This window comes from Osmerus mordax, chromosome 1, assembly GCF_038355195.1.
Source record: "Osmerus mordax isolate fOsmMor3 chromosome 1, fOsmMor3.pri, whole genome shotgun sequence".
Taxonomy (NCBI): Eukaryota; Metazoa; Chordata; class Actinopteri; order Osmeriformes; family Osmeridae; genus Osmerus; species Osmerus mordax.
In genome coordinates, this window is record NC_090050.1 from 15,627,328 (window position 1) to 15,694,244 (window position 66,917).

Genomic DNA, 66,917 nt, shown 5'->3' on the forward strand with positions numbered 1-66,917 from the left:
TGATAACATTTGCGTAAAGCAGCGGGTCTCACCGATGACAGATACGGTGCTGATTTGTCCTCCCAAATCAAACACGTCTTTTTTTCAGGGAAAGTCTTGCATTGTTGATAACTTTAACTAACAATAAAACTATTATGTTTTCAGATTGAATTGTGTCATGTTTTCCTATACTTATCGGTAAAGCCTATCTTTCTTGCTTTTTTTCAAGATAATACCTCCCACCAAGGTTGTGCTGATGTTAAGGTGAGGCCTCATTGGCCATCACAGGTGCAGGATTCACAGCACTGCTACTAATAGGTCTGTCAGCTCTGTCTGGCTTGCATTAAAAGATTAACTTTTCATCATTTACTTTTTCATGATGATAATAGACCTAGGCAGACCACACCTGATGGCTCTTTGTTGAGATGGTAAATATGTTTTACCAATACATCGGCTACAGAGCTGTTATGCATTTAGTGATGAAAAGGGGGTGTGAAAACAAAACTGTGTCATCCACTCATGTCTGTCACACTGTGTAGAGAGAGGGGGGAAGAGGCTTTGTGTACACAGGTGATTACCTGATCAGCATGTCCTCCCTAAGAGGGGCCAACAAAGGTTCATGTCAGTCAGCCAGTATAACCAAGCCTCTGGAAGCTAAATACACCCCAATTGCTATGATACTGCAACAATAACAGAAGCCAATATGCCAAAAAGACGGGTTTTACACAAATAGTGTTCTCTCCCCCAATGTACTCCTAAGATTTACTCCTAAAGTTTATACCAGCATGCACTTCCATAAATGGTTACAATCTAGAATAATTAAATATCAGTTGCCTCTGGCTTTTTGTTTTCAGTATTAAAATCTACATTTAGTGTGTGTATACTGTGATCCTACTGAAGAGACAAGACATGTAATTTCTGAATTCACTTAGTAACCTGTAGAAACATGAAAAATGGATTCCCCAGTCTTTAATTACAGCATGTCACAACGAACCTGATTGCTCCATATCTATTCATGTTCAAGCAGAACACCATTACATCACTATTCAGACTTCAGTGAGCATTAAAGCCATTAAAGCGCCTGATGACAAACAAACTGGTCTGTTATCCTTTTGGAGCTTTTAATGGATTGCATTTTGATTATGTCATCCAACACTTCAACAGTCTTTACATGATGGCTTAAATTCACCCAGACACTTCCAGCAGCTGTTTGTCAGGATTGTCTGTCAAAACAACACAGAGGGGCTTGAGAGTGAGGCGGAGGTGCATGTTGGGGGGCATCAGTTGTTGTGACTGCCACAGGTGGGGATCCGAATGAGGAGAGGCGTGATGAGTCACGATCGACGCCCCAGACCTGTCACTGTGGAATGCTGCTATGAAAACGACAGCCTATAACAACCTCTGAAAACTGTGATTAGCGATGAACTGATAACTCATATCACAGCATTTAATAAAACAAAAACATGTCTTCTAGAAGGGATAATTACATTGCATTTAAAAGACCCGTCACACCACTCACAAGTTCAGTTGGACATCTGTGGAATTCCACAGTGCTCATACCTGTATGTCGGATTGTGTGTTTATAACCTCCTCTTGAAGGTGAATGAACTATAGAGCATAGAAATTACATTATTTGCAAAGTTATTGTTTGTTCCGTCTGACTGCGTAAAACACAAGGCGTGACCTGAGTACGGATGGAAATCTGTCATTTAGTTTTTGTTTAGGAGAATAGTTCCACAGCTTAATGTTGAGAGATTGGGCTCATGACATGAAAACCTTCTAACAAAAATACAAGAAAAACTCAAGTCTAATCTAAATCCAAGTAAATTAATAAACATTCACATTTTATTAATCAATGGTTTATTTAGGATATAATTGTAAATGCAGTTGTACACTATATTATCCATTACAACAGAAAAGGATTGGACATTGTCCCGATGTTAGACTTTGACAGATGATGACAAATGTTTTACTGAAAGGTATGGTTTTTGAAAAATGACTGGAAATTCTGCCAAAGTTGATGATGCAGAGCCAAAATGAAAGAAAGGTGCGATCTTTAAACATATTGTATGAACATTAAAAATGGATTTACAGGCAAAAAAACTAATGTTTGTCAGAAAGTCAAGTTAACTACATGCCTTTTACAGGGCTGATTCAGGTCTGTTTTACTGCTTCCAGTAATCTCCCCCCTTTCCATTCTCCATTTCCATCTTTCCCTCTGCCCAGGCTTAACCAAACCTTAATGTTTTTCCTTGATAGAAAGCTATTGACTTGCTTGTAATATAAGCACTCAAAGCACCAATATAAGCACTTTGAGCAATAGTGAGAAAACAATAGTGGGTGAGGGTGGTGGGGGTTCTCACGATCATTCTAGCCTGTGGTGTTCTGTCTGTAGTAATAGAGGAAATTGAGCATTCAATGCAAATCAACAGTTATTCATTTCAGTGTGACAGGAAAAGGGTACAGAGGAACATCTTTTCAGCACTGAAGCATATGAAATTGCAGTAACATTGCCTTCACACCCCAGACTGAAGGGGCAGGAGGTTCTCTAATCTGCTGATGATTGTCTGTCTGAGTACGTCCAGAGACGAGTCCAATCACTGCTCTTATACACAAATACGCACCAAAGCAATCTCACAAGTTATCCATCAGACATATCCTTTGTAGGTCCAGGTAGTTAGGCAGAAGGGTCATCGGTCAATGCCTGGTCTCCACCTCCCAGTGTTCCAATGGAGTGTGGCTGACAGAGAAGGTCAAGGTATTGATCAGGCTGGCGACGGGAGCCCTTGACCTGAACCCCTATTTAAAAGCCATAGAGGAAGTTCTGCTATAACCTAATGTTTTCCAAAGGTGCCAGCATAGCTTGTGGACACCTGCACTATGTCAATCTGTTTAGACTGAGTTGAGTCTGATAGGTCCAGCTGGGCCTCTTTTATTAGATCTAGCCACAGACAATAACAGTGGAGAACATGGCATGAAAACACATTAGATTAAACCTAATTCATGTCTTCAGATCACACGAGAACAGTTCAGATTCAGACTTAAACATTAGCTGGCTAAATTGATGCAAAGCACTTACGGAGCTCATCCACTGTCTAGTGCAAAGATGCTTGTCTTTTATAAATATTATTTTAGAGAAATATTTCAACTTGTCAAAACAAACCACTGGGATGCCTTTTAACATCCTTAATCTTTAGTTGATTGTTAAAAACACATTTTTAAACTCACTATACTACACTATTTGATGAAGACAAAATGAAGAAATTTTTATTTTATTTAGCAATCTCTGAAATGCTTTGAAAATGAATTTCTGGACTGCACAGAGGCTGTGGTGGGTCCCATTATTCAATGTAAATAGTGACTAATTGCTGAGACAAAATATTATTTCATTGCAAATTTATTTTGCCACTTCCATAAACACTGACACCAAGTCATATAATAAAAGTCCTGTGTTCACTTTGTCAGGGATTATGCCACCCAGATACAGTTTATACATATGTGTAACATGTGAGTACATCTCAGTACCCGATTGCACTATGTTGACCATTCACGCTGCTCATTCTATTCTTATTTTTATATATATTTTATTTAATTTAAGATCTGTATATGTTTAGTGTTTTGCACCTCCCTGCCACAGTAAATTCCGTGTTTGTATAACATACATGGTGAATAAACAAGATAGGCTTTCATATAAAATGAAATGTGTCACAATGGTGAGTTTTAGTCAGTGCCAGAGTTCTATGGTAAAGGGGGGTGGGGGGGTGGGGGGTAGTGAGAGAGAATATAGTGTTGTACTGTCTGTGTGACCCAACAGCCTTGGGCAAGGTTAGGAGAAAGGCACCCATCTGGCAGCCCTGCATTTGAATGACATATAGTTAAACAATGATGCAGTTTGACAAATTTCAAACAGAGCTTATGAAAAGATAACATAAACACAATAGTCGCTCTGGGTTGAGAGTCCACCTGTGTGTGTCGCCCCAAAGTGTGAGGTAAAGGCTACAGCTAATGAGAGGAGCTCTGCTGTGCTCGTGGATTAAGGTCTATGTAACATAAATCACTGTCAGATAAAGGCCTGTTGTTTATGGGTACCATTAATATTTTGATCAGCATGTTTAAGAGAGTCAGCTCCTTAATGCACACAGTCTTGTGCTTTGGTGGGATGCACTGGCATAACCAGGCTCACCGTAAACTATGCTAACATGTCATAAATCTTGTGCCAAATAGATCTTGGTTCTCCTTTACAAATCGGTTTCTTTTCTCTCTCTCTCTCTCTCTCTCTCTCTCTCTCTCTCTCTCTCTCTCTGTCTGTCTGTCTGTCTGTCTGTCTGTCTGTCTGTCTGTCTGTCTCTCTCTCTCTCTCTCTCTCTGTCTGTCTCTCTCTGTCTCTCTCTCTCTCTCTCTCTCTCTCTTTACAGACATGTTCCGTCTAAGGCAAGGTAAGATATTCTTGGCAAAAGGTTTGTTATTACGTTCTTTTGGGGGGCACATTAATGTCCAATTATCCATTTTTAAATGACCTGTAAGTAACTGTAATACTAAAATGTGTCACTTTGGACTGGGTGGCCATTTGGAACGAAAAAGGTTGTTTTAACTTTTTTTCACTTCAGAAATCACTGCTCAATTCAGAACTGGCTCTTGAAATGTGGTTTGGTGTTTGGCATATTAGCTGGAGAATTCTTCATGTTACATGGCTTCATTCGTTAATTCAGCAAAACATTTTGAATTGCTGTAAGATACTATACAAAGGGTAAATAATAGAGTAAATAAAATAATATTAGCTTCCCAAACTAACAAAAATATTTAAGTTGGAATGGATGATTCCGGTGTCTCTTTCTCACTGTCCATCCAACAGTAATAGTGTTATGATACATTTTGTACTGGTCTTGTTTACGTCAATTCACTAGCTTAAAAAAACAAAAGCTAGCAAAGAGCATTTGTTAAGAATAAATGCAAAAATTGTCTAACCCCATACAGTAGTAATACATGTAGGCTAGGCTATAGTCAATGAACAATGAACATTGAGAGTATCAAACACTAGTTGACTATTAAACGTAGTATTAAATGTAGTATTTCTCATGTGTGTAAATGTATGCATTTACATAAAACGAGTCCATATGAAAACACTGATTCTAACTTCATTGTGCACTACAGCAATTATAACCGTCACCATTACTTATTGTCTCAAAACAGATCATAGAATTACTTGCGGCGGCTGTGCCAAGAGTTCCTGATTGTTTTCACTGAAATCCACAAATGTAGGAAACTTCCCCACGTTATCCAAGTCCCATGTGAGGAACATCTGGGACATGACTAAGCCTGGGGCTCAGACAAACACAAAGGACCTCTGCTATTTTAATCCACAATGAATATTTCTATAGCCTGCAATCAAACAAAATGAGAAAGGATTGGACACACTTCGGAAGTTCTATAAATTAAAAACAATTGCATGAAATGAGGGAACATGGTTGCTTCATGCTTTTCTAATCCCAGCTAATGACCGACCACCATGCTTCTTACAGTAGAGCTATACAGTATGAAATAGCAAGCTATGTTTCTCGTTTGTCTTTCTTGTTCTCAATACACATTTAATCATCAAAAAACATTATTCAAAATTGTTAAAAGATGATGGTCCATGACATTTCTAATAACTTAAACATGGCATAGACTTGTCAAGTTGGCTGCTACATGGACACTCTGCTTAGCACTCCCATCAGTGTTTCCAACAGACTTGCCTGTCTACATATAAAATCATGTGAATATAAAGCAAAATACAAAGTTTAAAGTTAAAATTTAGCAAAAAATATATGGAAGTGAATTAAGGATGTCTTAGGTTTTTAAACAAAACACCAATGAACTCTACATTTCAAATTTGTGTTCACAGCTCCTTTCCAGACCACTTCTGTTTCAAAACTCATATGATGAGAATGAGTGGAAGTATAGAAGTAATTCAAGGATGTGAGATAGTATCTAAGTAAATATACTACAGTTCAGAAAAACAGTAATGTATTATTTCATTGGTTGGCCACTAATGATGGCAAGTCTCTGGACCCAAACCGCAGTCATGCTGACCCACACTATGCTCAAACAATTGAAATATTTGGCTATAAACAGAGCAACAAATTGCAGTATATTTAGCACATTGTCACCTAAACACATATCAGTCACACACTTTGTTTAATTCTGTCATGAATATATATTAGAACATTATACTAAGGTATATGTATGTATAATAAAAATCAGGTTAGAAAAGTAAAAGTAATTAAAGTAATTAAGACCATCTAGTGCAAGTCCACTTTTTTGATTAATCCACAGCATCCACAGATTGATGACTTGGGTATCTGTGTGTTCTGTGTATACTTCTAATAACAATTTGTTCATCACCAGCAGCACTGGGATTGACATGATTTAAAGCACTGGTGAGTAACATATTTTAACAATTAGGGTAAATTCCTTCAGTTGCTTGCACATTTTATTGAAATTTAGGGAGTAGAGTTGCACTACACAGATGTCGGCACATTCATATTTTATAATGGGAAGCAGTAATGTAAGATACGATAGCTTCTGTTAGATTCAGGAAGGCTCAAACCTATAAGCTCATGTGTGCATGAAATATATTGGTAATAAACAGCAAACTCTACTTATTTAACTTTTACTTGTTAAAGACAAAAGGTTCAGTGTGTTAACAAAGCTGCACCAAAAATTGGGGTAACATTACACTATCCGTCTAATATAAAAAATATACAAAACAAAACGGTCTTAAAAGCCTCTCACAAGGAAATCATTTAAGAAAAGATGCATGAAAGGTCTGAGGAACAAGCTTGTTGTAAAACAAAAGAGCTGAGTGGAATCACAGAAAACAACAAAAAAGAATGATTGGGAAAATCCTTTTGCTATGCACCATAAGTTCATCTTGAACTTGTTACCAAAGATACAGAAAAGCAGACACAGAAAAGGCATATCCTTTGCTCCCTTGTCATGTCTTACTTCTTAAAAGCCGTAGAAAGTGGGATTGACTTTCAAGCTGGATTTTGAAAGGAAAGGGTTTTTGTGCAGTAATTGCTATATAATGAGGGTTTCAGTGACCTCCTGCCACATCTTGGCCATGTTTTTTTATTTACTCGTCTGGTGAAAGCCAATGGCTCAGTTAAAGAGATGGAAAAAATATGTCTTTCCAGCTCCTGCAGGAATTTGATTTCTCCCAACAGCTGTCTTGCTTTATACAAGCATGAAGTCAGGGAATCGCCCATCTCAAATCAATCACACTGGTTGACGTTTCCTTCAAACTGTGTTCACAAGGCTAACAGGGGGGTGGAGGGCTAAAAGGGAACATCACATTGGCAAACTATCAGACAGAGTGATGTGTTCTTGTTTATGTGCTCTAATGCCTTTTCCCATTAGTAGCATGACTTTGAGCAGTCATTTCATGGCTAGGAAATCACCTGACACCTGCAGGAGAGGAAATAACATTTTTCAATGAAGTCCATTAACCAGGAAAATTAGGGGCTGCTCGATTAATGATTTTTCATTCATGATTATTTTTTATTAAATATTTTACTTGAACTCATGCTAATATTCAATCATTCTAATGTTTTATTATTATCAGTAATATTACTTGCAATTATTATAACACCTAAATAATGCATGCATATATATATATACACACACACACATAGTATTATATTGTGTTCAAGACCATGAGCAATTATCATTTATTATAATCATATCAACAAAACGATGTATTTTGGTCTTCAGAAGAAAAAGACCAATGGGTATATTTTGTTATGTGTATATTTTTGTTAAGCCCCACAGTCTCCTACAGTAGGTGGATATGAAAGGTACAATGTGCATTTGGGTCATTACGAATTATAAAGTGAAATTCTGATGTCTGGGGACACATACAAATGGTGTTTATTTTAAACTGCAGCCTTGGGTGAGTGCCCACTCACTGGCATGGGTTTATGTGAACAGAGAAACAGTCAGGACCTTATTCTACATCACTTGAAAACTCAAACATTTTCCTCAATAAGTCCTGTCCAGTTCACTGCCTCATAGAAGTGGTAAAAGTTCAACACCATTATGAATGGGACTTTCATTAAAGTGGATATTATGTGTAAAGCTATAAGATCAGCAGGACTGCTGCTAAGTGTGTAAGTGTACCTGTCAATAGCAAGCAAGGTGGATATATCTGTCAGAAAACATACAGGGAATTTGTAGTCTGGACTCAACAATCATTTGGAAATTGATTTGAATCAAAAACTCAGTAAAAATAACGTTAATGGCTGTATGCCTTTTCTCTCGTGTGTTGGCCAATACAAAATGGATTTAGGAAATGTTTGTAGCCCTTGTCAACGCTCTGCATGCATTCCCATCACTATAATACAGAGTAATGATAACATACCTTCCTTAATCTCAACATCATTCAGTTGGAATTACTGCTTGGAATTTCATTTACAATAGTTTGACAAAAACGGCATGTTGTCAGGGGACCTCCAAAGAAAACAACAGGAGAAATGGCAGTGCTAATATGGAGCTGGGCCTGTTCAGAGTTGGGTTTCAGTCTGTTTGGGATCATACACTGCAGTTATGGCACATTTGTTTCATTAATCAGGGGAGCTTTAATCGTAGTGAAATCCTCCCGTGTTGCTGGGCAGACGCTCAGTCCCAGGCCCCCTGTCTGGGCTCTGTTTAAGCAGCCACCTTTTCACTCCATAAACACCCACCTCTAAAATTGGGGTCAACCCCTCTTGCTTGCACCAAATGCAATCATGCCACAACAAAGAGAGGTCCCTTTAGTGATTAAACTACAATGAGCCTGGATGTTCCAAATCTGAAGATTTCTGAAGGCCAACTGTTCATCTTAATGTTCACCCCCCCCCCCCCGCCGCCACAGTCACTGTCTTTCTCATACAAGCTCAAAAAAGCGATCAACATTATCTCCATGACTTGCAGTGCACCCAGTGCACCGGCGTGAGAATACAAACAATGTCATGTAACTGGGGGCAGAGGGCAACGCTGACATTATGGTGGCAAAATAAATTAACACAGAACTGGATGATATCGCAATTTTATTTAATTTAACTTTACTAAGTTTATTCAGGCTCTTTCTCCAGAGGGGCAGATCAGCCAATCAGGGCAACGGGCTGTTGCCCAGGCAACAATAGCCCGTACCTGTGCACGTTCCCTCCACTCACACACAGTTCCATATGTTGCTATGTACTTGTATATTGTGTTAATTGCTGCCACCCTCCACTATTTCCAGCTCCTCCACACTTAGGCTATATTGTTCCTGTCCATCGGGGGAATTTATACCATGTGCTCTCTGCTTTGTTATTGTATGCACGTATGCATCACTAGCTGCTCCAAGGCAGTTCCACCTTAGTTTGAACCACTCCACCAAAGTCAAAGCTATTTCCATTCCCAAAATTGTTTTTATGAATATGAGTGTCCTGACTCAAATGTGGTTGGTATGTATAGAGCTTTGTGATGCTTTACCTTCCTTCAGTCTGATATCTGGTTTGACCTGTCATTAATCTGCATATGATTAGGCCGTGACATGATTTTGACATGCCAGTGAACATTAAGGACTGATTATCCATTTGCTAGAGATGGAGGAGGTTGAGGGAACTACAGATGTCCATGTCAGACAGAGCACTTTAGGGTGAAATTGAGAACTGTTACATAGGACCACCAAGCTATTAGGAGGTGCTCTTTGAACATTTTATATTTTGGATGATCAGCAGGAATTTTAAACATCCAATTTGAGATGATTAAGTATATTTTTAAGTTCTAGGTAATGTAAATACAATGATTTTTACATGGTTTAAATAAGGGGGATTCCATTGATGCACAAAGCAGAGAAGTAATAATTATGTTTATGTGTCTGTTAGATTTAACATGTATGGCACTGTATGACTACATATTGTGTGTTTACAACCCATGACATTTGAGTAACAGGATTGACACTTTTGACCAATGTTTCTTTTCAGCTCTTAATGGTCAAGACAAGGCCATGTCTCCAAATAGGCCATGTATAAAATGTATTTCACCTCCTGTATATTGTTCTTGAAGAAGAAATAACTGAGCTGATCACAATGTTAAATTGTGTTCATAAACATGGGCCATGGCAACGATAAGTAGCTTATATACTTAGTATTGATATTAAGGTGACAGTTAATCTTGGTGCAGGGTGTTATATGCTATTTATGTTATTGGGGAATTTAAGATTTTATATCGATAAATAAGCCTAGTAGGCCTAGTGGTTTAACGTAGGCTATAAAACATATCAATGAAGTCTTTCACAAATTAGAAACATGTATGCGAACTGAAAGCATCTGATGTGGAACAGTTAGAACAATATCCTACGTGTGATGTGCCTGGGTTAGGCCTAAATAAGGTTGAATGGTGCTGACTTCCTCCACCCATCATCTGAGCTGTGAAACTACGAAAAAAAAAAATCCTTCTATCTTCATACTTTAATTTTGAAAGAGCCAAAGCTGAGCCTTTATGGACCAAGAACAGAACACCGATCAAGAACAAAAATGACAAATGATATAGTTTACATACAATTTTATGCGTGACATGAGTTGTTTGTAGGCCTAATTGCCTTTTAGAAATTACTGGGCGGTTAATAGTGTTGAAGGACAGTGTAGGCCTACTCACACGAGACGCGCAATAATGGCCTTGTTAAATGACACCTGCTTGCGCATCTATTTCGTTCTCGGAAACATATCAATGTACATATAGTGTACATATGTATGTTTTGTCATTTGAAAATAGTATTTTTGTTAGTTGTCAGATTGTTTATGTGGGAAATAGGCCTATGTCAACAATTATTGCACTTTGCGACTAAAAGGCGGTGGACAAAATGTGCATATAAATTCCGTTTGCATGTTGTCTCATAAAATTCAGTTTATACTATCAAATGAAGCATCTCAATAGACTACCAAGCCTGAACATCAACAAAATAGGCTAACATAAAGTCTTAAGATGTTATGTTAAGGCTAGAAGACACATGCTATCTAAAACTCACAGTTCCACTCACATCAAGATTTTAGGATTCTCATGAACTACATTTTTATTAGGCTATTATTAGGCTTGACGTTGGGTTTCGGAGAGATAATTTTCAGATTAATCTGTGTCCCTTTGGACTCGAACAAAAATCAGACCACAGACAACGCTGTTCCAACTCAGGCTACAATCGCTATAGAATAGTTAAAGGCTGTATACCTCTTTGTCATGCTCCCATTTTGTCGAAGGGCACATATGCATCAAAGCACAACATGCTTGTTAACACTGAGAAATTGCAATATCCTGATATATTGACAACTTTAAAATGCAGCCGTGAAAGTTCTTTACCAAGGACCCGGCGTCTTGCCATTGAGAATAATGCTTTCAGGGCTGGAACCGCAAATGCACACCAGTTTAAGTGGGACGCGTCGAAAACGACCATGGTCATCAGTGCCACATGATGGATTTTTAGCCTATTAAGTTATGTTATTACTTGAAGCGAATACAAGTTAAAGTTTTGGGTGGTTTGCAAACACTTTGGCTACACGTTTATATATGTTATTTTGAACTTGGCCTAGCTCTTTATGGACAAGGCCTTTTGGTCCACACATTGTCTTGACAGAGGTGTTCCAATGGCGTTTGACAATGGTAGGCCTACGTTTATCCCTCTCAGTCCCAACGCATGACAACACATGACCTGCAACTGTCTATAAGACAATAAAAAAGACCACATTTTGTTTTACTTCAACTTAATTAAAAGAACATTCTTCCACGTAGGCACGATGATGGTCCATGATGTTTTGACATATATTCATGTTTTGTTTGGAACAAAAATGTGTTTCAACTTAATTAGCCTAAAGCAATTGTGTTTTCATTTTTAGAAGTATCTAAATAAAACGATGCTCAACATATTGAGAATAAATGCAATACTGGCATGACCTACAGCAACTTCTAACTTCTACTAAACCATCCAGCCACAACTTCATAAAAAAAACATGCCATTTGTTTGCTGTAAAAAAACATTCTCAATTTTATGGGAAAGGATTATCTTCCTCCATGAGCTATTCTGTTATTCCTCACAGATTAGTCGTTTCTGCTGCGCCTGACCACACTTTTTCACCTGGCTATAGGTCTACCTCATGTCTTTTTTTAGGCATTCTGTCTGGTAACTTTTTTTATATGATCCCCTTTTAAAGGAATTAAAAACATGTTATTTTTAAGAAGCGAATCTGGCTATACATTAGGCCTATGCGAATGACTTGTGCCCCCCTTCATTTGATTGAAGGAGACTGTTCTTATTCAAATAGCAATATTATATTTTCAAGACATATCGCGCTGTTTAAACTGAACATGAAGTTACGGTGTAGATGTTCGTATGAGGCTATATATCAAGTATAGGAGAAGTGATCCAAGGCATGCGTCACTCATTCAGTATATCCCCACAAATGCCATAATTATTACACAGGCATGACTCATAGTTTAAATTCTGTGATGAGAAAGATTTTTGTAAATATTTATGCAAAGCTTTGAAAATACTGTGTTACCACATGTTTACAGAACACTGTAAACATACCATTACAACATTCTAAGATAAAGTAAGCTCTCCCACAACCAACCAAAATTATTCGTCCAATGAGACATGTCCTGTGATGTGGCTAAAAGCAACTTCTATATTTCAAGAGTAATCAAGAGCTTATTTAGGTAGCTAGCTATAAACTGTACATGATTCAGTAAAGTCTATAATCACATAAAACTTGGCATGAGAGTTGCACGTTTACTAGCCAATAGCACCGGAACTCAGCACCTCGATGGCCTCCAATCAAGCATTAAAGTAATAAATAAGGCTATATTTAGACAACGGCGACTAATGTGTGTTTTTTTTAGGTAAATGCAGGCTACCATGAAAGTAGAAAGGAAATACCTGTAGGCTTTATTTATTTAAAAATGAGCTAGTGAGAAAATTGTGACATAAACTTAAATTTGGGCTTAGACTAAAACGTTTTTCTTCGACGAAAATAAATTAAGGCTACAATAAACTGTTAGTGAAAAAATATTTAATAACTCCTCGATGTCTTTGATAACATAGAGCCCAACAAAGCAAACATACATAAAACAGAGTCCATCAAATTCAATGAAATATGAGTTGACCTACTGATCATTGTTTCTGTTCCTTCCTGTAGCCTACAACTCGACAGCGTTGGAGTCGTGACGCATTTGATGAACATGATAGGCTATTCGGAAGACCAATGCCAATAGAGGTTCACAATGTCAAAATGTCGACTCAACACTGAGGGACTTCAGTCCATGGACGACAATTATGCATCCGAGAGTTTATGCCTAAAATAGTCAGACACACAACATCTCAAAGAGCCACATTACTCCTCTTGATTATTGTCTGAATGTGAAGAAGTAGAACCGTCGGATTGTCGGTCAAGGTCGCGAGACCTTTCTTGTTCAGAGAGCTGATCACTTGAAGGAATGGAGTTCTTTTTAGGACGGCCTTTAGGTTTGGTTGGTGATTCCAATCCTCCTCCTTGTAACACCTGCATGGCATTGGCATTATTTAATCTATAAATTGAGCAAAATAGTATTTCTTATATCATCAATGTACAGTTTTAGGTGTGCCAACAAGATGGGCCATTGCAGGCTGCGTCAAGACTTACTATTTTTTTCCACTTCATTCTTCTGTTCTGGTACCACGTTTTTACTTGTAGTTGACTTAGGCCCAACGACTCAGCAAGGTCTATTCTGTGACACACACAACATTTAATTTGAATTTATTATTTATATGTCTGTCATGTTCCAATGTTTAGACTTCTAGAACATCAACTAGGCCTACTATTTGGAACTTTTTTTAAAAACATGGATTAGTCAACATAATAACTGCAGACTCAATCTATGGGCCATGGACAATGATATACCTGTCTGGTGTAGAGAGATACTTCTGCTTTTCAAATCTCTTTTCCAAGCCCATTAACTGCAACTCAGTAAAGACTGTTCGACTCCTCCTGCCCTTTTTAGTCTTGCTGCCACTGTCTGCGCAATGCTCCAATTTATTGCGGAGGTGGAGATCTAGCGGCAGGTGATGAGACGCCGAGCCGACTTGTAGACCTGGAGCACCGGATAATAGGGAAGATCCTAAAGGCGCCCCCAGTGAGCATGAAAGTGGGGACATAGGGAACTTCAGGATGCCCGTCTGGTCGGCCTTCAAAACTGCAGGTAGAGAATATTGCATGGAGGGTATCAATATTTTTGATAGGACAAACGATACACTCTTGCGATTGAAATTGCCCTGCGCTGATATTTGAATATAGCCTACCAAAGTATATGACTTCAACAAGAATTGGGCACAATAACGACTGAATTAGCAATAGCCTAAACACAAAAGTGTTAGGCTTCATCATAGGCTTAATACATTATTATTACAAGTCATATCATCAATAACAAGTCAATAATTAACATTTAGTCTATTCATTTTGCAGACAGAAATGCACATATACAGGGACCACCAATTAATATAAGTTAAAAGTGTTCAATTTAACAGTGGGCCGATGACAATTAAGGAACAAGGCACAGTGCAACAATAACATCCTTTCAAGTACAACATCACACAATTTCAATAATAATAATAATATAGGTCTATGCAATAAGGATGATGCAAACAATATATATAAGGCACATAGTATGCGTAATATGCCTAATATGATTACATGAACTTAATACAGGCCTCGACTAGCCAACATTGTCAAATATAGGCGAAATAGTGATGGCGAAACTACAGCCATGAAATAACATTTTAAGGGGAGTCACTTGGATATCTCTTCACATCTGGCCTATATGGCGATCAGTTGTGATAGCGTAATGCTGAAAGACATTTAGGCCTAGCCTATAACTGAATGCGGCCAACATCCATTGTATTATATCGATACATAGGAAAACTGTGTGGCATAATAGGAATTGGGTGTTCCACCTTTTGCTCTGGAATATATGTTTTTGTTGAACAGGCTATCAAGACGTAACGTAGAAATGCACACGTTGGCAAGGTCGGACGCGCGTAAAAGAAAAGTCTAGCCAAACAAGAAAGAGTCTGAATTAACAAACCAAATAGGGTATTCTAATCCTTTTTGATGACTATCTACTTTGTTTCACACACAATTAATGGTGCTTTATGCAGTTTAACAATATAGAACCATATAGGCTAAAATAGCCTTGTTTACGTGGAAATAGACAATATGGAACATTACCCTTTATTAACATTCCCCCCTCCCACAATGTTCCAAATAATTTTACCTACATACTAATCGACATAATAGCCTATTTAGGTTTCACACAATCATTATTTTGAGAAATATCCTGGGTCCCTATTCGTGTCTATGGAATTTGGAAACACATAGTAGGCTAGGCTACAAAAGTTAGATTACAAAAAATATTTTTCCAAATTAAAAGATGCAGTACCAAAAATGTTAATGCACCAAGACAGTCCTAAATCTTTTGAGATAAATATTGGATGCCTTTTCTGCAAACTAGAAACATAAAGCAAGGTAGTAAGTGTGATAAATAACATATGACCGGAACAGGTCTAATAGTATAAATTGAGTTTGGCTGAATGCAGTTTCGGCCTATTGTTAAATCAGAAAGTGATATCAAAATGGCCTAAACTTACCCAAATGGCTGTGGAACGGGCGAGCCGATAAGAGAGCATGTACTCCAAATTTGAGTAGCTCACCGGCCGGGGCAGACACCTTGTGATCCGGATGTTCAGTCAGAATCTCCTCTATCATGAAACTTCTGTAGCGATGTGATCTATGGTCAGGATGTGCCTCCGGGGGATAGTAATGTGCTCCCATGTCCAAGTGATGCTGCATTGTATTTCAACTTCAGTGCAAAACAGGTTCAACGATTCTTATAGTCCGTTGTTGTGAAAAGCCCCCTGATGCGTTCACATCTGAAGGTTCTTTAATATTTTCAAATTGACTGGGTCTGCGTTATATCTGGGCTGAGGGGAAGCATGGTCAGGGTTGGTCAAATGAAATCCTATTTAGTCTGAACGATGTCCTCTTCGTATCGAGGTGTTCCAATGGCGTTTGATCAGGTACCAAACCTCCAAAAGTTTTCAGCAAGTAGACTACGTGCGTATGCAGTGTAAAGAAACAGCTCCAATCTGTCCGTAAAGCGTCACCTTGCTTCTGAATTGAAGAATGAGATCATGTCTTTTATGAGTCTCGTCCATAGGCTATGCCCCTCCTTTTTCCGAGGCTACACGGCTCTCTCCCAAAGTCAGATGCAAAACGTGTCTTATTTCTGCATGAATTTGTTTGTCTGAATACTTATTGACCTAAATTAGCGTAGATTTACTTGCTATTGCTTAATGAGCTCTGAAAAAAAACAAAGAAAATATGTGTTGTCTAGGCAAAATTTGTCAGAATGCTTCGTTTTGTGATAAACTTAAGGGACTGTAAGGTAACACCTGAATAGTAGGCTAAACATACTTTTAATTGGAAATAGGCCATTTTATTTCAAAACAGTAGGCCTACTCTATAGGATAACTCAAAAACAAGTTCAAAAAAAGGTTACAAGTAGCCTATTAAAAGACTAGACTACTATGACTACTATGACTACTACGTTATTTTTCACAACCACTAGAATGCACTATTAGACCGCTCTTCGATATCTGCCGAACCGACGTGCCCAGTGTGCATGGCGAGGTAAAGGTGATGGAGCTACGAGAAGTGACTTTAGCATAATTTTGGCATGAAAAACAGTTATTTGTTTCATTACATTAAAACATTGTTAGAATGTGAATGCAAGCCCAAGGGATAGGCTACGGCAAGTGGATCTATTTCCCATCAATAGCCCATGTAAAATGAACACCTTAAGGCGCTATGTGGTGCTGATAATAGCTATATGTGAATTCGCCTATAACCCATTAGCTGCAGTAGTAGGAATACTAAATACAGAAACATATTATTTGTGTGTCCTACAGTTCAGGATGGATGGCGATGAATATAAATTCTTATTTCGCGCTAAAGGATGCTGACCAAACTGGGCGTAGCCACATCCATTGGGGTCAGCCAATAAAAACGATGCATTTCATTTGACAACATGTCAGGTTGCTGGCTTAGCTTGCTAGCAACTATGGAATAGCTACAGTACATTTTTTAAATTACAGTTGTAATTAACAAATGTTGTATAAAACATGGCATTGTTGAAAATACAATGTCGCTAGATAAATCACAACTGTCCATAACGTCCCAGCGAAGGCAGTACAATCAGAAGAAGAGAAGAATAAAGGTACTGTACTACAGCTAAGCTATTTTGTACTAGCTGCAGTGGTATCTAACGCGGTACAGGAAACTGAATGCTAGCTAGACAGCTAGCCTATAGCTGCCTTACAGAAGAGACATCATGCCAAATCTAGCAAGAAAACATCAGCCTTTCCCTAGCTTTGTATGCCTTTATCATGCCTCTTTAGCTTTATAAACTGTAGACGCAACAAATTGGACAGCAATTCATAGAAAATATTATCACGAAATAGAATTAAAGGTTATCTTAGTTTCATAGATCGCTAGATGTATTGAATATAGACATTGGGTTTAGTCTACAGTTGTAGCATAGATAGTCTATCTGGTGAGCGATATGGATGCTAGCTAGTTGCCATGGGTAGTCAGGTAAACTACATAATGAGCCACGCAAGTTTTTTTTGATTGTGAGTCGACACAATGGTGAGCTGTGCTGAATGTGCACCACCATATCAAAAAAGAGCCATGTCAGTGTTGGCGTTAGCGGGCATTTCTTGCACAAACTAATGAAGATGCCTAGGATTAGGAAAAACGATGTGCTGCATGCATGCTTGGATGCAGCCCTGACTCTGACACAGCATCTAGCCAGGCTAGAAGACATTAGCCTAGAAACTTTGGAGGGATGATTTAGATTGAAAATTGGCTAGCTTTTAAAAGATGCAATGGCAATATAACATGTATTTTGCTGTGTAAATAATTATGTTAAACTAACTAAATCTTAGCATAACTTAAATCTAGTAAACCCAACTAGGACTCGTGTTTACCTCTGTTGCTTTGTCTTGAATAATAGATGAGGGGATCAGCTCCAGTTCTTCTATTATTTCAAGGCATGGTATATGCCTACTCACAGATGAATGTATCAAAGCGTAGTGCAAGTTGCCACACATTTTGTCATTCGCATTTGAATGCACAATAAACCATTTTCACTGCCGATACTGATTCTATACTGAAATTGAAGTATTCAAATGACTAACTGTTAGACATCTTTCAAATTTAGGCCTATTCAGTAGAGCTCTGTTTTTATTTTATTGGTAGTAGTTTTGGTTAACCAGGGCTGTAAACTAATATTGTAAGCCTAATTATTCTAAATATCAAAAGTAACCTAACTAATATTCTGCTCATGAATAGTGTGAATATAGTCTTATTGAGATTGTATCGTTAATCCCCGGGCATAGAGTTATAAAATAGAGGCATAACAAAAGAGCATTGTGCGAAAAGCACTTATGGGGCATGTTTATTAACAAGCCCAGTGTTGATAGCACTCACATCCCACGCTTTATTTGACTCATTGGCAACTTCTCACCTGAAAATCTCATCACAATATCCTTCTCAAAGTCTCTCACATGTACACATATCTTCACAATGTACAGCAACAACATACTGGGCAAACAGAGCATATGTCCAGTCGCTCTGGATAAGAGCGTCTGCTAAATGACTAAATGTAAAGCATGCTTTTGGATGGTGATGTGGTAGTCCATGAGTAAGACTTTATTGTGGAAGAAAAAAAAAATGGCTTCATTATTATCAAGGACAATTTGGTGTTGAATTTCCACTTGGAAAGACTGACAGTATTTTAAACAGATTGAATGTTCTGAAGTGGTGTTCAACCTCTGTCCATCTCAATGAACTGAAGTATCAGTTATCCGTATTAGTGTATGTTACAATGTAAATTAGGTCTGAAAACTCTGCTCTACACCCTTAGTGTTCTAACTTTACAGCATGAATTAACCATTTGCTATCCAATGCTTGTTTCAATAATAATAAGTAGGCTAAACCTCAACCAGCTCTTGACCTGTGAAACTTTGATTCAAGGCTTTAGCATAGCTGTCAGATTGATGTAGATTGTATGTGGGCTTGAGTAAAACATCTATTGGCCTGTTTGACTAGAATAGGCTAAGGCTACATCATGCACCTGCTTCCCACTCATATATAAATTGTTGCCTATAACCTTAGTCCATGAATCTCAGCCTGTGCTTTTTTCCCCAAGGAACCATCCTCAGTAGCAAAGTTACATTTGCAGCGTTTCACTTGTGTAGCAACATCTGTCAGTACAAACAACAGGTGTATGGTAACATCTATCTTATCTATCATCTATTTTGGATATCTATGTAAAGACAAAAGGTGTATGTAAAAATAGAGGATGGATAGTGTGGAGGCATTAACAATTGATTAGCGTAGCATCTTCCTAACTTAGAATTGGACGTCTTGATTTTGAAAGAAAATATGTTTGGCTATATGAGTTGGCAGGGAAAGATAAAATGTCAGATTCTAAATGGCCTGGTTGTCTAATGGTGAGCATAAGTGGGAACTCTGCTTCACCAGTAAACTGGTGTGTGGTTTTGTAACACAGCACTTCAACCTAAGATCCACTCCTAGCTCCCACCGCCCCTGCCATGCCCCACCCTCCTCCAGTCCCAGAGGTGCATTGGGACAGGCTGTGACACATGAGCCTATGACATGGTACCTCACTTAACACATTTCTCTTTCCCCTGTGGGCCTTCCTGCCGAGCAACAGCCTTCATGATCCTAACAACTCATTTGTGTGCATCCTTCATTGTTTGCTCTTATCATCGGTTAGCTCCTTCTTGCTTCAATTCCTTTGTTGGCTTCTTTTGACACCATGTTTATTCACACTTTCAGAGCCTGCCATGGCAGCTGGAGTCAGCCTGCTGAGTGACCTGTCTTACTCCTCCAGTGAAGCCTACAGTGGAGAGCTCAACATTGAAATGGAACCAGGTAACACAACTTTGATTCTAAAGTATCTGTCTATCCATATTATTGTGTGTGTTATGCTATATTACACTTGATGCCTTGTTAAATATAAACAAAAGCTAGACTGAGCAATTAAAGATAAGATGTTAGCTCAAATAGACCAGCCTTATTTAGGTCATGCTGTGTTTCAGTGAGCTAGACTACACAATTATTATTCATTTTCACAGAAAAATATATTTGTTAGGCCTCTGAACTCTTGATGTTTTTAGATATCTATCTGAACTGCATGTCATTGTGCTCTTTGAGTTACATAAAGCACTTGATCTAATTGTTGATCAGATGGAATACTGAGGAAAAAAGGCTTAGGTCTAATTAGATGCCCATTTTGTGTTTAGTCAGAGTGTTACATAACTACATGCCCTTTAGAGAAATGGATCTCAGTGTTATATCCCTTCATAATGAGTCCATCAGGGTGTGTATGCACGACAAGGTCCCACACAGCCACCCACTGATGACTTAGAAGTTGGTTGTCATGGCGACACTTCAAAAGCAACTGCTGGACCGATGGATTGTATTCGCCTCTGGTGCCTCTTTTGCGGCAATAGGCAATTGTCTGTGATGATTCACTGCTGAAAGAGAGCTCTTGGAACTAGTAGATAGATCGGGCGCTGTCACAGTCAGAGGCAGGACTGGAGCTCAGAGAGATGCAGCAACCTGGCAGAGGCTCTTCAACTGGAGGTGTGTTGAGCAGCATCAGGAAGAGCCGGAGACACTCTGCATCAGATGTCCTGCTGAAGGTCCTGCAGCGCAGACGGAGCTCGGCAGTGGAGATCCTGTCCTCGTCCTCTCAGAGGGTGATGGTGGCCGTCAGCATAGCCGGGGCTCGCACAGACCCCAAGGGCAGGAGACGTAATGACGCCATGACATGGAGCTCATTTTCCGTCCTTTTAATCTATTAGCAAAACATGAAGGTGGGCAGGTCCTATAGGAATATAGGAAAAATGTGTTGCGGTTGTTTGTGGTAACATGCGCTATGCTTTTGTTTTTGTGCTTCAGTCAGCACAAGGGTGCCCACAGCCAAGTACACCAAGGTGGGAGAAACACTGAGACACGTCATCCCTGGTCATATGCAGTGCTCAATGGCATGTGGAGGGAAAGCCTGTAAATATGAGAACCCCTCTCGTTGGAGCGATGAGGAGCAAGCCATTAAAGGCCTGTACTCATCCTGGTAAGATGCACTCTTCATATCCTGTATAGATGTTATTCTCTGTTTGGCATGTGTTTGTTTTATATGATTGTTTTACATTGCTGTGCTCAACTATACTGCACTTGTATAGCAGCCCGGGTGTCATGGCTCGTATGTACACTGAAGTCCTGATCAATAAGTAAACAGAAAAAAAGTCAATACCTGCCTGACAAAAGCCTCTTTAGTAACATAATGTGTCTGTAATTAAATCTTAGCTACTTTGTTTATCATGTTATCACTGTCTTTTGGTATAACAATGACTTGAAACATTCCTGTTAGGCTTCCAAATGAACATCTTTAACTATGTTGTTTTTTCCACTTCAGGATTACTGACAACTTGCTTGCTATGGCAAGGCCTTCCTCTGAAATTATAGAAAAATACAGCATCATTGAACAGTTCCAAAGGTATTTTCACCCATCTTGTTGAATCTGACAACATCAGATTTGACAGATTGAGTTAATATATATTATATATATATAATATATATATATATATATATATATCAGTGGTTAACAGCATGTCTTTCTTATGACCCTGTAAATGTATTTAGCCAGTGACTATCATGCTGACATTGACATTTATCCGTGCTCAGGTGTGGCTTGAGGACGGTAATTAACCTACAGCGCCCAGGAGAGCACGCCAGCTGTGGTAACCCCTTAGAGCAGGAGAGCGGCTTCACCTACAGACCTGAGACCTTTATGGAGGCTGGCAGTGAGTATCTCTCTCGCTTTCTATCTTTCATTCAGATTATTTTTCTCTCTTTCTTTCTCTCACCGATACAGTTACAAACATTTTATTATTTATTATTTCTCAAGGTTCACACTGAGTACTTCTTTTATTTGAAACACCTAGGAATTATGCATGTGCTTGTTAGTCCTTTGTGGGATCCTTTATATGCATCCTTTGCTTGACAAGCTCTTTTGAGACCTGTTGAATGACCTAACTATACCTACTTTAAAGAGGCTTCTTGTCACTCTTGAAGGTTAAATATATTTTCCTTGGATGGATTCATATTTCATGATCACTCTTCAATCAATTCATCATAAATTCCTGGACCATTATGAAACACTTATGTGTAATCTTTGTAATTTACAGTTTATTTTTACAACTTTGGATGGAAGGACTATGGAGTGGCATCTCTCACTACAATCCTAGACATGGTAAAGGTGATGTCCTTTGCAATCCAGGAAGGTAAAATGGCTGTCCACTGTCATGCTGGGCTTGGAAGGACAGGTTTGTAAAATCCAGCACAATATTGTAATTGTTTTAAATTAGAAATCATAGTCTTTTGATAATGGTTATGTTGTAGTGAATGATTGCATGGACCTTGTTGTAGGTGTCCTGCTGGCCTGTTACTTGGTCTTCACGTCCAGGATGAGTGCTGATCAGGCCATCCTATTTGTTCGAGCCAAGAGGCCAAACTCCATTCAGACCCGTGGTCAGCTGCTTTGTGTCAGGGAGTTTGCCCAGTTCCTTGTTCCCCTCAGAAGTGTTTTCTCCTGTGCCGAGCCCAAAGCCAATGCTGTCACTCTATCCCAGTACCTTACTCGCCAGCGCCACCTGCTGCACGGTTATGAGGCACGGCAGATGAAGAACTTGCCAAAGATTGTGCAGTTGGTCTGTAAACTCCTCATGGACATTGCAGCTAACCGGCAGGTGGTGGAAGAGGAGGTGTTGGAGATCCCAGACCTAACGGCTGAGGTGGAGAAGACGGTGTCCCAGCAGGCCATCCAGCAGCTGGGGAAGGAGATGAGAGGGAAGGGCATCCCAGTGCCTTCACCCCGCCCATGTGGCCCACTCACCCTCCATGCACTACACCCTGAAGCCCTCCATGATCAACCTCTATTGAGTGACAATGATCTGGACCCGCTGTGGAGGAAGCAGAACGTAGGCATGGCCCTGACACCTCTTCAACCCAGTAAAAGAAGCCTTAGTTACAGCGACTCAGCACTGTACAAACAAGGCCCCAGACGGAACCGGTCTGGGAGCCCTCTGACTATCCAGAAGGCATCAGCCAATCTCACAAACAAGCACTATCTATCTCAGAATAACCTGCCATCTGTTGACTCATCCATATGTCCTGCGCAGCCCCTTTACAACATCCCAAACCAGGACCCTCTATATCTGTCCACTGGCTCTGTCACTGATGAGCAGAATAGCAAAGTGTCCCAGACCACCACGTCCCCCATTCAGCGTCAAAAATGTATTCGCAAAGGACAGTGCAGTCTGTCCTTGGGTTTCTCAGAGGAAGGGCGAAATGCCAACTGGAATGCTGTACTGTCCGCCTTAAGAGCAGAGGGTAGTGTGGAGGCCAACGGGAAGACCTCAGGTGTGGATGCGTCTGCGGTCAGAGCTGAGGATGGAGAAGACAGACCGAGGCCAGCAGAAGTGCCTCTCATCACACTTCAAGCAGAGCTATCCCTGGAAACAAGACGTCTACTGGTGGCCAAAGCTCTAGCAATGGACTTGAATGATGACGACCTCAGTAACAAGGTTGCAATGTGGCAGGTAAGGTAATTATACCAAAGATAATCCCAGTTTCTAAAGATTCGCTGTGTGTAGTAGGTGTACTGTACTGTCCATATATCATCTTGCAGACTGAACTTAACAGCAGAGAGGGGGCATGGGAGAGAATGTGCATGGAAAGAGATCCCCTGGTGCTTTCCAGCCTGATGTGGTCTTGGCTTGAGCAGCTTAAAGAACCCATTATCACCAGCGAGGATGTCCAGGCCCTCAGCGACATACACTACAACCCCCAGCATGCCCTTAATTCGCTTGAAAAGGTAGACAATGCCACATGCACTATAAATGCATTTTGCATGTTGATTGTCAACATTTGACTTTCATTTTTGGGTGTTCAGGTCCACAGACTGACCCTGCTATGTATCCTGGACTGTATGGCCCATCTACTCACAATACCAGAGGATGTTGAAGCTGGTTTTCTTAACCGTACAATTAAAGTGTTTACTAAGGTGGGTTTGACAAAATACATCTCACAAACTAGCCTATGAATATAATTGTGGGAGTCACATCCATTGATATATGTTGATTTTGCTCTCTATCTCCAAACAGATTCACACTGTCTCAGTGAATGACCAGGCCTTATATAAGACACTGAAAGCAATTCTGGTGCCAGTCCTGAACGAGCTGCGAGAGAAAGCCAAGGAGGAGATGGACTCTTTAAGCCACTGCACTAAAGCGTCCTGATCTTCCCTAATTGGTTTATTGCCACAGGAGGGACAGAAGTAAAAAAGAGGTTCTACTGTCTGGATGTTCAGAACTTCTAAAAAGAGTTTGGTTATGACTAGATAATGATTGGCATTATTGTTAATCAACAGATTTCTCTGACATTACTGTGCTGTTTTTATGCTTTATTTATGTTTTAAAACTTAGTGATTTCTCCATCACACACTGTGTATTTGTCTTTGTTTACCTAAGAACTGCCATAATGTTTACTGTGCCACAATACTTACTTCACAATTGTATTTGTCATGTCTCCTGATCCAATATGTATTGTGGGATGAAATGTTACACTTAATATACTATTGTTTGTCATAAAGTTTGATTGGAAAGAAAATCTGAATGAATATGGAATAAGATTGGGGGGAAAAATATTCTGAAACTAAGGAAACATTTAATTTATTTTGAAACTTTAAAACTTTAATACGTTTTCTGTTTCATTGTGTATGAGTTGTCTTATTTATTGATCTCTTTTCACTTGAAAAGTGTGACAAATGCAAGGTTTGCATTGTTTTGATAGTGAGCTTGATTTTGCTAGATTAAAATGCAAACATGACACACATGCTACTGTAATGCAAATAAGATGGCCAATTTTATCTGTAAAGCAATTCCAACTAAGCTTAATGTACACCAAAAAAGAAAAATATCTGAAAAGATGGAAGTATGTTTATGACATCAACCTGCCTCCACTATAGCATTTTGCTAAATGCTTTCTGCCTCTACTTTAATGGCCTGATAAACTAATATAATGTGCTGCTGTCTGTTCTGTAATGTGTTTATTATTAGTAACTTGTCATATCTAAAGATAATGTACTTTATGAACACTGTAGCCTTGAAGACTCAGTTACCCTTTTCTGACCTCATTTTATCTCTGGACAAAACAATGTCATGTAGGGCTGTTGACACTGCTAATGTGCAGAAATAATTTAACAAGATCAACTTAAACAAAGAATTCATTCAAGTTCCATGTCCTATGGAACTTTTCAAGAAGCACTATTTTTTCATTGTTACATTTTGTAAATAATTTACCGACAATAAATGTCCTTGACGTGCTAAGTGTGGTTTGACATTTTCTTTTACATTTATTATGTCACCATTAAAAAACATTTAACATTTCATTCATGTACTCTTTGTATTTTATTTTTTCAAAACAAATTTCTGATATCAAAAAGTTACCGTGTCCACTTTTAACTACAGAGATCTGCAAAGTCATTTTGCTTGGTATGCAATTCAAGATATCTTTAATTAAACTTTGACTAGGCAGAAACAGTTAATGTGTACATCAGAGGGTACACATTCATAAAAAGATATCACACATTTGAGGTGGTTTGGGGAATTTGATCAGTATAGTAATAATAAAAAATGAAGCAGAGACAATTCACTAAATATGCTGCCTATGTATTGAATGTGTTATTGAAAAGTAAGTGCCCAATTTGTTATTGTCTTTATATATCCTCCTCGTCAGAAGAGCTCTGGATCTCCCAACTCAAACTGCAGTCTTCATCACAGTTAGAGTCAGACTCAAGAGAGGTTGTTTTAATGAGCATAATATCCAGACTCCTGTAGGCAGTTAAGTCAAAGTTGGTGCGGCCAGATTTCCATGCTTTCAGATCTTGAGATATTTTCCTCATAAAGCTGCTCCTTTTCACAGTGCCCATCTTCTTGAAATCTATGCCCTTCAGGAGGTCTTCCACATACCTGCCAAGGGAAATATTTTCTCTGTAGTTGGCTGACAGATCTTTAGGATCAAGAATCTTCGCAGCCTCATAGAAGAGTCTTCTCTCTTGTTTCAAAAAGTCAGTGGGGCATTTGTTGACATCTAGGTGCTTCTTCATTACTGCATAGATCTCCTGAGGAGCACTAAGCTCTTCCTTGCCATCCTCCAAACTCTTGCATCTTATGGAGTACTCAGTGTGAACCTTGAAAATCATATTAGCCACTTTCTTCTGGATCTCCTTGATCATGCAATTGCCAAGTTTTTGAAGAAATCCCTCAATGTCCTTGGTGTTTGAATGCAGATCCCCTTTTTGCTGCTCCAAATTCTGACAAAATAAGTTTAATTATCAATTAAACATGATATAAAAACTGAACATCTTACATACATATGGGGAAGGAAGGGGGGGGGGGTAATTAATAGCGCATTACATACTATTTTTTTTGTACCTCAATGTGTTTTGCATTGACGTTCAGTTTGTCTTCCAGACTCTTCATCAGCTGAATAAAGCCCTTCTTTCTCTGTTCATACACATCAGATATTCTGGACACTGTGTGAGTGCTGTGATCTCCAAAAAGCTTGCAGGAGCTGCAAATAAGTGTATTTTCCTCAAGACATATCTGAAATTAAATAACACATGACGATATAATGTAGTTAGCTGTTTGATGGTGTACTCCAAATCTGTATAACAACTGTTAAATTACCAACATGTTGAGATGAAGTGAAGCGTATTCAAAACCTACCAGTGACATCTTTTCATTATGCTCAGGGCACATTTGTGTCTTTGGCACATGCTTTGCCTCCTTATTTTCCAGAATCTTTCCCTCTTTAACTTTATCCAGAACATTCTCAGCAAACATATTCCTTTTCATTCCATTGATTCCTTTTTGATCCAGAGCAAATGCCTAAAATACAGTACATTATCAGAATTGACATATATTTGCAGAAGAATCCATATTAAAATGCATAATCATGTTACTTACCTTTCTGCACATTGGACAGGGAAATTTTTGGTTTGGTTCAGTAGATTTTTGAGCGACAACTGTCTCTTTTAAGCACTTTTTGCAGTAATTATGTCCGCACGGCAACTCTATGACTGGTGGGGTGAAAAGGTCCAAGCACACCGGACAGGACAGTTCCTTGCAGAGAGCTTCCATTTTATGTTCCTTTCTGTCGTCCATAAACATCTGAGTAAACATTGTACACATTATAATCAAGTGCCTTAAGATCCAGAATATTTTTTTGTAATTTCAAAAAGCATTCTTTACCATAGCAATGTAATGTTATAATCTAAATGTTCTACTACACTCGTAATCAACAATAAGCTCCGCCCATATTAAACACCTCATGATGGAAACATGGTACATGGTAGCTATAAAAGTAGTTTTAGTGGCTTTTGTGTGACTAAATAACGACGTCTAATGTGCCTTCTGATAGCCTACAGTTAGTGATAACCCCATTGCCCCATTAAACGAATTTAGCAATTCCAGAAGTAGCTACTAGCTATATTAGTACTCTAGCAGTGGCGATTTCTTTAAGACTGCAAGGAAAGCTCAGCTCCCCCTAACATTTCAAAAAATTTATGGTCAAATATTTACTATTGTGTTAACATTTTAAATGCGTTAGAACACGTTCATATCGAAGACGAGTTCGTTCAGAATCAGCTACATATATTAGCAGGTCGACTGAATGATTTCCATCTCATACATTCCCGTAGCGCCACAGTCATTCCATTTCATTTTTTTCAGTGCTTCGAAACTATACGGTCATTGGATAAATGCTGCGATTATGTCCCGCCCTGGACGCTCAGCGTCTCTGGGGTTGAATGGAGGAGTGGGCTGGCCTGGACGCTGGGCTTCCGCGTGATGATTGGAGGGCCTGTCGAAAGACTGCATCTCCTTTTGATTGACAGCGATTTTGTACTATAAAAAGTCGCCGAAGCTATTCAAGCTCAGTCCCATCACGGATTTTACAACTGTAGTTGAAAGACAAACTGCTGCAACCTATTTCTTGGTATTTGCTTGGCGAAATTGCTAGCCAATTTTCATCATACATTTCATACAATTATACATCACATTCCTTGTTTCAGTTTAACCTAATTCCCATATTTCCTTCGGGTTTAAATATGTTTTGGTTAGATTGTTCGTTCATTCATTCATACAGTAGAGGCTAGTGTCGTAGGGGTGAACTACTGTAGCCAGTGAACTGAAAATGTATATGATGTAGGCCGAAAACGAGCTTCCTCTGTTTGAAAGACCAATTAAACGCCGCCCTCTAATAAACGCCGCACCAAAAATGAACGTGATTTAACAAACGCCGGCGTTTATTCAAAGAAATATGGTATACATATTATAGAAACCACAAAAATCAGTACTAGTAAGTGCAACTGCGAACTTTCACTTACTAGTCTAGCAGTTAGCTCTACAGATGTTAGCAGGTTATCTAAGCTAGCGCATACAACATGCTAGCTCACGGTTAGCACAGTACAGTAGATTAGTACCAAAGAGTATAGAAACACGAGTACTTACATCACTTGTCTTCTTACAAGCTGATACTGGGCTGTCGACCTTTACTAGGGCTGCCAGGACCTGGCCAATAATTATGGGCCAGCTATTTGCCAAAAAAACAATAGCTCTTTTGGCGGGCTTTAATTACAGTGCAGCCCAAAAGTGGAATCCTACAGTGCCAAACTGGGTGTGTTTGCTGGGTCAGTAAACATCTATCTATTATTGTGTGCGTGTGCCTATAACATTGCATATCTAAAATATGTGTTGAATATGTGGTTAAAATAATGCAATACCATAAAATAGACGGATAAATCTCTATGTCTATTACGTGCGTTGTCATGCACGTAATAGGCAGCTCTGATAGGGGGAGATAACATTACACACCTGGCAACCCTGCCGATGTTTGACGGGGACGAGATTGTTTTTCTGGGAGCTAGCTAGTTTTTTTTTAAACCAGGTAAGCAAACAGGAAGACAAATGGTATTTCCTTTGCTGGGTAACATGCTAAATAGTCTATTGACCATGCGTTGCATCGTAATTATAATCTGTACTATCTGCGGATACAATTATCCTATCTTTGTTGTTTTCTTTATTAAAGCACACGTGAGCTAGCCAGCTAACAACATTAGCACGTTAGCAGGCTATCTAGCTACATGTATTGGAATGCAATTGTGAAGTGAACTAGCCCGTTTACAGTTCAGCTAGCTAGTGCGTAGAATGCACGCTTAACTAGCTATGCCGCGTAGGGTGCCTAGTTTGCTTCAACATCATTGAAGTTTGGCAGAGGATACCATAAAGCTAGTAAACATTATGCATTCTGGTATGTAATCCCAGTTCAGAGACACTTTAAAATGAGTATCAGAACTTTGAGATAGCTTCACCTGCCTGCAAAATCAGCTTTTTTTCGCGCGCCACATGCTTCTCATCTAGGAATCCTGTGTGTGGGGAAACGGCCAGGTGTCTGCCAGTTAGCCAGCCCACCTAATTTAGCTAATTTAACAGTCAAACAATAGCACACGAGTGTAACTAGCTCAGTCCTAGGCACTGCTAGTACAAACCATCTTGCTCTTAAAGTTAAGTACCCAACATTCCCGCTGTCGCAGTATCGTTTGGATGCAGTTAACTAGCTAAACAAAATAAAATGTGTGTTTTGCAGGCTAACGTTGGCAGCCAATGGCAAGTCGTTTGTAGTTAAATTACTAGTAGTGAGTTTTGATAGCCTGTAGTTGCAATGCGCAGAAAATTGCCTATTGTATTTTGTTGATTACAGATCTATAGATTACAGACTCGTCTTCGTCTTATGTTATGTCAGATTGCAGCCCAGCATAGACATCACCAGGTATGATAACGATTGATGTGAATTATTAATCACATTTAACATGTCTTATTTTTCTCTACTCACAGATTATGACCCCTGTCCTTGTTTTGAAATGTGGACAGACTTGAAGATCTAGTGGACTTGGGCCATTACCAAAGGATGGGGTTGTTTGCAGGCCTGGACAACATTTAAAAGTTGTTTGATGACATAGAGAATGGGGTTGCACTGTGGGATGAGGTAGTAGGTTGTATAGTTTTAGGGTCACACCCACACTGGGAGATAACTATACAATCTACTGTCTTTCTCAACGTGACACTGATACTTCTGTCTCCAACTTGCTTTTAGTACTTTTGATTTTGAATAAGGATGTCCAGCAATCAACTTTCAAATTATATTACATTCCTTGTTCAACCTTTATTTTTATGTTAAAAGATTTTTGTGACTAAAATAGATGTTGTTCACCTCTGAGAAAGTGATGTAGGGTATCGCCTGGTTACAAGTCAGTTATTGCTTAAGCAGTGTGAGGTAGTAGATTGTATAGTTCAAGGGTAGGGATTTTACCCTTTTTAGATGATAACTATACAATCTATTGCCTTCCCTGAGAAGCAGAACATCATCTTTTCCAAACCATTTGAATTACTGCTTATGTTCTCAAAGTTGTATTCAGACAGACATGTTTATATTACAATACCATAAATGCATCTCTGCATGGTCAATGCTGATCTGCAACGGTGCATGCAAATTGGGTAATTGTAGTTTATAAATTGCTTGCATGCTAACCATTATGCCTATGACAAGACAGATTTCAGATGGCCTAAAATTTGTAGTTGTAGCTGATTTTATAGTTGGAGGAACAGCCTGAAAACCGAATGACTTACTGTAGCTCTGAAAATGTAGTGAGGTAATGCAATATAAAGATATGCTGATCTTTGAAAAGACTTAATGCTTTGTTTGCTGTCATTGAATGTGTTCATGCGTTTTTAAGTAGGCGTTTTTTTGTATACAGTTTACTTCAGAAAATACAGCTGATAAATGATAAATGGGAGTCAGGTGGCTGAGCGGTGAGGGAGTCGGACTAGTAATCCGAAGGTTGCCAGTTTGATTCCCGGTCATGCCAACTGACGTTGTGTCCTTGGGCAAGGCACTTCACCCTACTTGCCTCGGGGGAATGTCCCTGTACTTACTGTAAGTCGCTCTGGATAAGAGCGTCTGCTAAATGACTAAATGTAAATGTAAATGATGTAAAACATGTTTTATGTATGAACTCAGGCCACTGCAGTAGGTCATTACCACCTGCAGATGGTGCAATTGTAAAATATATGAGACTGCACAAACAATTAAGTATTTTTTGGACGTTCCAAAAATATAAAATAATAATACCACACTCACAACAGGTGACAAAAAACACCAAGTTACTATAATGCATTTGAGTGCAATTTGATTAACTGCGCTGTAGACCATATGTCTTACGATGTGAATATATGTCAAATGTCAGAATTGGCCCACTGATACAAGAAATAATCATTATGATTAATGATATAAACAAACTTTTTAAACCCAATACAAATGCTGTTGACCTTTTTTAACCATTTTAAGGTCCTGATGGGCAAAAGGTTGTCTTTTCAGGCAAGCCTATCAAAAGTCAAATTGATTATTTTACTCGGGAGTGGGAGGGGCCTTGGAGAGATGGAGAATAAATAAACGGTCTAGATCGGCGGAGTTATGTCCTGGTAGATGGATGCGGTTTTTTTTTTCTCTTCAAAAGAAACATATCCAAACATATATTTTGAAGTCAATTTTGATATATAAATATTAATTCATAGCTTCAAGAATCAATACTATTATATTGATATGGGTGTCTAGCCTACACTTTTCAATGGGGGATTCTGCGAATCTTTCTACCACTTATTCTTAAACAGGTAAATGCACCTCCAAGAAAGGCATATTTATTTGGGGAACACGCCCCAAAGACAAGGTAGATAGACACCTAGAACTTGCAGAAGTGCGGGTGAAAGCGCGCAGGTTTACCTGAGACAGACATCCAATGCCACATGAACTCGAACTCAAGACCAACTCAAGGATATTTCGCGTCTATTTCAAAGGAACTTTTATTTGTCTCAAGAAATGTGGTCCTGCCGCTGATATTTTATACTGGAGTTCCCGCTTGTGACGAGCAAGACACCGGTGGAGCATTGCTTAATAGAGCAAAGCATAATTATCGCAATCATATTCAAATCTAGTGGCTGAACACCATGAGTAGAAAAACACGCCGCTGGATTTTTCACATTTTTCTTTGCTTGGGAATTGTATATTTGAAAATTGGGTGAGTAGCCCGCATATTCGTACATGTTCAGACCTGATAGTGTGTAGAGCAAGAAGGTAGAAGTTAGATGGAAAACTTCGGGGAAAATTATTTTTGTGTAGACATTGGTAAAGGTTGGCCTCACCTTTAAATCACGCTTAGGCTAATCATACCCATACCCTGCAAGGTCTGCATAGGAGGATAGGTTTTTTATATATAATAAATATATATCGGCTATATCAAAATGATGGACAAATTATAACCTCCTTAATTTGCGTATGGTCTTATTCATCAGTGATCCATTATAATGTATTTATTTTACAGGGGCTTTTCGTCTGTGGTTGCATTGGGAGCGAGTATAATATGTAACAAAATTCCAGGTTTGGCTCCTCGTCAAAGGACTATCTGTCAAAGCCGACCCGATGCTATCATAGTCATCGGAGAGGGGGCTCAAATGGGGATAAACGAGTGCCAATTTCAGTTCAAACATGGGAGATGGAACTGCTCTGCCCTGGGCGAGAGAACTGTCTTTGGAAAAGAGCTGAAAGTGGGTATGTTACAGATTAATTTACGATAACCGTACATCAAATAATTACACCAATTAATTGATACACGTAGCTTGTATTTTCAACCTATATTTAATAAGTTACTGAAACATTTGAAGACCTAATTACATTGTATGCTCCTGAGTCAACTCATATCCTAAATGCATAGGCTGTATTTTTATGAATGATCATTCTTTGTTGGACATTGTTACTATCTACAAAGAGTTACAGAGTTGTAACTACCTAATCTTAACAAATGAATCAAGCAGTAGAGAAAGAGGCAGAGCTGTAAATGGGATCCCTATTAGAACTTGGTGGAATTTTGTTCCACTTTGTCAACCTTTGCTATAATGATCGGACTGCTATTGGTTACACCTGTTTAATTAGTGAGTACCAAAAAATAGGTCTTACTGTCTCTTGGTTGTCTGTAAAACATGACTTGGGGGAATGGTTTCTCAAATCACCAGATTGTCCCGGAAATAAACATAGGATTTTTTCTCTTTATGCAGTGCAATATTCATCATTGTCATCACTGTAGTCATTTTATATGGCACAAAGAAATTCTCTATTGAATTTGCCCACATTGAGACTGCATCTGTTTTTAGTCCTCTGCATCAGAGACCCAAAGGATATTACGTCTCAATCATGATCTTGTGATTGGATTCAGCATGGTGTAAAACTTAGATGTTCTTCATTAGAATTGAAAACTCTATACCTTGTATGTTCTGACTATACAAGGTAACATTTGAATGTCCATGCTACTGAATCAAATGGAAAAAGAAAAATGTCCAGTTCTTCAGGTAGAGATCTGTATGAACAAACTTTAACAAGGTTGCCATTTTGGTTAAAGTAGACCCCATACACTTAAAGAAGGGCATGCTAAATATCATTGTTTGTGCTGGTATGTTGTCCAGATGGAGGTATATTTTTGATTTGGAAAGATTGATCCCACTTTGGGATTAAAAGCATTTAAACACATCACCTTATGTTATTGGTGCTTGTGGATAACATACTTATATGCATTTAAATGCTTTAGCAAAACTCAGAGTGTCTGCTATACCTATATCTTTAAATACATATTCATAATATTGTTGTTTTATCCTGTAGAACACCCCTTTTTAGTTCAGCTCAACCACTACAGTATGTGCATAAAATACTTTCCCCCTAAAAGCATAAATGCCTCAAGTCCAGACAAGTAAAATGTGCTGGGTTTATACATTAACCTTTTGCATTAGCAGATTTTGGCAAGGGAAGTTTGACATATCATTTTAAGCCACTGATTCAGATACCTTTGGAAAAGTAATGAAACTCTTGTCATAACAGAGTAGTTTTATAGCTTTTTTATCAGTTATGTTTGTGCTTTTATCTTGATAAAAGTGTACATTTCTGAACCAACACACCAGGAAAAACAACTGTCTGACTCATGGATGGGATGTTGAAGAAATATGTATTCCAGCATCCAAACTAACATTTCTTTTAAATATGAACCCTGTTGATTGGCATCAGGTCAATCTTAGGTATACACATAACTGATGTGTATAGTTGGATTTTTGAAGACTGCAATTGCAAGCAGGTCAGCACATACACTATTGTACCCAAGCTCCTTTGGATACTACTTTGTACAAAAAGATTATGCTTGAATCTTTATACCAATGTGTAAACATTCTGACTTCATACAGAAGCGTCACACGTCCTGTTTTTCAAATGGCGTCTTTCACTTTGAAAAACACTTATTCTACATGTTTTCTTTTCAGCACAATATATTCACTGCACTGTATTGGTCATACAAAATGGAATGTGCAATACATAATTAACAGTGAGAACATTGACTATGGTCTCTTTGGTAATTATGAAGTGAGATACTGAGTGAGATAAAGTACCTAACTTGGGGTTGGCTTGGCGTGAGGTGCCAAAATTAACAATAGAAACCACATCCATATTTTTTGTCATTAAGAGTGTTAAATGTATGAATCCAGACTATTATCAGTTACTTTATACAGGAAAATCTCCCCACAAGATTGTACATTGTAATCTTTTAGAGAATGCATGTGTTTTAATGCTTTTGAAAACTGTTCAGCTTTTGACCTGTAAGGGGTATCTGTGTTTTAATTAAGAATGCTGTTGACCTGGAAGCACTGATTTATAGAGTGGAAATCAATTTTATCTGCCAGCCCATCTAGGGAGGGTCTGCATGCCTCTCAGGCTCACCTCCACAGGGTGGAACCTACTTGTGACGGAAGCTGGGACAGGGGCCAGACTGAAGTCTAAACATATACTGTAGAACTGTATAACTCCTCTGGGTTATCTCTTGAGTCACATTTGGTCATTGTAGTCCTCCAACATTTGACTATTCCTTGAAATTGCAACCCTGGATCAGAAGGTCTCTTCCTAGTGCTGTGTTTGATACTAGAATGAAGGATTATACAGAGTGTGTTCAAGTTTCTTTTCAGCTTGTCTGTCCACAAAGTGCAAACAAAACCACTTCTGATTGTATGTTTTAACAGCACAATGCTTAGAGCCCTCTTGGTGCCCTCATCCCCTTTTATCATTAATCTGTTTTAAGCATGCATGATAAATGAATAAAACTTGGCTCAGCTCATGTGTTTTATGATTTGGTTTGAAAGAGCTATGTCAGGTATGTAAGGAGGCTTACTACTGCCTGAATAAGAGGGTCTTGTTGTCAGAAATCATTATAAATAATTTGTTTTCTCTCCTAGGCAGTAAGGAGGCTGCGTTCACCTATGCGATCATTGCTGCTGGTGTGGCCCATGCGATAACTGCAGCGTGCACCCAGGGCAACTTGAGCGACTGCGGGTGTGATAAGGAGAAGCAGGGCTTCTACCAACAGGGCGAGGGCTGGAAGTGGGGCGGGTGCTCTGCTGATATCCGCTATGGCCTGGGCTTCTCCAAGGTGTTTGTGGATGCTCGGGAAATTAAACAGAATGCCAGGACACTGATGAATCTACACAACAACGAGGCGGGGCGTAAGGTAGGTGTGCTTTATGACTGTGCTTATTGGTAGTTCTGCAGTCGTTCTAATTATTTGAAGTTAGTATACTGTATTCAATATCAATATTATCCTATTTCTCAGAAGATGTAATTGTAGCTAATTCTCATCCCTACAGTAATTTAATAGCTTATCCCACTGTTTAACCCACAGCATAAAGCCACTTGGTCAAGTCTGGAAGTAGAGTGTAGGGGATTGTGATGGCACGGGTTAACAATTGCACCACTGTAACCTTGGTGTTGTGATTTATAATCCCATGCACACTCTTGAGCAGATAAAATTGGAGCTTGTCAGATGAAGATTAAAGGGGTCTGTGGAAGAACTTGATTGCACCTTGAATTTTTGTACTGCTAATACATTGTTAGGAGAAATATCTAATCTATGTGGTCTTTGATGTTCTTCCACTTTACATAGATTTTGCTCCGTGTTTACATATGTATACGCCAGATAGGAATTATGTCTGAGTGGTCTGGTCAGGGGATATTGGATTAATTACTGGCATCAGTATGAGTTTTGCAGGGGAGTTGGCAGCCTGTAATTTGTTTGTTGTGCCACCTTTAATAGTGTTCCAGGTGCCAGTGCTTTAATGGCAAACTTGGTAAGTGTCTAAGAAGAATAAACAATGACCTAAAAGGTGCCATGCAAACAATGTAAAAAAAAATGAACACTTCACTTCAATAACCTCTTTGAATGAAATGTTTATCCGGGAACAGAGGCATGACCAAACTAAACTAGATATGCACCCAAGGCTTCTGACAATTACCCAGGAGACTCCAGAATGTCTGAAGTCACAAGAGAGCGAGAGAGAGTGGAATAATTAAAAAGCTGGGTGAGGCTTTTGTAACATAAGAGTTCCCGCTCACTAAGAGGGTTAGCTGATGTCATTCCATGTGCTGTAAGAGATGCACCATGCAAACACTTGCCAACCAAACCTGTAGATCTAACCTTGAAATGGTGATTTAGGGCTGCCAATATCCTCATTTGAACGACACGTTTTCCGAAGTTAATTCTTGTGTCCTTTACTTGTATGCCGTTTTTGTTTTGGATTTGCAAAAGGTTTGTCTTTTAGTCTACGTACAAAGGTAGATTACAGTGGACATGTTAAAACCATAGATTTATATTGTAAATCAAGTATTTATTGTTCATACATAGTATAAATGGGATTTATTTTAAGGATACAGCACATACAGTATAGGCAGCACAAAGAAATTGAAACATGAATCCCTGGGTTTATCTGTGTATACTGCACACAAGACTACTGTTTTAGGTACTCGACAATCTTCATTCATACAATGTTTATATCATATCCATTCTTAACACCACTCTGTATTATGTAGAACAGTCCATACAACGGGGTAGTCAGATATGTTTCAGCTTAGACCACATACCAATTGAGGCTTTGTTAATGTTTGATGGCTGTTTGTTTGAAATAATGCCATGAAATATGCAATACTACCTTCACTGTAAATTCACACTGTTCCCATGCCACGAAAAGTATTTTATGATTCCCCAATTAATTTAGAAGTTCTTATGCTTTATATACTAATTTTTTAAATAGATAGGTCATAGTAATAGCCAACAGTTTCAGATCTTTTTAAATGGTCAGTTTCCCTTGATTGTAGATATTGGAGAAGAACATGAGGCTGGAGTGTAAGTGCCATGGTGTCTCAGGCTCCTGCACCACCAAGACCTGCTGGACCACCCTGCCCAAGTTCCGTCAGCTGGGCTACATCTTGAAGGACAAATACAACCAAGCAGTGCACGTGGAACCTGTCAGAGCCAGCCGCAACAAGAGGCCTACCTTCCTAAAGTTCAAGAAGCCCTTGTCCTTCCGCAAGCCCATGGATACAGATCTGGTGTACATAGAAAAGTCCCCTAACTACTGTGAGGCAGACTCTGTGACGGGCAGCACAGGAACTCAGGGCCGCATGTGCAACAAGACGGCTCAGCAGGCCAACAGCTGTGACCTGATGTGCTGCGGCCGGGGCTACAACACACACCAGTACTCCCGTGTGTGGCAGTGCAACTGCAAGTTCCTCTGGTGCTGCTACGTCAAGTGCAACACCTGCAGTGAGAGGACAGAGGTGTACACGTGTAAATGAAAATATTTATTGAACACCTATTTATATGCACATTTATTCTAGGTTTGTTTATTTGTGAGCACTCTATGTGAATGTAGTGTGTGTGTCTGTGTGTGTGTGTATGTATGGTGTGTGTGTTTGTGTGTGTGTGTGTGTGTGTGTGTCTGTGTGTGTGAGAGCGAGAGAGAGAGAGGTATTTTACTTTTGACAGGGTTCTCTGTGGACATACAGTAAGAACAAGAATACCTAATACCTAAATATTATTCCTGCTCTGATCTTTGGCCTGCATCAGTCAGTGCATGTCCTATATTTGCAGTGTTTATGGCCCTCACAGGCACACAACTTTTCTGCCTGCGAACACCAGTTTATTTCAGAGAATACTATTAATTATTAATTAATTATTTTGTGCTGCTGCCAATGGACATCTACCGTGACATGAAACTGGACAGAGTTGCCACTGAGAATAACTTTGACTTGGTCCATGGCTCCAAAGACTGCTCTATGGACCCATTTGTAAACCATTGTTGGTGTGATACCTTGCTGATGTGTGGCCCATTTGTATTGGATGTCTGTATAGATTTCTGTATCTTAGTTCATCGACTCTTTGGACAATTGGACCTTCTGATATTTTGCCTTAAATCTACTGAGATGTTAAAGACAGTCATTTTACTTTTCAATCTTGTGAGTAGACTAATATTAATTTATTTAATGAAACTACTGATGTTTATCAGAATTAATTGTTGAATTAATAGTTAAAACTGGTGAAATGTACAGATGACATACACATTTAGATACAAATAATACTCTACCTTACTCCTCTAATTCTCATACAATATGTGCACAGCTTACTTTTTCCAAGATAAAACACTGGAGATGCTTAAGATGGAACAGAAATATGGAAGCTGATTATCAAGTCAGTAACAAAACTTTACTTGCGAGCCAAGTCAAATGTCAGATCTCAAGACAATTGTTTGGAACAAAAATTGTTTCCATTGTTAGAAAAAGAAACACATACTTTAACTACTGAAATATGGGGTCAGAATAATTGTGGTATTAGATATTTCTGTGTTGTTGTTTTTACCCCTCTTGTTGCTGCTAGTTGTCTGGAAAATCATAGAGGTTGTAAATGACAACCCTAGTGATTCTGTTTAACTGACAACAGTGACTTAAAGCTAATTCTCTCCTACACAGCCTTAAGTATGTTTGCGCATCCAGACATTGTCCCATTGTTGACTTGGTTGATAGGATATATTTTATGAGAGATTATTTTTATATGAATTTTTTATTTATTTTGTTTCTTTGTGTAAAAAAACCTTTTATAACTGCATTCCATATCTGTTTAAATATTGACAATAGGGGTAGAGCCAGTTATGTTATGTTGATACATGCCTGTACACAGAACTCGCTTGGTTAACTGCATTGACAGAATAGGATGCTGTTACATCAGTTGATTTAAAATTTCTTCAAGTTTTACATGTATCCCAATTGTTACCAGTGATTAGCTGAACAGATTAAGTTGGCTGACATGTTGGTAGAAATCACTACCAACAGCCTTCATGGAGTAGCATCTTGTCATGAATCATGACATAGAGACAGTTTTACCAAAGACAAATTTAAATTGTCTGTCTCTATAGAGCCTATTTTACAATATGATGACACAGAAACCTTAACGGTCAGCAAATATTTGCCAAATGTGTTTTAGTACATGTTTGTGTTGTCCTATCTGATTGGACAGAATTTTGAGTCATGTTTCAAACAGTGTTAATAAATGTTGCCTCAGCAGTTTACTAGTATTGTGTGTGTCTTCAATTAATTCCCAAGTTAGACTGCTGTGTAAAATAAAATCGACCTCTTATTTACCATACAATGTCGAAACAGTACAGGAATCAACAAACAAATGTGGTATTAAAGTCTAGTCTGTAGGTCAGTACTAGATAGAGTGAGAGGGAGCAGTGATGAAAGTGTCCCAGTCTGGGCCTGCTCCTCAGGAGGAGTGGGAGCTGCAGTGTGATGGATTACTCTGACATCTGCTTCATTCACTACTCACTCTCGTTGCTACAACAACTGCACTGTGCCCCCCAAAAATGCTCCCCAGTTTCTCAGAGAAGCCAGGCTACCCATTAGCAAAATGTGATCTATGCAAAACCCAGATAACTTTTGGATGCTATCTATTTAGTCCCATAGGCAAATGGGAAGAAAAAAAAGAGCTTTACAATTGTAAGGGATGATATTTTATGGAATTTCAATCCACATGATAGTGAAGGTCTTAAGTCCCTGAATAATTGACACAAAACATTCCACAGCTAAACTTTGCATAAATAGACTGGCTCTTTAAAGGGCAGCTGGCCAAACAGCTCTGGTTAGAGTACCACCAAAACTGTTTCCCTGGGGTAAAAAACATGTTCTCCCTGTTTCACAGTGGGAAAGAGATAGATGTTTACCACTACTTAACCCATTTCAGTTCTCATTTAATGTGGCCTGTTACTTTGAATCTCACAATGACACATTTTAAAACCAACACCATGAAAGGTTCAGGGTCAGACCATTTTTGAATTGTGGGGATGAATTATTTCAACACCTAATCCTACAGAGGTTATAAAAACTCATATCTGCATGATGCGGTAATGCTACTGAACACATGCTAGACACAGCATCATACCTTCATTCCAACAAACCCTGATGTTTCATCACCAAAGAATTCAGTGTTTAATGTATCAACAGAGTAGCTGGGTCTGACAATGTTCTTTTCACTTCAACTCTTTCAAGGCCACTCTGGATGGCCTACACTGTGCACACCTGTACACAGACAGTAGCCAGTGATTCATGGCATTGCCCATTTCATAGTTGTTGTAATTTTGCCTTACCACTACATCTATCTTTGTGAACGCTGGTCTCAATGCCCTGCCTCTTAGCTTTGAAACTGACCTTTTGTTTACAAATTAGAACTGTATTTTTACAGCACCAATCTTGATTCAGACATCTGTTCTGTGTTATGTTTCAGATGAGGATTTTAGAATATATATTTTGCATTAAATAGATGTATTTAAGGATGAATCCACTGGCCATGGAGCAGGTGGGGGACTAACTCAGCTTTCCCAAATACATGACAGAACATGAATAATAACTGTCATTATTTCAGCACCTTCATTATGGGGGAATAAAGTCCCACAGAGCCATACCTCACCGAGCAATGACATAGTGACGGACGAGAGCCAGATACACAAGAGGTATCTCAGAGGCAGTATATCGTTAAATTAATAAAACATTGCTTTTGGAGGTATTTTAGTAAAACATCTGCATTGTTGTTTAAGCTGTGTTTTTCCTGTAATGGAATATTCTAATATAATATTAAATATATGTTTATGGCAGTAGTCAGTGTATTACATTAGTATTTTGTTTGTTATGATGGTCCCTCATGATCAGTTCACTGCTAATTTCATCTAAACTACAAACCCCTCTCCAAAAAGGATCTGGAAGACTAGTTTAGGATTGTAAGCCGACCTGGATATGCCAACACCAAACTTGAAGGCAAACATGTACAGTAGACACCTTTGATGATGACTACTTTGGACAGCTGAACAGTCTGTAAATACATTTAAGCTACAGTTTCTTCCCAACTTGGTCCTCACCATAGGGGTGCTTTCACCTACAGTAGGTCTTCAGTTTCTTCCCCAGGAGTGTGTGGATCCATGATGTGCTGCTGAGGTAGCCTAAACACTGGGAGGTACAGCAGTACAGGAGGTCCTAAACAGCTTTTGTTTCCTTCGATGATTGACAGCAGGGTTGATCCTAAAAAAAGCCAAGGGAAATATTATCAAAATGCCCTTAATTACACATTTTCCTCCCGAGGGCCTTTCTGCAACATGTGTGGCATGTATCTAAAATTACACTCCATGTATAAAGAGGCTTAGGATGGCTCCAACACTTGTGTCAACTTGCAATTCCTGCCAATATGTGGAATATGTTGTATAATATTTACTTGTTATTGGAGCTTACATCACAGGAGGAACACAATCATGAGTAGTCCCTACAAAAGTTTACATCTGAAGATATTGCCCCCCCCTCTTTAACTGTAAAGGTGTGTGAAGAATGCAATAATGACACACATTGAGTCAAACTCATGATCTCCGGTAGTAGTATATGGGAGGTAATAGACCCTGTGGCCATTTGAAGAAGAACATCATGAAAACACCAGCCCAGCTCACTACTTCAATCCTTGTGTTCAGAAAAACATAATTTAATCAAAGGACTTCTTGACAATTATTTATCAGTCACAGTGGATTGTGTTTGGCCTAAAGCATGAACTTGTATATTGAAGACAAGTTAGTCAACAAGTGATGCATTTCTTGTGATTGTTACTTCTTAGTGGTTTCTGGAAAAAGTAACCATCAACACCTTCTCCAAGGAGGACTGAAAGGTAGGTGAATCTACACAAGGTAGACAATGTACATAAATTAATCAAATTAATTTGCAAACTCTTGCCGGTTTCATCACCTCACACGATGTACAGTTGATTTAGGATGGGGAATGCAGTCAATCATCATTGACGGGGGAACAGCTAGAGAAACCTAAACATGGACAGAGTAACAGTCAGGCTGAACTAGCTTTCAGTAATGAAAACCATGATGATAGATCAACACTATCAATACCACTAAAACAATTGAGGCTTTTTCAAATGACTTAGGTTGATGAATGAATTGCATTCAGAAGTGGCCCTGCCTGAATCCCATTTTGATGGAATGATACATTCTCATTGCTTACTGGCAATGCCACATGAATCAATACAATAAAGATAGCTGATTTAGATGCTTTGACATTGGGAGACAACTGGATTGAGAGCTTAAGACATGAAGAAGTCATGCATTCTATGCACACTCTACTGACTACACTGTTTACATTGCAATTAGTGTCTGTGCCAAATGTAATTTTACATTGTACAATTCCTTAGTTTGCATGTATTTACATAGTATTTCTTGTAACACAATTTATGAGGAGCTCTACTCTTTACATAATTTTTGGCAAAGGAGATGATTCTGATGACCCTTGATGGAGTCCCACCTCCTCGCTGCAGAACTGATACAGTGTGACATGTTGAATGACTGGTAGCAGTCAGCACTGACCCAGAGTTCACCCTGGTTCATGGCCAAGTGTTTGATTTCCAACCACAGGCACCAGACTAGCCTCAGTCACTCATGACAGTTACAGCATCAAGCCAAGACTTTCAAGCCCAAAAGGCTTCAAGGGACTTTTTGTTGCCCCCTCACTTCCCACTGTCTGGTCCACACCCCTGAGATTTAAGAGTGCAGTGGAAACCTGAGTCTTGTTTTCCTCTCTGAGTTATGTGACTGCCCTGGACATGCTTACCTGTGCGATGCCTCTCTCTCAGCCTGATGTTCTGTCTTTCGTTTGTGTTTCCATTCATCCAGTGCACAATGGTATATAAGGTCCTCATCAAACGTACATTCTGATTTAATTGTAGCAATTGGATGTTGAAAAAATTATTTGGGCTCAAATCCTATTACTAACTGGTATAAATGAGGATCATGATCATCTGCACAGAGGAAACACTTCTAACAAGAACAACAATTTGTAAAACAGGGATGTTTTTGCTGGTATATATTCTGCAATTTCCTCTTTAAAAATAAAATTTAGATAGAGCTTTATTCTCCTTACATTCTTTCACCATCAATGTCAGAAAGCCCAATTGTTAAATGTGGAAAAAATTATTCAGATCCTCCTTCTTTAAAAAAAAACTTGATTTGTCAATTTGTGGTTCAGGGGCAGGTCACTGGAATGGCACATCCTGATACAACTGTGGAAATAAGGAGATTAATGGTATAATAAGGATGACTACGTGGCTTAGTCATTGAAACATAGAAACATCAGCCCAAGACCGAAGCAATGAACTCAGAGCTCACTCTCTTTCTTTAAGCGGTGTTGCTTAAAAAAACAAGTTCCAACAAGTGACAAGACATGGAGGGATTCTGAAGGGGAAAAAGACTTCAGCCAAATATGCTAAATTTCTTGCTCTGGAAGCAAAGGCAGTATTGAGTGGTATCGGTTTGCATCATATTAACACATACATTCTATATATGAGACAATGTGGCACATTAAATACAGGATCACATGAGCTCTGACAGGGTAATGATAGGTATTTTCACTAGAGGGAAAACAATACTGGCAACAGTCTATCTGGTTGTAGTCTTCAGCTTTGAAATGACTTTTCATCCACCCTCAGCATCTGATGTTCTGACAACTCTGGCTAGTGTTCTGACAAATCCATAATAGAATTACACTTTGCCGCTTTGCTCAGGTTGCAATAAATTGTGGTTTACATGACCTGCTGTCTGTGTCAATAGATAAACACTGAACACTCTTTCAGTATAATTCTGGCATATTTTGAAAAAACTGGGTTTGAGGTGCAATTGTAATTTATAAGGTATGGTATGGATGATTTAAAAATGATAACGTGTACACAGTTTTAAAAGGAGGAAACAAGTATATGAAGTTTCTGTTAAATTAATACATTTAATTCCACAATGTCAACAAACAGGAAGAACAGCGTGGGCAACACTGGTGCATGACTCTGCACCTGGCACTTCCACAACTCAAGCAAACACATGTGGAATCCAACTTTTCAGGCTAAAGGAAAAAAAAGTATATTTCTCTCTCCCCTTCTCTGGGTTAAGCATTCTCCTTTCCCATGGTTGCCTCATGTTGCTTGTTGCTTTCCCCCTCTATTATTGTTTAGACAGCTTGAGGCTTTTTCAAGAAAGGAAAGTTGATATTTGTGTTGAACCTTTCATAGTGACCATACGCAATAGTATTAGTATTTGCTTCTACTTAGGCAGCCTATCATTGATGAAGGTTTTTAATTCCAAGAGTTAACTTTGAAATGGGTAGAGTCATACCAGTGCTTAGTTTAACAGCCTAACAGGTGGAACCTTCTCTTAGCTTTTGTGCTGCAGGCATTGTCAAACCAAACCCTCAATCTCTCCACTCTCACATAGTTTCCACAAATATGTTCGGGTGCTACAAGCCAGATCATTGATGTAAAAAGAAATTCCATCCCCTTTTACCCCTTGTGTTCCAGTGATGGTCGGCTGTACGAGCGGATCCCTGCCACAACTTGATTGGTTAAGAAGACAGTTCAGCATGAGGTCAGAGGTGTTGTTGTGTCATCCTCCTGTCAGAAAAACACAGCTGGTCAGACCAGTGATGTCAGACGGAGGATGTTAATTAAATAACCCATGCTACCAAGGCTGACTGACATGGAATTAAACTGTTCAAGAGAAACAGAAAAAGAAGACTTGCTGTAAGGTAATGAAGGAGGGGGAGGAAGATACAGTATGTGAGGCTTCTGGACTCCTGCCGATCACTGGCACTCAACAGTTGGACAGTTGGGCATCATAAAATCAACTTGTCAACTGTATATTCATGTGATACTGAACTTTATTGACAATATTTAACACACATATGTACACAAATGCACTATGTATGTAACCCTCTACATCTGATATCCTGTGCCCTTGGGCACACAGTGAAACTGAACAGAGTTCATTCCTCTGCTCCTTCCAACGCAGCACTGTATGCAATGGTTCCTTGTGGGCCACAGCCACAGGATCAGCTCCAGCAGCATTGTGTCCTTCAGAGGGCCGTGCTGTGCTCCCTGTAGAGTCAGTGTAGCACTCTGCTGGAATGCCTATGGGGTCTTGGAGGCCATTCCCCATTCAGCAAACAATCACTGCCAGGTAATAAAGGAGGCATTTGTGTGATATGTCAGCGGTTTGTGCAAGGCTTAAAGGAAAAGAGATGGTGTGGCAAGATAGCATTCACTGCCTCTCCCGGAGGGGAAAGCTATACTATTATTACTGAAAGCCATTGTCACTGCTACCTCTTTGAAATAAAATGTGGCATGGCACTGTCAGACGATACTTGTGCGATCACAACCACCATAAATTGCTGTTCCACAGGAACATTGATCTCCAGTTACCAGGGCAGCTACAACAAAGTCAATCGCCTGTGACTAGCATTTACCCAATGGAAGGTGCATTTGACTGGGTGCAATGAATTAAAAATGATAAATGTCACTGTGGGATTATCTGGTTCTCCAACTAGAAACATTTGCAATACTTGGTTACACATAAAACACACAAACACGCACACCTGAGCACACTCAAATATTTAGCTGCGCGATCCTGTAAAACGTGTCATTTTTGTTTGCAAATGGTAACCCTTGTCATGATACCACACAGACACATCCTCTACCAGTGGCACTGCTTTCTCTTTACATTAAGTGTTTACAGAGTCAGAGTGGGACTCTGGGCCACAAAGCTACTCTCTACATGTGTGTGGTTTTCACGTGCATTTGAAAACACATGGAAACACACCAGTTTGTTTTGTTTGATCTGTGTGGTGTAACCCTGAGCTACAGACTTATTAAATCCATTTATCATTCAACCTACCACAGACTGTCACGCTGTTGGTAGCTGGAGGATTGCACCAACAATATATGTGGTTTGGAGCAATCAGTTTTGACTGGGGGCCCCAGGTACTCCCTTTTGTTTGGTCTAGTTTTTGGTGAAGTATTCATTGAGCTCAGTCACTCTTGGGTAGAACTCTACAACAATAGAGATGAATCAATGTTTCAATCTGATCTATTCTAGAGATCATAGAACTTTTCCCCTACAGGACATTTTTTCCACAAGTAGCACACATGGAATTTCTGTGACCAGCGCATCACAACTCACTACTGAACATTCACATCTGGAGCCTAATTAAGTCTCAATTAACTAATGACCTCATCATTCTGCCTGTACAATTATGGCTTTGGCAGACGAATGGGCGTTCTTGCAAACTAAGTCATCGGCTGAATAACAAGCTGATGCTTTCCTTTGTAATGAAGATGGACAAAACCTTTATAGAGCGTAGATCGATGTCAGTGGAACAACCCAAGTGTGACCTTAGAAGAACTAGCACCCACTACATAGGACACCACAACCTGCTGGAGGTCCCTTCCACGTCAGCACATATATCAAGCTGTACTTTTGCTTCTGGCGTTTTTCCTTCCTGAAAGTTTATCAAGAAGTTTACGTTAAAGAACTCATCAGCACTTAAGTGCACTTTCCCTGGGGAAACTGTCTCCAGTATACTCAAAGGAACCCATATGAATGTATATCCCTGTGTACCACAGCGGTTAGAGTTAATCCTCTTATCCCCCAACCAGCATTAGGCATTGACAATGAAGCTCTAGAATGTGGCCATATGGGCCAATCGCCAAGCAGCAAAGATCCGAACCAGTGTGCTGTGTTGGGTTAGGCCCCCAGAAGTAAAAAGAGGCAATAATTTTCAGATTGTCTGCCTGGTGAACAGTGATAAAGCTGCCTGTCACATTTTTCTCCCTGGCTACAGGGGCTCCCATTCAAAGGGACTGTCAAGCCCTCAGATGCTCACACAAGCCCCTTTCCGGCCTTGTTTGCATTCAAATGTAATCAAACTATAGGTGACTTTCCCCCACAGCTAGGCAGAAAAACGGATTAGGTCAAAGTGACAGAGTTCTTGGAGATCCAACCACATCTTCAAGTCAATGTGAAGAGAAGGTACTGCTGTGTGTAAAGGAGACCTCACTAAGCTTCTCATCTTTGGAACTCTAAAGGAGGAAACTTGCCATCCCTTTCACACTCTCTGTGTTCCCAATGGCAGCCAGCCAGCCAGCCACCGTGACCCGCTACCACACAAGGTTCCTTGGTGAAGTGGAATTCAATCACAATGCTGCCATGGCACTTCCTCTCCCCAATTCGTAATTCCTGTGAGTGATTTTATCTAAAGTTACCCTGAGGACAGGTTTTCTTTACTTGCATTTAACTGCAGTGGGATTTTTGGATCATCATGTTTCCAGATTTTTTGTCTCACAAACTTATCGACCAATCATTTTGGAAATAATGATATTGATTCCAGCCATTCAGTGTAATTCAAGGCTTTTCTTGGATGTGTTAAAGACATGTTTTCAGGGAGAAAGTGAAATGAGTGGCATAGTCGAATAAGTATTTCTTTCCCTCTGAACTGTTCCCTGATTTTTGCAGCTGTTGCCCCCCGATTATAACCAATGGGCTGACACCACAGCAGAGTTTGTTTAGAGGTCAACTTTCTGTTGATGTTGGCTTAATCCAAAGCAAAAGACAGGATGCTTCTATTTGAAAATAAACATGGACAGTTCCATTCACATACTGCGAACATCACAATGTCTACAGATGTACGGGTGACTAATACGAAGTAGGCTGTGTGATATGTGAATGTTGTGTTTCAAAAATAGTATTTTGTATATTTTCCTAGACATACTGTTTTCCTGTGCTGAGAAAATATATGTATTAAATTAAATTAGTTAGTAGCCTACAGCTGAATTCATTAGTAGGTGTGATTTCAAAATTCCAGTAATTAACCAAACAAATCATAACACAAGCAAGGCGAAATTCTGAAACAGTCTTTTTGTTGAAGATGCATGTTTGCCAGATGAATTAATTATCGCTGGGTCCAAGAACATGAGTGCCATCTGCAGGCTCACAATACTGTTTTATGAGGTAGTTAAGGGTCCAGAGAGGCTCCCCTTCCTGACCTACAAACTGTACAATCTGCTCACCTTACTGCTAATAATGCAGACTGAACATGAGGCCAGGCAAGAAAACACCTGTGTCATTCTCAGAAGACGTCTCTGATTGAGGCTAATTTTGTTTTCAAACAGTATTTTCCTGCATTTACTGGTGAGAACATGCTAGAGCAGGACAACCAGCATGGCTGTGAAAGACAAGCTGGGACATTAGAGGGTATCAGCCAAAGTTGAGTGCCTACTTTTACATCAGCATGGATCAAGGCAGGAACATTGTAATTAATGTGAGATGATATTGAGGTAATGATTGAAATGTTTGGCTTTAAAAGACTTCTCTGCTCAATTATTACTTGGCAGGGAGAGCAGAAACACTGGGGTCAAAAAGAGGTTCTGCCTGTATTTCCTTTGTCTGATGAGAGAGATGCCAACTCCAGAAACAGATTGTAAAGTACAGAGCACAGTCTAGTTTGATTATCAAGAAGGGATCGTGCCACTGTAATGGGGATTTTAACAATGGCTAGTCAATATGATAGCTATAACTGCCAATTTTGAAGAATATAAGCGAACCTAATGAAACAGAGAAAACATGTGAGCAATTTGTATTAGTTTGAGGTTTCTACCTCATAATCTCTGCCTGCAGTGCCATACCTTATAGATGGCTTTGCCCTGTGTTCACCAGTTCGGCATTAAAATAAACTCTTTGAAGAGGACTTTCAGAGGGCTAAGATATCTGAAGGCTGGTGTGATGTTACCTCACAAACAGTGGTGTGAAACCTCCAGCTGTCTCTGCCGTGTGTATCCCTGTCATCACTCACACAGTACCTGTGTGCTCCTCATACACACTTCACACACAACAAAACTCAAAGAAAACGTGGTAAAGTCCCTCAGTGACCTGAAACATTACATTTCACTGGCAACTTTGTTGAATAGCCATAGTTCTCATCAGTTCTCAAATCTATAATTTCACACTGTAATGAAATATCTAAAAACATTACAATAAGGCAATTTAACTTCTGAATTTGCTCTGAAATGAGAGTCATGGAGAGAGAAACATAATTTTCACTTTTGGAGACAACCATTTTGAAGTATGTTCTTTCCAAATTGCCAAATACCTCAGCCAGGTTTACAAGCAACGCAAGTCTAACCTGAGGGTAATTCCTTGTCAGTAATACAGTTCCATGAGCAATGAGAAAGTAGTAAAAATTAGATGATGGTGAACATGATATATGTGCTGCTGTCAATGAAAACCTTTGCTCATGAAAATGTATTTTGTGTGGATCAACCTCAGGTTGGTTTACTTGTCATCTGAATAAAGAACAGAGAGTGAAACGGGGGGGGGGGGGGGGGGGGATCACCATTGACCAAATGTTTTGTTACAGACAGGGGTATCTTAACTGGGCACAACAGTCAACATTCACCAGAAGGGGCATCCTGTTTGTGCACTAGCCTAAATGCTGAAAGATTAATAGCCTTAACTTGAACTTCCCGGCAGGTAAAGTTTATCCGTCAACAGCTGTAGTAAAAGCCTGCACAGTGCAGCACTGACACCTGAGATCTTCACTTCCATCAACCTTAGCTAGAAGGCCAAGTCTTGGTTACAGCCCTTTGATCCATATACGTAAGATGCAAGCATGTAATGTTTCAATAGTATGACTGCTTGTAATTAAAACATTCTTGCAAAGTGAATTTTTTGTTGTTCTAAATCTTGAGTAAAGACTTGGTGCCCCTTAAATGGGATAGACAGAGAGTACAGGTTGGAGATTGAGAAGGACTATGAATACTATATATCCTTACATACATCAAGAGCCTGTTGGACAGGTTTGCTGCCTTTTACAAAAAATGGTTTCCTATCCCTCAAGGCTTCCACATATCTCCAAGAGATACCACAGAACTACAGTATGGGATTGAACATGCACAGCAACATATAAAGAAGACACATCTCTTCAGTTTGCCCCTAAATCTGTTATTTAAGACTTCTCTGAATATCTACACGGACAGCCACTTCCTCTGGTGAATCATGCAAATCTTTACACAATTTCTCATAATGTTTTTCTCCACACTTTTTTGAACTCAGAACTGGATGAGCAAAAATCCATACTACTGCAATTTAAACACTGACAACTCAAATCTCATATAATTGAGGTTCTTAACTGCTTGAATGTAAAAAGTGCAGTTGAAGTCATGGAAAAATCTGGAGACATCAATTATCTCAAACCAATATAGAGATGTGGCCTCAGAGCGCCACACTGTCTGTCACGGAGGACAAATGCATGCTAATTAGTAATTGGTATTTTAAGGGTGGATTATAAATTGTTGCACTTATCCACACGTATTGAGTAAAATCCATTTTGGCACAGTCATTTATGGTAGACTATATCCGAAAATAATGTTTCCCACACGCCTGTATGCATAGATAGATTTTCTGTGTATTCTGTATTTTCTGTAGTTCAAACTACAGTAGGCTATGCTCACAGTAGCAAGCCTAACGCACAGATATTGTGTGGGATCTTAGATGAGTTTGGGTGTGAACACATTCTGTCAAGAGCTCACTAACAATCATCTGCTGGCACATGTTTTATCAACTACGCTTTTATGGCTTCAAAAGTGCAACCTTGACAGTAATTATTGTGATTGATGTCAGCTTCTATGAAAGAGAACAAGGAAAATCGTCATCGTCATCATCACCAGCAGCATCATCATCAACATCGTCACAACATCATATAAACCAATATTATTTATCATAGAGTCCGTTCAATCATGCATGCACGCACACAGGCTTGCTGCCACAGTGTGAAAGATTTTTTGTTTACTTTGCAGGGTTCATCTATATACAGGTCTGCAACAGTTAAATACAGAACTACTTCTAAAATGAATAGAGCAAACACACTATATTGAGTCCACCTGCTCCAGGTCCTCAACATTGAAAGCACAGCACACACATTTCTGAAGTTAATGCTCGCATAAAATAAGAAGGCCTTCCTCAATAGACTGACAATTATTACAAGAAAAATAAGCACCTCAAGACTTAACATGTAAAAAAAAACATTGTCCCTAGAACATGTAGAACTCCTGAAAACATGCAGCAAAGTAAAATATGATAACCCTCACACAGAGTGTAATACAATACAGATAAGTCCCAGTCCCAAATTGTCTTAAATGTTGCCATGTCCACCTGGATGAAAGGACTTCCACAGGCTCCAGAGGAACAACATGGTCCTCAGTTATTCCCCCTAGGGCTCACAACACAATTATTCATATCCTCTAGTCTGGTGAAAGGTTTGGAATGGTGCCTCTGCTCTAAAGACTCCATACTATGGATCAAATGACACTCCAGAATGCATGGTAGCACACCAGGAACTGTAGCTATGATGCAACTGACCGTCTCACCTGGAATGTACTGTACTGCAGGTACTTACTCATGGACTCCTGTGAATAGGCTCGGACAAGTAGAAAAAAAGTGACAGTCACTTGTAATAGTAGTAGTAGTATGATCTAAACTGTCATGTGACACAGTGGAGAAGAGCAAGAGCAGGGTCACAGATCACAGGTGCACAGGTGACTTGAAGGTTGATGAGAGCACATCATACTATGAGATCCAGCCATCCCACTTATTCCATCATCACATTTCCATATCTGGCTTTGGAGAGACAGATGCCGTCTGTACTGGTCATGCAAATAGAACACTTTATCATGATGGATAAAAGTTGACAATGATAATTAATCTGAATGAGAAAAAACATTGATGTCCTGTATTTGTTAGATCGTGAATTTATTTAAATATATCTACTGGTGCGATAAAACACATTTTTCTATTTCTATTTGATCTTTTCCACAATTTACTCTTGTGTCCTTGTTAGAGCTGTCCAATCCATTAATGCATGCAACTAATTATGTCCTCAGGAGTCCAGGCAGTAGGGAAATGACAGAGCTGTCCCCATTTGTCAGGGGCTGTCTGGGAGAAAGCACTACATCACTAGTGATCCAGACAGGCCCTCCTCCTGTTTCCTGTGAGAGGCCAATGAAAGCACTGTCACTTTCCTGAACCCCCTGCCAGCAAAGTGCCTGAGAGATAAGATATATTATAGTGGGGATCAAATTGATACACACTCAGATATCACTGTCCAACTCAATGACAGAGGACAAGCAGAGGTGGTGGTCCCACTTATTAGGTAGACAGTTTCCTGAATAAGCATCAGTGTAGAGATGTACAGCCAAACACTAAAAGATTGAGGGTCATGACATGAATACTTCCTTCATTGGCTTTAAATCAAGCTGTGGTTCACCACAAATGAGTACTTCTACTGCGTGTTGCAGAGATAAAGGCGTGTCCACACAGCGAGTACTCTGAGATCGGATATGAGAGGGGTGGGACGGTCTGCGATGGGGAGCAGAGGTGACTGTGGAACTGACTGCACTGGGGAAACCAGCCGGAGGTATTTGGGGCTAATGAGAGGGAGGATGACAACCTTTCACAAACCTGGATAATATCTATATTCAGGATGTCCAACATCTGGTCTCCTTGGTTGGTTTTCAGTACGTTGTGTCTGCATCAGGTATACCTACTGCCCGCGTGCCGCTGTCTCCTGAAATTATCACGTCTTCATCAACAGCCGCCCCATGACTGATCTCACGACCACATGTCATTAAGCTCTCAACCTCTCCCCCCGCCCAGGTTATTAATTGATATGATTTGGATTTAATTACAGATTTATAACTCACCACTAATAATAGGGCAGTGTGCTCCACTTTGAACCAAGATCCTAATTGTCTGGAAGATGGATAAGCTCCGGTGCTGGAGATCACATTGATAAGGATCTGCCTTTGAACAGCCTTCATGAGCAACTGGTGAACAGCTTGTTCATCTGAAATCATTCTGATGATCTTTATGATGCATGCTACATCATTTACATCGACAGACACATACCAAATTGAACAAACCTGTACAACTGGCTTGGTATCTGTCTCCTATTTGCTTTCCCAACATTTTAAGTATGAAACCAGATATTTGTATTGTGTCAGTTGACTAACCTTTTTTGGGAGAGAGAATCCCACTTTTTCACAGGGTGAGAATGTGGCTACTCTTTTGTCCGTGGCCTACTATGTGACACTATACATGCTGATAAAAGCCTATATTTCTCAAGTTTCTCCAGCAGGAGTCACTGTCACCAGTTGATGGATTTGATGTCAATGCATCATGAAGGCAGGCATAGTAATACCCTTGTGACTGGGATTACATTAGTTCACTTCCTTGTTTGCTTCATGGTGTAAAATGCTATGCTTATGATGTTGATGATACTGATGCTTCATGTTACATGAGGTGTTTTTTTTTTACAAGGACACATGCTTAAATTAGACTTGTTTCAAAACATTCTATGAAGATTGTGGTTCGCATCCTATTTTCCCAGGAACTAAAATGCAGTCGCATAAAAGATTTGAAGTCTGATTTTGGAAGCTGCATGCTTCTAACAATGTTGCCTTTCTCTCTTCCATCGTGCTCAGATGAGGGTCTGTCAGCTCCCTCCCTTCACCTCTTTCCTGGCAGTCAGACAGCTACAGGTCAGACTCCCAGGTGAGTCTTACCTGCCACTGAACTTTCCATTACCTCTTGTTGTAGCCAACAGCGCTCTCTCTTATCCACTAAACAAACAGTGAATTCCAGGGACATGCCCCGAGGCAGTGGTGCTTCCACGGCTCAAAGTTCTAATTTATTTAATCAGTACAATCAGGATTGTTCCTCCACTGCACATCTCTTGGCTAAGATTGTGTTGACAAATTACATTTATCACTTTAAATAACTCACTTTAATTGTTGTAGATTACTCAACCTTATTTTTCTTTTTTATAGTATATCATTTCAATTTGATTAAGATTGGACACTAAGGGTGAATCTTTTTTTTCTATGTTACAGAAAGGCAAAAGATTAATTTCCCTTTGCTGCCTTTTTTGAAGAAGAATCCATTTGTTTGTCTCACAATTTGTGGAACACACACATACGTCCAGAGAGCTGCAGAATACACACACACACGTGCAGAAGGCTGCAGAATACACACACAATTTTGACAGGGCGTCCACCGGAGAATTTGGCCTCTGCATGTTTCCTAATCCTGTTGTCCTTCCTCCCAGCCACAACAGCAGCGCATGGGGACCAAGTCTAAGCGTTCACCCATGTCCTGACCAGGGAAATTTGATCTGCATTCTTTTATATTGGGTTCGGTGCGGAGGAAACCTATGTGAGCCTGGGGAGAACATGCAAACCTCACACAGAAAGACCCGGGTGATAGCCCTCCTGAGCACCAACAGGCGCCAAGCAAACATTTGATCCTAGACCTTCTTGCTGCAAGGCAATTTTCTTAACCATGGAAGAAAAACTTCTGAATTGTTTACATTTAAAAAAGAAGAACAATGCCGGTTTCTGCTCAAAGGGCAAATCCCCAGTTTTCCTGAGCTCTGCTTTGATGGGGTGATGGGGACTTGAGGATGCAATCCCCCCTAATCACCAGACAAACAGCAAACCAAGTTTCATGGGTTCACTCTATTTACTGTGTTTGTTTCAAAGAGTTTGCCTTTGCACGATGTCAAGAAGACTGTGTAATCACTGATATGTGAGATTAGAGGATGCAAGAGCCAACTGCGGAATCTCACAGCCAATCATGTGTCAACTCAAGCCTGCAGTGCTCTGGAGATCCCCCTCCTCTCCCCCATGATACCAGGAGACCAGGATGTGATGTGTGACATCACAAGGGAAAGGGCAGTGATGAAAGTAGATTCCAGTATTGCAGCTGTACTGTAGACTCTAGTGAGATAAAATATAAGGAAAAGATGCTTAAGGGTGGGTCAGGTTTCCCTGCCAGGTCAACACCTTGGAAAATAAGCATAGTTTACAGGAATGTGACAGAAAGCCATATAACAAATGGCCACTGAACGTTTAACTAATAATAATAATTACTGGCTGTGTTTGAAATGAAACAGGATCCAGAGGGCAGTTACACCATCAAAGAGGAAAACTCCATTGCACCTGGATGACGGAGCAACAATCTGAGAAAAAGGCTATGTAATTGTATGTGAGGTAAGCTAGACTGATGTGAAGCAAAACATGGAAAATGGGATAATTGTTTTTGATTCAAGAGAGGAACTGTGCTCTTTCTTCAGAGCAAGATGAAAGAATCCACTTGAATGTAAAATGAAGCACTGTCTCATGAGACTTAGTTGCAGACCATGAGTTTGACTGAACCACTACTTAGGTTACCTTACATCAAAGTAGGACCGGAACAGCACAAATAAACAAAGTATAATTTTGAATTTAAATAACAATATCTAAGAGTGGAAGGAACATCTAGAATGTACTGTTTTGTGTTGCCTTTCTTCAGTTTCATTCTGCTGTGGAGAAACATCGGGGTGACAGGTAGAGAGACAAAAAAAAACACACTTACGTCTGTGTGTTCACAACTCCCACCACAGACAATTAAACATGCTGTTGTTTGAGGTTGAAGAACACACAGAAGCAGGTTTTACTAGTGAGGACAGGACCTGGGATGAATTCCTGAGGCGTGCTCTAAGTCCCCAGTAAAAACATGCTGTGGACCCATTCTGGTCTCCCCCACACACACAGCTCAGTGTAAAGTGCTCATGCATCCCTAGAGATCTGTCACCAGCTGCTTAGTGTGTCCCACAGCCGCTGACGGCCTGGTCCCGGCTCTTTGTCTGCCTGACTGCTGATACGCAACAGAAAAGACTCACATTCCCAGGATCCCCGTCACCACTCGACTGCCTCAGAGGTTAGACTACCCTATGATGAACAGCCACACACTTTGTCTCCTCAATTTGTCATTAAATGAATGGGCACTCATTAGCTCCATGAAGGACATCACCTTGGCAGGAAACACCCTTGGCAAGCCTTTTGGACTTGCCAAGGCTGTGGTGCATACAGTACATTTTAACTCAGGATGATCATATGAGAATTGCTTTTGCTGCTCTTGAGAGTGTTGGGTGTAAATCACCTTGGGAAGACAAGGGCTTCCTCCTCTAATTCACCAGAAGTTGGGCCTATGAAGAGGACATGTTGAAGCAAAGTCTGAAACCTGATGAAGATTCCACCTTAAATAAGAAAAATGCTTTTTGTAATAACAAGTACTACATTGTTTTTCTTCAGGCAAGCCCCAACTCTTCATCATTATGAAACTCTGCCCATTACTCAGCGACTGGAAATTTATTACCATAAAATCAATTTACAACAGACAACATGCATTCCTAAGCTGATTTGTTACTCAAGACCACAACAACTCACTGTGAGGTTCAGAGGAATGCCCCTGCCCAGCTGAGGAGAGATGAGCTGAATAGGTTTGGTTTTTCTAACTGTAGAACACACTAGTGAGAGAAAGAGAAATTGAGAGACAGGGAGAGAGAAGGAGATGGAGCAGGAGATGTAGTGACAGACACCCAGAAAGACAGACAGACAGAGAAGGACAGACAAAGTAACAGTAACAGTGCAGTGCATAAAAGGTGTATGTGTGGTGAGTTAACAGAACCTTCCTCAACGGACAGGGCTGCTGTTCTCCAACAGTTTAGGAACCTAAAAACAACATCACAACATAAACATGCAGGGATGTTCAGAGTGAGGCATTTCAACAATGCTCTCCTTCCTCTCCTCTCCTGTGGGAACAAGTCTGGAGATAACCTATAAAGGAAGCCCATAGTAGGCTCAATGAGGCAGAGTTGGAGAAAAAAAGCATGATGCAGGTAGAGATTGGCCTTCTGTACAGTGGAATAGAAGCTTGTACAGATCTGCAGCATTTCTGTTTGAAAGTTGGTCTCATAAGGTGATACAGATAGTCAGAGATAATCAGATCAACTGTATGCCTTGAGGGAAATGAATCATAGAATGTACATATACAATATAAAAATGTTTCAGTGTGGCAATTCAGACTTCTATGAAGTCTGAATTGTGAAATTATGAAATCCTGAGGATGTCAGGGTGAAAGAATGCCTTCTCAGGTGATGAGTAACTCTGCACGGCAGCACTTGCTGATATCGCCAGTCTTCAGTTGAACAGAAACTACAGCTGTGAACAACCATGAGCCAGTTCAGTCTGGTTTCCTTTTCACAAACAGGTGAAGAAATCACACTGAAACTGAGTGTGACTCAGCACCATAACAAGCAGCTTTGATTGAGGGCTTAAGAAATGTAGCAGTCTGTGTTTGTGTGCACGTGTGTCAGAGCATTAACACTCAGACAGACGCAGGCTGCATGCCACACAGTGAGACAGCACCACGATCCGTCATCAGAACCATTATCCTTTGTTGTAGGCAGACCCACCTACGTCAGACGATGACAGTTTAGGTTAAAGTGCACTTGTCTAAGGGGGGCTCTTAGCCTATCCGATTTCCTTGATACCCAAATTACTTTGGTTCGATAGAACCTCCGTAAAGAACAGAAATGCTGCATGTTACGATCATTGCACAGGGACTGTTGAGAAATGGTATTCTGAGCTGACACAGTTGTAGTTTGAAGGAAGATTTTTGCTTAAACATCATTAAGAAGAAGACTAGGTGGAGAGTCTTGGGGTAAAGGAAGTCAACTTTCTTGTGTGTTTTCTTTCAACCAAGTGCAATTACCACTCCGGTGCTTTCAGATAAAGAAGTACTCAGATCAACAGGTGCAGCTATAGTGGTGGGGATAGCAGAAATGACCACAGAAGAATTCAAACAGACTCAGATCTTCTTCAAGCTTTCTAACCACAAACACACTCGGGGCCACCCACAAAAATGTTTCTCATAACACAGTTCCCATCTCCACTGATAAGCTCTGAGCCAAGGTAAATAAGAACACGCTCCTCTGCCTGCCTCCCAGTTTACATTGTAAATACTGCAGGAGTGCCCAAGGCAGTTGGTCAACATTTCCTCTTTTATCTCTCTCACACCCTGGCCAGGTTTGTAGGTCCTCAACTACTGCCTTGTCACAGCACTTCCCTTTACATCTATGGAAACCTGCCTGGACTCAAATGATTGTATATATCTGTGACAAACAATTTTAACATCTTATTCATAATCCAGTCACAATTTTTGTTTCTTTAAATATTTGAGAATTTGTGACATTCTTACAACAATATGAGAAATGTTGATGTCCATACACATCCAAACAGTGACGGCAAAAGTACACACATCCTTCACTCAAGTAGAAGTACTATACTCATGTTTAAAAAGACTGGTAAAAGTGCTGACTAAGTAAAAAGTAGCCATTACTACAACCTGTTTTAGTGCCATGCTGATAACTGGACCTCACATTGTATTAATACATTAACACAAAAATACACTATTTATAGACAAGCAGTGCATTCGCAAGTAATCCTTTTTGACACTGACAATTTCAAACATCTCCCATGAGTGATCAGGAATGTCTCCATTCTCAGTCATGCCGACATAACTAACTCCCTCTGTCTCATCCATAACTTTAGCCATTCTTCTTGTTGCCTTCTGCCTTGCTCCGTGGTAGCTTTGTAGACTAAACATAAGAAATAAACAGTAAAATACTGATACCAGAAAAATCACTTCAGTACAAATACTATGTTACTTCCCATCTCTGCACGTAAAAGGACATCTTCTTGAGGATTGATGTATGGCATGACATGGATCCCCTCACTGTTTATTTATAGAACAATGAGGGAGCAGGCGTACCTACCTCTAACTTCTAAAGGGGGAAATTGTCTACCTTTCTTGAAGGAGAATTAAAGGAAACATCAAGTCATGTGTCGAAAGAACCTGAAGGCTCGGAAGCAGAGTACAGCTTTGTAGAGTGGTCGGGTGTCACCTCATCTGTGACCCGTCACTGACCCCATCATAATCCACTGAGCTTTCAAACAGCCTGCCCACCTTTCACTCATTCCAAAATCTGCCACTGGATGGTCATCTTGATGCTCATCTTATCAATACCATGCCTAATGAATAAACCATTGAGATATATTACAATGTTTTGTCTTACCCATGTACAAAGTCTCTCTCTCTCATGTCATTATTTATATATTTATTTAATCCTCTTCTACTTTTTGTTTTCACATTAATATGTTTAGTTTGTTTTTACTGAGGGTTCAGTCTCCCTGAAAGGCTTCCCTTATCACCCTCTCATAGGAACACAAGAAAGACTAACCAGTGAATGAAGGGTGGAAGGAAACAGCACAGATAGGTCCATTGAGAGCTGCTCTAACCTTGTCACCGTAGTAGATTGCTGTGAAACAATGCCTCCTTTCAATAGCAGCCAGGTTAGAAAACTTGAGGTGAGCAGTGATAGTAGCAAACTCTGGAGCCTGACGTCTAAACTCCACCGTCCATTAGAGCTTTCAGGGAATGGCACATTGCAGGAAACCCGACATTCCTCATTAGGATTTCAGCTTCCGAGTTCAAGACGTTTTGCTGCAATCATATCTGTCCACAGAAAACTTGCTAGTAGTATAAAGTACAGACCGTAAACCATAACAAAAAGTTTTACTTTCCCACAAATAAAAGACTAAGAATATTTAGATGAGTTGTGACTGTACATGTTTCGCTGAGCGTCTGAAAGATGCAGCAGGGCACCTGAGGCCATACTCAGCCAGCCATCACTCAGAGATTCTCCAGAATCTCAGTATGCGAAACTCTTTCCACAATCAACATTTAATATCTGGTTTGCGGGCAGAGAGCCCTGAGCTAAATACTTAGTTAATAGCTCCTAACACCTGAGATACTGCTGGAGCAGACAGAAGCTGAAATGAAGGACTGAACGATTGACTGATTGAGGTTTCCAGATGGGAATTCCCTGCCCTGATGATGTTCTCCAGAACAGGCCAACTAATTGAAGTATTTAAAGATCAAGAAGTGCTGAGATGTGCCGGGGATTTTCACCGATACTAAAGACAAACACCTGAGAATGATTCAACATTTAGTGAATAATTAGAGCTCTAGAAGATCTCAATGGATATTTAGGACAAATGACATTATGGGAGAAGAAATATTTGATTTCAACTTAAGTGGCACCACATGATTTCACAGTTTGAACCATTATTGAAGGCTGTCAAAGGCCACCTGAGGAAAAACAGGAAGTGAGACAGATAAAAAGTTTAGACTCATGCTTGCATGTTCACATGAACAAGCACAAACAGGCACACACAGTTGCATAAAAGCAACCTTTTATCTGTTCCGTCCTTGGAAACATAGACCCATAGCATTCGCAGTGGGCTAGGTATCTACAGTATGCTACCGTGATCTTGGGAATGCCCAGGCCATTCCTTGTCAAAATCAGCATGTCCAGCATAATCTCTAGCATGTGATCAATAGTTTGATTGACACACATGATGTCTTTATTGTGCAGTTCAACATCTTTGAAAATGAGACAGACTAATCTAGCTTTTTCAAATGGAAAAAGTTTACATTCTAAATAATGTCTTTCAACATCATATGCAACTTGATACCTGTTTATCCTCCATCAGTGTTGCTGAAAACTGAGATATCCTTTGATGATTTGGACCCTTAGGTTTTTCTCACGTTGTGACTTGACAATGCACTTCAACACGCTGCACGCAAGAGTGACAGGCAGAGATATCTGACAAACATCAACATGAAGCAGGCTGTTGCTGTTCAGTGATTACAACACTTCTGTGATGCACAACTGCCTGGTATGAAGGAGAGACTGACCGCTTCACTCTATCACATCTAACTTCAGTCTGACAGATGTAGTGAGGATGATTCCTTTACAATTTCTCAACTCTACCATGCTTGAGATGTGATGTGTGTGTAAAGTGTCCACTAGCCCTCCAAATTTGACTTGTAATTGTAAACAATTCAGACCTATGGGCTTGGTGATGCACCATGGAATGGTGATACAGTAAATGGGCTGGTCAAACGTGTTTAGTTTTAAGCAGGGCAATTGACTGAAAACCACACACACACAAACACGCAAACATAATCGAACCCTTTTCTGTGAGTGATCTGCAGGAATCTCACGTTTCCTAGTTGTGATATGCCTGTGGCCTTTCAGAATAATTGATGGTTCACACGCCTGCAGCAGATGAGGATGATAACGACAATGTCTCAGCCTAGAGGAGCGGCATTCCGAAGGCTTGCTGAGGTGAGGCAGTGACAGGGCTTTGAACAACCACCACTGCATGTACAATGCTCTGTTATGCAGGGAGCAAAGAGTTCACTATTTAGACACAGTTCTATAAATCACAACAGATAAGATGCCCTTCCCATCACGACTATATTGAGAAGTAAAAATAGTCCCAGGATAGCCTGGACAGCGTCCTGTGCTCGCATGTTTGGCCGCTCCTAACAGGTGGTGGATTTTCCATGGACTGCTTTGGAACACCCCATCCCGAGGTCCTGGGAACAACGCAACTCATGGAAAATAACAAACCACATCTCCCAGAGGACAACCTACAGCTTTCCCTCTGAAAGATCTACAAGGACGAGCACATGCCTCATCTTTTTACTTTCTCAAACTGGGTCCAATTTGTATTCAGAACTTTCAGTGTTTTCAGTTTGACAGCAGTGTTGGCCTTTGGTTGGTATCAGTATAGCTCCCCCTACTGTTTAACTTTATGACTTGATTCTAAAGGTAAACCTGTAAAGTTAATGATGTCATCCATTCTGTTATCCGATTAGAAAGTCTTAATTCCAGCTAGTGTTGCTGTGACATTATGCAGCAGACAATCTGCAGTGGATACCTGAGTGACAGAATGAGAATATATACATACACTGTTTTTAGAGTCATACAATAGTAGGAAATATTAAAAACCATTCATCATGAGATGGAAAAACTTGATCACAAGTGGTCCGAACATGAAACAGTCACATGGCATTCTTTGAACTTAATGACACTATTCACTTTCACAGAGGGTGTGTACACCTGCATGCAAATGATGTGCCAGATTACCTCACGTAAAAAATGTTTTTTGGCAAAGCAGTTTCCTGATGGCAATGTCTCATATGTGTTAATGCCGCTTCCACTAATTAACCAAGCAAAGTCAAACTTGCCTCATCTCTCAGGTGATTTCTCTACAGATAAGGATCCAGCCAGCCATCTATCAAACTGACAAACCTGACATGCTACGGCACAAAGCATTACATTAGGCCAGGGGAGCTGGTTGTCACCATGAATCAGGTTTGTGCTTGAGTTAAAAGATGCTGAAAATCACTCGATATTCAAAATGTACATTCAAATCTAAATCACTTTTCTGTTTGCTAGAGTGCTAAGGAGCTATGGAGCTCAGGTAATGATACAACCTCCATCAGAAAACTGATTGGTATGTCCCTGCAAAGCCTGTGGGTTTTTTTTGTGTCAACACAAAACAGGGATGTTTGACACAAGGAGTACACATAATAAAGGTTACCATCATTATGCCCTGAGCCAAGGGATAGAGACCGCCAGAATGATCCTACTACCTGCCTGGTGTGTACAATAGAAATAGATTAAAGCCAACAGTAGTTTCTTGCTGCCACACAATTATTAAAACACTTTTCATAATTAGACCAGTTCACTGAGGGTCAAGGAATAGAGAACAGAATTACTGCTGCACAGTTTCAGCATTAACAAAAAAACATTTTTTTAATGTTATCAAAAATACATTTTGGAATATAAAACATATAGAGTATGTGAATGCTCATATTGAAAAAATACAATAAAATGTTTGATGCCACATACAATACCATACCATAAATGCTGTAATAATATCTTTATATATCATTAACCTTTTCTAAGTCCTGGCAAAAAAACAGTCTTGTCCAGTTTATCTTCTGAAACCTTCCTCATCAGAGGCTTGAAGTGACCTGTTGGTAATACTCTCAACCCTAAGATCAAAGCACTCCACGGTGTACCTATTTGAGCATCACTTGGTGAGTACAAAGGCCCGTGCTGTCAGACAGAGAGGGCGTCCTGCTGACCTCCAGCACCCAGACTGACTCTGGGATGATTTTCTCTGTCCTCACCAGCCCACTGTTGGAACACTTCAAAAACACCAAGCAGCTCTGAAGTACGCAATCCCACCACAGGCTCTCAACTTCATTACCCCACATGAAAGAGCAGAAAAGGACTCATCTTTTCTTCAGGAGCATCAGGCAACCATTGTAGCGTGAGCTGGAGACATTGTTTGATGCAGTGAATGTTGGTCAAAAGGGGATATGGATATAAACATATTGGTAATGCTAAATTAAATACATTAACAGACATATATAGTTTGGGAGATAAATGATTTACAGCACCCAATCTTTTTATTTACATATTTTGCTTAACCCATGTGCTGCCTTCGGGTCACATGACCCAAAGGTTCACAATGAACCATCGTTGTGTTGCGATAATTTTACCCAATACAAAAACAAATAAAAACAATTTTCTTTTAACCTTCGCAATGTGGGGGGTCTGAGACAGCCCGACGGTTAAAAGAAAATGCTTCACTTTGTTTTTGTATGCGGTAAAGTTGTCACAATACAACGGTGGGTCACAATGACTGATCAGAATGATCCGAAGATAACACAAGGGTTAAAACAAGTGTGACTTTTAAAGTATGACTTCACCTGTGATGAAGCAGGGAGTCAAAGAAAAGAACGTGGCTCCTCTTGTACTGGTTCTACTCTGTAACATCCACGTGATCCCAGCTTGTTACTGACCTGAAATGGAGGATAATGTATATATAAAGCTCTCCATCTTCATCAAAAATCACTTAGCGAGTGAGGAAAGAAGTTTGCTTTACAGTATCTCATTCTTAAAGCCACTTATCCCACACCTCTTTCCAGTGACTTAGTCAAAGAATGGATGTCTGGAAAGAATGGAAATCATTTTTCTCACTTCAAACATAGCAGGACAGGGAGCTCTTTGTGCATGTATAAAATGAGGGCATGATGATGTGTCCAACCAAACACATTACCCAGCTTCACTTTGTCAAGAAACCAGTCCTTTAGCAGGAGCAATTTTATTTGTTTATTGCCAAACAAAAAATGCTAAAAAAATATCACTAGCTGGCTCCAAATATGATGATCGTTCATCTTAGAAGCTGGTTTTATGGTAGTCCATCAATCCTGACAACAACTTGGCTCTCCTGTCACATTTTCCAGTGATTCAGGAACATTAAGTCATAAACAACAACAGATAAAGAGATGAAAAAAGAGAGCATCATTAGGTCAACTTTTGATCTTGAACCGAGACACACGGAAGCAGAATGTTCCAAGCTTTAATTAAAGTCCAGCGCACTGGCAGAATGTTAAGGTACATTGGGCAGCAGTGAAGCCGTGCCTATGAAGTCTACCTCTGGTCAAACCTCTGTGGTCTTGGCATCTACAGCTGCAGACCACAGGAATAGAGGAGACAGAAAGCCACACTGAAGCGGATCCTCCCTCTTAACTGAGGGTTGCCAAGTCTCACCATTAATACACTCCATTACAATCTGTTAAGGAAAGTCAACTTAGAAGGTGGGAAGTCCTGTCCCCTCCAAGGCATGACCAGCACTGTCACCACTGCAATGACTGTTACCTTACATGGTCAGATTTAGCTGGACACTAATGAACATTTCTCCAACACCATTTGGTTAAACACCATGTGGACTCCACAAAGACCTCACCTCAGACCATAAACTCACTAGGACAAACTCAAACACATACTGCTGCTAAAGTAAGCAAGCCCACCAATGGTGTGCTCACTGTTGATTTTCTGCCGCCCTGTTATTGTGGTGGGTGGCTGTCAGACAAATGTGCAGTTTCAGCCATTAGGTTTTCCACAAGAGGATGCTTCATAGACATGGTGTTTGTTTTTCTTTTCTAATTACATTTTCCAATATGTGTATCTATCTCCGTATAATTACTCCTTGGAGGTCATTATATAAAAAATATGAGGGGATTTTTCCATAAATCTCGTTCCAAGAAAAATACCTGATCACTTACAATAGCATTTGCATAATTGCAACCATGACAAACAGGAATAAATCAAAATTTTGAACAGAGGCATTGCTTGCCATTTTATTGAACATTTCTTGACACATCAGACAAGTCAGACAATGTAACAACAAAAAAACTATATCTAATTGCGAGTGTATTGCATGGGTAAATGAAAAACATTCAGTTGAATGCAAGATATTTTCTTTAGCAAAATAGTTTTGATTCTTTAGTCCCTATAAATATCTCATACAATAGTCTTGTTGTGGACAATAAAACACAGCACCTCAGCACAGACCACAGGATGAATACAATTAAAACACTGCTAGGAAAGACATTTTGAGAGGGTAGCAGAAATGCTATTAAACAATGATTAGACATACTGATCCCCAAACTCGTGCATTCCATAATACTGGATTGCAAAAATATGTTTAAAAAGCAATATAATTTGTCAACATCACTCTGTATACCTTTTAAACTTTTCATTCAATCACTTTGGTTGCATTTTGGTTATCTTTTTTTCAGATCACCAAGGTATAAAACTACACTGTTGTCTGTTCGCTCTTCAGACATTTAAGTTTTAGGACCTTATGGTCAAACTTGGCTTGCTGCGCAACAACACACAATCAATGAAATTAAAAACTACTAAGAGTTTTTGATTCATGGATAAGTGTTCTTGTTAGCCATCCAGCCTGCTGGAATGGAAAATGTGAGCATGTCTTCGATGTGCTGCCGTACAGGTTGTGAAGTGTATTGTGTAAGTGAACATTCTTTCACATACATACTGTAGTGTCTCCATTAGACTGCAACAATCTACTGCCTTCTACAGTTTACCTGGAACTCTCTCCTCATAAAAGAGATGGGGCACCATGAGAACATGCAGGGCTGGGGGGACACTGAAACAACTGAACTGTGATGAGGTTCAGCTCCTGCCTGGTTCCTGGTGCGTCTCCCCACTGCGTCCTGTCCCGGCGAGGGAGCGAGCCCTCACCTGCTACAGCTGAAAACTGACAGAACTGTTCAAGCTCCAGCAGCCTCAGTTGGTAACCACCTGAGATTTTAAGCACAATCAGAAGATAAGACACACCTACACACACCAGAAGATTTTCCTTTCATCAACCCAGTGTACACACACAAGCCTTTTCTCACAAAGACACTTTAGAGTAAATGTATTTGTTTGATTGTATACTGTATGTATCAATCAGTCTCCAGAAGAGAGTCACTGTATGTAAACATACATGGACACATGACCTACTGTACACTTTAGAAGCTGGCTTGTGTGACACATTGAAGCAGGGGAGCTTGTTGCTCCAGCATGCCAAATAGACTTCCAGCAATCAGCATTGAAATAAGTAAGGAGACTAAGGAGAAGTGAAATGTGTACATATTTTAACTACAATCCTGATACTGTGTAGGGAGTTCAGTCTAGTTGTTATTCAGCTTCAGGCTTTTGGAAGTGAAATCAGGTTGA

At 39.7% G+C, this 66,917-nt stretch overlaps 4 protein-coding genes across 6 annotated transcripts; 2 read left to right on the forward strand and 2 right to left on the reverse strand.

Annotated features, from left to right (window-relative positions):
- Nucleotides 1-13,027: 13,027 nt before the first annotated feature.
- barx1 (BARX homeobox 1) lies at nucleotides 13,028-16,174 on the reverse strand. Its single transcript, XM_067243085.1, has 4 exons — nucleotides 15,650-16,174; nucleotides 13,908-14,199; nucleotides 13,650-13,734; nucleotides 13,028-13,529 (listed from the first exon to the last, which is right to left on the reverse strand). The coding sequence occupies exons 1-4, from the start codon at nucleotides 15,849-15,851 to the stop codon at nucleotides 13,362-13,364; spliced, it is 747 nt and encodes a 248-aa protein (XP_067099186.1). The 5' UTR covers nucleotides 15,852-16,174; the 3' UTR covers nucleotides 13,028-13,361.
- A 918-nt stretch (nucleotides 16,175-17,092) lies between these two features.
- ptpdc1a (protein tyrosine phosphatase domain containing 1a) lies at nucleotides 17,093-25,231 on the forward strand. 2 transcript variants are annotated; one of them, XM_067236593.1, is made up of 10 exons: nucleotides 17,093-17,277; nucleotides 19,926-20,021; nucleotides 21,054-21,225; nucleotides 21,568-21,648; nucleotides 21,837-21,955; nucleotides 22,340-22,477; nucleotides 22,581-23,752; nucleotides 23,842-24,027; nucleotides 24,106-24,216; nucleotides 24,317-25,231. In XM_067236593.1, the coding sequence occupies exons 2-10, from the start codon at nucleotides 19,934-19,936 to the stop codon at nucleotides 24,449-24,451; spliced, it is 2,202 nt and encodes a 733-aa protein (XP_067092694.1). In that variant the 5' UTR covers nucleotides 17,093-17,277; nucleotides 19,926-19,933; the 3' UTR covers nucleotides 24,452-25,231. The 2 variants fall into 2 exon arrangements, with proteins under 2 accessions (XP_067092694.1, XP_067092701.1); XM_067236600.1 differs by lacking the exon at nucleotides 23,842-24,027.
- A 376-nt stretch (nucleotides 25,232-25,607) lies between these two features.
- On the reverse strand, nucleotides 25,608-28,890 carry LOC136948065 (tripartite motif-containing protein 54-like). Its single transcript, XM_067242334.1, has 5 exons — nucleotides 28,727-28,890; nucleotides 27,182-27,385; nucleotides 26,942-27,103; nucleotides 26,648-26,818; nucleotides 25,608-26,526 (listed from the first exon to the last, which is right to left on the reverse strand). Exons 2-5 carry the CDS (start codon nucleotides 27,383-27,385, stop codon nucleotides 25,930-25,932), a joined length of 1,134 nt encoding a protein of 377 aa, XP_067098435.1. The 5' UTR covers nucleotides 28,727-28,890; the 3' UTR covers nucleotides 25,608-25,929.
- Nucleotides 28,891-32,149: 3,259 nt separating this feature from the next.
- On the forward strand, nucleotides 32,150-39,734 carry wnt7aa (wingless-type MMTV integration site family, member 7Aa). Of its 2 annotated transcripts, XR_010876583.1 has the most exons (5): nucleotides 32,150-32,346; nucleotides 32,650-32,876; nucleotides 35,588-35,859; nucleotides 37,500-38,639; nucleotides 38,803-39,734. XR_010876583.1 is itself a non-coding variant. In XM_067234989.1 (4 exons), the coding sequence occupies exons 1-4, from the start codon at nucleotides 32,276-32,278 to the stop codon at nucleotides 37,977-37,979; spliced, it is 1,050 nt and encodes a 349-aa protein (XP_067091090.1). In that variant the 5' UTR covers nucleotides 32,150-32,275; the 3' UTR covers nucleotides 37,980-39,734. The 2 variants fall into 2 exon arrangements, 1 of the variants encoding a protein (XP_067091090.1); XM_067234989.1 differs by having other exon boundaries at nucleotides 37,500-39,734.
- The last annotated feature ends 27,183 nt before the right edge of the window (nucleotides 39,735-66,917 follow it).

Bases quoted from the DNA above. Each gene is read 5' to 3' on its own strand.
- ptpdc1a (XM_067236593.1), top strand. From the start codon at position 19,934: ATGGCAGCTGGAGTCAGCCTGCTGAGTGACCTGTCTTACTCCTCCAGT. The intron at 20,022-21,053 runs GTAACACAACTT...TTTGTGCTTCAG, and splicing joins CAACATTGAAATGGAACCAG to TCAGCACAAGGGTGCCCACA. The intron at 22,478-22,580 runs GTTTGTAAAATC...ACCTTGTTGTAG, and splicing joins TGCTGGGCTTGGAAGGACAG to GTGTCCTGCTGGCCTGTTAC.
- barx1 (XM_067243085.1), bottom strand. From the start codon at position 15,851: ATGCAGCATCACTTGGACATGGGAGCACATTACTATCCCCCGGAGGCA. The intron at 14,200-15,649 runs GTAAGTTTAGGC...CTCTACCTGCAG, and splicing joins CCCGTTCCACAGCCATTTGG to TTTTGAAGGCCGACCAGACG. The intron at 13,735-13,907 runs GTATATCATTGT...TGTGTGTCACAG, and splicing joins TATCTCTCTACACCAGACAG to AATAGACCTTGCTGAGTCGT.
- wnt7aa (XM_067234989.1), top strand. From the start codon at position 32,276: ATGAGTAGAAAAACACGCCGCTGGATTTTTCACATTTTTCTTTGCTTG. The intron at 32,347-32,649 runs GTGAGTAGCCCG...TTTATTTTACAG, and splicing joins ATTGTATATTTGAAAATTGG to GGGCTTTTCGTCTGTGGTTG. The intron at 35,860-37,499 runs GTAGGTGTGCTT...CCTTGATTGTAG, and splicing joins ACAACGAGGCGGGGCGTAAG to ATATTGGAGAAGAACATGAG.
- LOC136948065 (XM_067242334.1), bottom strand. From the start codon at position 27,385: ATGTTTATGGACGACAGAAAGGAACATAAAATGGAAGCTCTCTGCAAG. The intron at 26,819-26,941 runs GTAGGTTTTGAA...ATTTAATTTCAG, and splicing joins ATAATGAAAAGATGTCACTG to ATATGTCTTGAGGAAAATAC. The intron at 26,527-26,647 runs GTACAAAAAAAA...TTATTTTGTCAG, and splicing joins TCAATGCAAAACACATTGAG to AATTTGGAGCAGCAAAAAGG.